This window comes from Plectropomus leopardus, chromosome 17, assembly GCF_008729295.1.
Source record: "Plectropomus leopardus isolate mb chromosome 17, YSFRI_Pleo_2.0, whole genome shotgun sequence".
Taxonomy (NCBI): Eukaryota; Metazoa; Chordata; class Actinopteri; order Perciformes; family Serranidae; genus Plectropomus; species Plectropomus leopardus.
The window spans coordinates 3,866,210-3,930,154 of record NC_056479.1 but is presented as its reverse complement, the minus strand read 5'-3'; the positions used below and the strand labels follow the sequence as shown (position 1 = coordinate 3,930,154).

General features: G+C 38.5%; 2 protein-coding genes and 1 non-coding gene across 5 annotated transcripts; 2 read left to right on the top strand and 1 right to left on the bottom strand.

The window, feature by feature from the left end:
* Positions 1-3,697: 3,697 nt before the first annotated feature.
* On the bottom strand, positions 3,698-5,707 carry praf2 (PRA1 domain family, member 2). Its single transcript, XM_042504606.1, has 3 exons — positions 5,526-5,707; positions 4,192-4,409; positions 3,698-4,015 (listed from the first exon to the last, which is right to left on the bottom strand). Exons 1-3 carry the CDS (start codon positions 5,702-5,704, stop codon positions 3,876-3,878), a joined length of 537 nt encoding a protein of 178 aa, XP_042360540.1. The 5' UTR covers positions 5,705-5,707; the 3' UTR covers positions 3,698-3,875.
* Positions 5,708-7,871: 2,164 nt separating this feature from the next.
* copz2 (COPI coat complex subunit zeta 2) lies at positions 7,872-31,503 on the top strand. Of its 3 annotated transcripts, none has more exons than XM_042504589.1 (10): positions 7,872-7,948; positions 13,348-13,416; positions 15,222-15,306; positions 17,004-17,095; positions 17,659-17,714; positions 19,724-19,801; positions 20,035-20,086; positions 23,072-23,110; positions 25,429-25,461; positions 29,840-31,503. In XM_042504589.1, exons 1-10 carry the CDS (start codon positions 7,931-7,933, stop codon positions 29,885-29,887), a joined length of 570 nt encoding a protein of 189 aa, XP_042360523.1. In that variant the 5' UTR covers positions 7,872-7,930; the 3' UTR covers positions 29,888-31,503. The 3 variants fall into 3 exon arrangements, with proteins under 3 accessions (XP_042360523.1, XP_042360524.1, XP_042360526.1); XM_042504590.1 differs by lacking the exon at positions 25,429-25,461 and adding an exon at positions 20,295-20,391 and having other exon boundaries at positions 29,840-29,888; XM_042504592.1 differs by lacking the exon at positions 25,429-25,461.
* A 1,462-nt stretch (positions 31,504-32,965) lies between these two features.
* trnak-cuu lies at positions 32,966-33,038 on the top strand. Its single transcript has one exon. It is a non-coding gene; the product is annotated as a tRNA-Lys (tRNA).
* The last annotated feature ends 30,907 nt before the right edge of the window (positions 33,039-63,945 follow it).

Here is a 63,945-nt window from a genome sequence, read left to right as displayed (position 1 = left end):
ACTGGCCTCAAAGCCTCCCACACTTCCTAGCTAACTAGCGCAGTGCATTCTGGTAGTTGTAGGTTTTGAGCAAAAGCAGATGCCACAGCCCTTACCCTCAGGTTTTCCTGGTCACGTAGCAGCAATTTTAAAAGTATTTACTATTTTTTCTGTTATAGACAGCCAAGATTTCTAAAGATAGATTGATTGATTGATTGATTGATTGATGTCCACAAACACTGCAGTATAACATTCTTGTTTTATTTAGAAAAATGTTTTAAATAAATGAAATATCCAGCTTTTGGCAAAAAAAAAAAAAAAGAGAGAAGATGTTGGTGAGTCAAATTTCAAACATTAAGCTGAACAGAAGGCAACACTAAACATTCAGAATCCTCAAAATGAGATAAATGAACATTTAAGTTTCATTCTAGTAATTCAGGGAATCCTTTAGTTTCAAAGTTACAAAAGCATTTCTTCCTGCTCAGATTAATTGTTTTCCCTGACTTGTGTTTCGTGATGCGGGGCCAAGGCAAACCACTAATGCTGCAGTGCAGAGGGGTCAAATGTTGATGTTACCTTAATGTCTCAAACATAAAAGTACAAGGCATATATGAAAAGTACAATGGCACATATAGAATAAGAAAATCCAACCACTTAACAGGGTTATTTGTTTCTGTAGGGCACTGATGCTAACAAAGTTTCCAATTGTCAACAATATAATGAATAATAATAAGAAAAAAATTTTAAAAATCACACAGAAAAACGAAAGGTGGGACCCTCTGCATCTTGAAGTTAAAGTTGAAGAAACCCTCTTGCAGTCAGCAGTCAAGGAGAATCTGTGAGTAAAACCTTCCAAGGAATAAAATAATACAGGAGGAACACATGATGCAGAGGTAGGTTACCACATACAGATGTTAAAGAACACTGTCCCATCTTTAATATTAATTAATACGAGGCAAAGTCCCCACAACAGGCAGCTAGCATATAATTTAAAAGTCAAATACCTTCACTCAGCTTCTCGTGTACAAAATCATTTGCTATAAAACTGCTGAAAAACCACTTTCTACTTCATGTTTTCCAAATGTTACTTAGCTCATAAGAACAACACAAATACATACTTCTTCCTTCTTCAAAGAACAGCCGTCCCACATCGTATCTACAAAACAGGGAATCAACCAAGGACTGTAAATTACAATGATGGACAAGCTTTTGAATATAAACACTGGTGTCTACAATGGTCCAATGTGTCAAGGGTTATGGAAAGAGTACTCCAGGAAAGAGTCCTAAAACCCAGAAATGAGTTAGCATTTTAGCACGCCTGGTTCCCTCCTCTCAAAATCAATGGGCTTTTTGAAAGGATTTTTGGTTAGATGCCTGAAGTAAGGTCTGTGGTCTAGCTTAAGAGAGTGTCACATTTTGGTCCACATCATAAAATATGTCAGTTAATACCTCACTTTTGAATTTCAAAGCTTTCGTGTGCCTTGAAAATGTTGGCTTACAAGTGGCTCAATGAGCCTTTATCGCCTAGCCCTAGCTTTTCACTTTTGGTCTCAAAAATCCTAAAGTGGTGTTCATTTCAAACATTTGTTTGCCAGAGTTTACTTTCAGCAATAATTCAAAATCCGGCATAAAATTCCCATAGGCTTGATGATGGAACCAGGGTGACTTCAGTGCTCAGCAACAGAAAAACATCATCCCTTGAGCAATCTATGGAGGTGAAAGTTCGACTACCATTTTGGTTTAGTTGTTGGTGATTGTGTTCCTTTGAGTCACTCTTAATCTCAGAAAAAGAAGAATTAATAAATAACAACACTAAGAGCCCTCAGCCATGCTAGCACTGCTGTATTTAAGCACCAAATGCTAATATCGGAATGCTAACATGCTCACAATGACAATGACAACATGTTGATCATGAGGAGCTTTTGTTCAGCAAGTGCTTAGGTTGGCATATTAACATAGCATAACCTGATGTTTGCGCTGGAAATGTTTTGCCAATGCATCAAGTGAATGTTGAAGTTTTTATTAACTTGGATAGTTGAAAGAGGATCACTAATGTGAGTGGGCTTCTTCCTCTGGGCCCTGTGTGGGTAATAAATGGCCAGAAAAATGGGCTCGATATGGGATTGCCCATGTGTTCCATAATGGCCCCATGCCAATTACCCACATAGGTGGGTTTACCCAAGTGGGCCCTAAATGGGTTATGCTTAGACTACCTGGGTACCAAATGAGTATTGCTCTAAAATGGGCATCTTATCTGGGGCCCACTTGGGCTAACCCGCCCATGTGGGCAACTGGCATTGGGCCATTATGAAACCTGTGAACAATACCATATAGGAGCCATTTTTCAGCCCGTTTACTACATGGACTCCGCATACAATTTTTGGCTTGCAGTCCATCCAACATGGAGATATTTCAGTTTGGATCAAAGTGGTGGACTGACCAGCCAACATTGCCACAATGCTAGCATGGCTAAAAACGGAGAAAATTACAAACTTCAGCTACCACAAGTGTTGGTACTGCAACCAACAGCTTTATGGGTTACTCTTTCTTCATGGTAACAGGGATTTAAGTTGTAAAAGAATTAAGGGTAAATTCAAAGTTATTCATATGTTCCCTTAGAGCTTCTCCCAGTTGCCAGCACTGGAAGACCAGCAGTGGAGGGCTGTAACGGGCAGCTCTGTGGGTGAAGCCTTTTATTCCGGAAAACTACAGGCTTAGAAATGTGGTCATTGAAACGATTCATTTAAAGCTTTATGTATCTGTTTCTGTTGGTCCTGTCCTGTATCAACTCTCTTATTTGTGCTCGACAAAGAAGCTCGGATGGAGGGAGCTGATTCTGTTTGTTCTTCATATAAAACCTCCCATTTCCTTCTAACTTCACCTCATTTAAGCATTTAATGCAAAAATAATGTAAACACTAAATGACAAAGAAATTCATTTGAAGTCAGTTAATACATATCAAGGTTCTTCAATAGCACAGGAGTGTCAAAATTCTGGTCCTGTCTGTGCTGTACCACCCCCATCACTGCATCACAGAAGTAAACAGCTAGATCTTTCTTTAAGTTTGTGGAATTGTAGAATTAAATACCACAAATGCTGTTTTTTTGTGGCAAAATCCTGCAATGTTGGAGAAAAGTAGCTAGAATACATATAAGTGCAGCGGTTTGTAGCCATAATGGACCTGTTATGATACAGCAGTAGGTACTCTGTTGTTTTTCTTTGTATTTACAGGACATTTTACTTACATGTCACACTGTAAATGTGGCCACTTATGACTTCTTCTTGCAAAACTACAACTTTATTCTCAAAATGTTAAAATTTTCATGCAAAATTACAACTGTTTTCGAAATTCTTTGACTTTTTTCGTGCATAATCATGTTATTAATACCATAGCTCCACAGGCCTTGAAACCCAGTGCAGATTAATGTTTAGATGAGAGTGCATCGGCGTGAATCGCTGAGACACAACAAGAGCACAAGTCAATGTGTAGATGCACTTTGAATCTACCACATTAAGGCTCAGTGTGAATATGCCCACACCGACAGTGTGTAGTGAAACACAGAAATGTATTATGTCACAAAAAAACAAAAAAAACAAAACAAAAACAAAAACAAAAAACAAAACAATGCGTGCTTAAAGTGCAAAAACAGATCAGGGATACTTCCTTGATTTGTTATGATTATTTTTCATCTGTCCTGTCCCCATTGGACCAAAGACGAGATCTTTTCCTTCATTGTTAATTTCAAATTAGTGTTTTTGAACAAACTAAACCACCCCTTTTGTTCTTGACTCTCCCTCTTCCTATATCACACCCACCTTACATCCTTTTCTCTTGTCATTTCCCTCAGATGAAGCCCAAACTATCTCCCCCTAACCTGCACATCTCTGCTTTCTCTTTAGGATCCAGCTTCCTGTTCCTGTCCCAGGGCCTCTAACAGGAGTCCCATGGGGGTCCTCTTCAGACCAATGCTTTCTAGTTTGTTCTCCAGCTTGTTCTTCAGGCTCCGCAGCCTCACCGACGCGTGGACCAGAACCACTGTGAAGGGGCAAGGCACACAGAGGGATAACTTTCTGTGTTAATTCTATTAAAATTAGACAAAATAATGTTATTATTTTCCAAGTATTCCCAGTTGCAAGAGAGTAAACTTTATTTCATGCTTTAGTGTTATTTGTGTGTGCGTGTGTGTGTGTGTGTGTGTGTGTGTGTCTTACTCAGTATGGGGAAGGCTATCCCAAACAGGAACACGGCCACACCTCCCAGCACCGATATGAAGAGGTAACTGGCCAGAAGAATGGCACACACAGAGACTGATGGGTGATTTCGACGGAAGCGGCGAACAGGAGCTTGGTTCTCGGCAACCCAGACAAAGCCCATGAATAAAATGGTGACCACCGTCGCCCCGACAAACAACTGGAAGGGCTGGAAATACCTAAGGGAACAGACACCTTCATCAAACACACCGCAGGTGCTGGAAATATCTGGTGACATAATTGCAGAGAGGGAGATGGCAGAGGGGAACGGGTGCAGGTGATATTCTATGTTTTTTTTATTGTCCCTTGTGCAAACAGGCAATAAATGTATCTATAATGTATCAGTGACGTGGCAACCTCCAGGAATGATACATGAAGTCAGCACGAAATTGCCAAAACCCACAGTTCCTCTAACGGTCACTTGAGGCTGGCTCCAAATTAGAGTAAAACCCCCATGTTATAATGCCCGATATAGCAGTTTACAGCCTGGTACAAACAAACATTATGGCAGATTCTACACGCATAGTTAAGTGGAGCTATGGTTATACCTCGCTTAGGCCATTTAATTGGAGTACTGTCCTTGTCCCAGTACACCAGCACTGGGGGACAATCGACTTATTGACGAAAATATGTCCGACTCCGCCACAGTAGGTGGCGATATGCCCCCCAGGGTTCCAATGGCCATGGAAAACCTGGAAAAGTCATCAGTTTCCAGGCCTGGAAAAGTCAAAATAAACTTTTTGCAATAATTAACCACCAGCTTGCACGACCAAGAGTGAAAAACCAAGGTTGTTTTTTTTCCAGCTCCAAGATTTTGTCCTCAACTTTTAGCTTTCAAACATCAAAGGGTCAGTTATTGATCAATTAAAAAACTGTCTCACATGGACATCTCTTCGGGCATGATCCCTTACTTATTCAATACTAATAATACTAATATCAAAATTCATACTTATTCTAAGAAAAAAAGGTTTAAGGTAAATAGGGTGTGTAAAAAAACATAAAAAATAGAGTTTGTTTATTAAAAAAAATCCTAGAGGATGAACCCCACCAGACCCCCCTACAGAGGTCAGGGCAAAGCCCCCAATGTAGTCAGATCCTAGAAACGCCCCTGGCTCTATTATAGAGCACCGATTTGACATTCAGAATGTGGAGTCTGCTGTCTGATCTGTTCATCTGTGTGCACACGATTTTAGTGGAAAAAATCACACCCTCAGCTCACACTTCCAGTATGTTCGTTACAACAGAGAGCGAGAGAGAGCGAGAGAGGATGACCACGTCAGAAGAATGAAACTTACCCCACTATGAGCAGGAAGCCCAGCGCGGACAGGAAATAGTTGCTCTGGTAGTACAGCAGGTTGTTGATGATGCGGTTGTTCCAGCGGTCCAGATCGCGCACGTCGGGCACCGCGAACCGAGCCGAGCTTAGGAGAAAATCATCCAGGCTCCGGAGGGGTGGCGGCTGCACGCCTGCCATCTTTCCTAAACGACAATAAACCCAATTTCCCAGAATGCAACGCGGGGAAAGGGGGTGGGCGCAGGGTGTGTGTGTGTGTGTGTGTGTGAGTGTACGTGTACGTGTGTCACTCAGCTCAGTTTCTAGCGAGGCGCGTGCCTGAGCATCGAGAATGCGCTCTCGGTCCCGCAATGATAGAGAAATATTATTTTTTTAACATCTCTTATTAGTATTCACAATATTTTTGCAATATGTGCATTCGTTCCCCCAATTGAAACATGAAAGTAGCAGAGGAATTTCATTTGGACAACATTTAAGATATTCTAGGGGTCCACCTGTAGGCCTATTGGTTTTTCAGGGCTGGTAGGCTACTGATAGGCCTACAGATTTTTAGTATTTAGTGAAACCGATAACCGATATTTGGACCTGATAAAAAAATAACAATTAAAATTAAATCTTTCTGTCAATATTTTGCAGTATAACAAGCTCCAAAACAAAACTTTGTTTAAATGCCTCTAGCAAATTAATCAAAATTGAAACCTTCAACACCAGCAAGTACCCAGCAACTTTTTTTTAATAAAGTCAAGTGAAATATTAAATTAAAAAAAATCTACTTGCTGTTTTACAAAGTAAAACTTCCACCCATGTGCACACTTTTTTTTCACTTTTTTAATTAATTAATTTTATCAGTGATCATCAAAATAAAATGCTGATACAGATAATCGGCAAAATGCCAAATATTTGCCCCAATAATTGGCCAGGCGGATAATCTGTTGACCCCCAATTTAAAACCTTAAATTGATTTAGCAAAGGCACAATTTGGTGCGTAAAAAAAAATCACCTGAGTGCAGGAAATTAGGTGTTTGATTTTCAAAATTCTCTTGCAGAAGACCTCCTAATTCCCTGTTTCCTTTGAGTGTTCCCAGCTAGTGAGAAACATTCCCACATCATTGGCTAATGTTACTTACAAGTTGCAAAAATGTTTAAAAGAAAACATTGCAATCTAAACATTTTAAGGATGTTTATCCTTTCAAATAATGTTCCTATAAGGTTGAATGCAGACTAAGACGTTATATTTTAACTGCAATATTCTGAGGATGTTTTGGTGATGTTGAGAGGTGACACAACATAAATGTCATTTTATAAAATCTTCCCACAGTTTTATATGAGAACAAATGAAGAACACTTTCAAATCAACATGCAGAAAATGTTACTGAGGCCTGAGACTGCAGACCATTTTTGTAAGAAACGGTAATGCAATGCAATATGTTTCAAAAGGAAAAAAAAGATGTTTATAGAGAATATTACTCTAACTTCGAGAACGTTCTGGCAAGAAAACTTGCCACTGAAAACATTATTAAAACAATGCATTGGTTGCATTGTACCATTCCCAGAATGTTTTTAGAACTAAAAATTGCTAGTTGTGTTTCCCATGTGGTCAAACCTGATATAAAAAACTTTGAAAAATTAGCCTTTTAGAGAGGTGGCACCAAGTCATTGTTTTGCAAGTCACAAAAGTCTTTGCACCTGAGTCCCAAGTCAAGGCAGGCCAGCAAGGCAGCAGTGGAGAACCCCATGAATGAATCCTAAAACGCAGAAGTCAGCATTTCTGCTCCTCCGGTTCCTTATTCTTGAAGTCAGTGGGTTTTTTTAAAATAAATGTTTTATAGGTCTTTGATTAGATGGCTGAAATAAGGTCTGTAGTTAACACAAGCTTAAAGGCCGTAACACACCAAGCCACGTTTGTAAAGTTATGTCTTAGTCAGCATTTAACCTTGCACGGACATAAATGTCTTTAAACGGTCTTTAAACATTATATTAGCATGTTTTCTTTACAACATTATTGCAACTTGGAAACGTTTGTCAATGTTGTGGGAACATTCCCTGCCAGCTGGAAATGTATTGGTAATTTTTTGTCTTTATATGGAATTTGTTGAAAATATTAAAACTACTGAATGTCACAGCCTTATCCTTTACCATCATGAACAGAAGTGTAAATTGAAAATCTTAGCAGCGTCCGAAGGAGCACAGGGACATTTATTGTGAAAGGACCGCCGAGCGAGGGGAGGAGGACTGTCGGGAGCGCGCTCTGCTGTAGACTCAGTGGTTTTATCCGGTTGGCTGCTGCGGGAACGGACGCGCTCCCGCGAGGCTTCGTAAGGAAAAAAAAAAAAGCGGTGATCTCGATGTGACAGCTCAGAGCTGTCCACGTCAACACACCGAGCGAGCACGGCGGCAGCGGCAGCGATGGACTCCACGTCTCTGGTGAGCCTCTCTGCCGATTTTACGGGCTGTGAACCGACGCCTTTACTTTGGGGGTTGAGGGGTGTTATGATCTCGGCAGTTTGTGTGGTATTTTGGTACTCCTTATATTAGCGCATGGGACATTTGTTGCATTGTGGCAGTTTCGGTGGTGGGCATTACCGGAGACGGAGGGGGGAGGACGGGGGCTCGGCTGCAGATTGTTCATTAACCAGGAACAGCTTTGATTTCTTCTTTAATTCACGAATGCGTGCGTGATCCGGACTGTGGCCGTCATGTTGTGTGGTTGTGGACGCGCAGGCCTGATGTGGTCCCTGTGTTTCACACGCAGACAGCGCCAATCTAACAGTGCTTTTTCCACTTCTGCGCGTAAAAATAGTGCAGATATTGTGTGCTGGATACAGCGCGACAACTTGTTTGGGTGTTAACTTAACTCCATTACAATGGAGCGGCAGAGCCACAGCTGTTATCCACTTATCCACGCAGAGTCCGGCGCAGAGCGCAACAGGACACAACTCTAAGCCCCGGCTTCAGTTCCTGCACGAGATCACTTGACTGTCTGCAATGTGTGATCACAGCGCGAGAAGTTGGAGCGGCTCTGTGGGTTTAAATGTGTGCTTGTGTGGAGCATATGTGCACAGATCGGTTGACGTGTAGAGCAGAGTAGGTGCCACGTCCACCGTTCCGTCTCTCTCTGTCTCTCTCTCTCCCCCTCTCCCTCACTCTCTCTCTCTGCCTCACTCTCCATCTTTTCTCACATTTCCTCCAACGCTTTGTGCCAGTGTCTCATTCTTTTTGTTATACTCTTTCTCAGTGTTGGGAAACATCTATTTACTCAAGTACTTCACTTAAAATACTTGAATACTTCCATTTAATTCCATCCTGAGGGAAATACTGTACTTGTGTCTTTCCATTTAACGTTTCTGTAACCTTAAGTTCAGAACCTTACTTGAGTTGCTACATTCAGGATGCTGCTGCCAATTCATACATTTTACTTGTTACTCCACTACATTATATGCCGGTTACTTGTTGCTGTACAAATGTATATTTCACATACAAAACCTATGATCATCCTCTAAACGTGACACATGGGTATAGATTAAACTGTCCAGATCAGTGACACTCAATTTATGGCCTGTGGGCCAAATCGGTCTCATTTTGTAATTCACAACAAAAATAAAGTGATTCCCACTAGGAACTGTTTTTGTACTTTTAGTATAAAGTAGGTGTCAAAGTGCATGAAACAGCATTGAGCTTTTTAATAAAAAAAAGTGCCAGAGGAGGATCCACTGCACCCTCCAACAGGGTCCGAGAAATGTCCTAAAAGCTAAAAGCTGCGAAATGTCCAAAAATACAAGAAATGTCCTAAAAGCAGAGAAATGTCCTAAAATCCAGGAAACTCCCTAAAATCTTAGAAATTAAAGTAATAGAAATATACTAAAATGATAGAGATGTCCTATAATCCTAGAAATGTTTTAAAATCCTAAAATGTCCTAAAATCCTTGATATGTCCAAAAGTACAAGAAATGTCCTAAAATCTGAGAAGTGTCCTAAAATCTGAGTAGTGTCCTAAAACATGAGAAGTCTCCTAAACTCTGAGAAATGTCCTAAAAGCGGAGAAATGTCCTAAAAGCGGAGAAATATCCAACAATACGACAAATGTCATAAATTCCTAGAAATGTCCTAAAATCCTAGGAATATCCAAAAAAGTGGAGAAATGTCCAAAATACGAGAAATGTCCTAAAATCTGAAAAATGTTCCAAAATACTAGAAATGTCCTAAAATGCTACAAATGTCCCATAAGCCTGAAAATTTTAAAATCCTAAAATTTCCTAGAACCGTGGAAATGTCCTAAAAATTCTAGGAACATCCTAAAATCCAAGAAATGGCCAAAACTCTGAGGAATGTTCTAAAATCCATGAAATGTCCTAAAATGCTACAAATGTCCAAAAATCAGAGAAATGTCCTTAAATCCTAGAAATTTCCTGGAATGCTACAAATGTCCTTAAATCTGAGGAACGTCACCATCTTATTACATTAGTAGGTAACCAAAAGTTTAATTTGTATTTGCAATATTAATAATCTACTTAAAAAAATAAACTTGCATCTGCAGTAAACACCCCTTCTCTCTGGATTTTCGGTTGACCCACGTATCACATGATAAAATCTTTCGAGATTCCTCCTGGTGAGAGACCTTGTAGTGTGTTAACCCTGTGAAAACCACAGCGACTTTTAGACTTCCGATTCAAAACAGCAAGTTGTTTAGAGTGAATAGTACAGCAGTCTGATGACACTGGAAGTCGTGCAGTGTAAACTAAGCTTTAGCTTAGCGTAAATACTAGAAACAGATGAAACAGGTAACCTGGCTCTGTCCAAAGGTACCAGAATTCAGTTTCAAACATGCCAATAGCTCACTTATTTGTGCTATTTCTTGTTTGTTCAATCTCTTAACAAACTTAAGTGTGAAAAAGACATTTAACTATTTCACTGCTAACCGTTTTTCCAGTCTCCAGATGCTGACTCCAGCTACATAGTGACCATACAGAGTGGTAATCACATCAAACTCATGGAAAGAAAGCAAATACGCATTTTGTTTTCTCCAAAATGTCGAACTATTCTTTAAAGACATTTTTTCTGTCTCCGTTCGCTCTGGAGGAACAATGCGTCTTCCTGTTTTGTGCCGTAAATCTTTTTGAATAGAACAGCTGTTAATCATCTGGTTCTTTTTAACAAGCAGAAGGAAGCAAAAAGTGTCAGTCTGAAAGTCTTTCACTGCATAATGTAATTCGCTTTGATGGAGGCTGTTGTCAGAGAAACTGACCTGAAACAGGTCTCAGCTACTGCCACTAAATGCTTCGAATGTCCTGTTTGTGTCGTGTCCATGATGGTGTAAAAATCAAAAAGTAAATCAAAATTGCAGTTTAGACAACTGCCAAGTCCAAATTGCAAGAAGCTTTGAAGTTGTTTTTAGCGAAACGTCCTCCAGACATCTAAATTGGTCTTCTGGTTTTGTCTGAATCCATGACCTACTTAGAAACATACACCCTAGAGAAAATCATTATGTTCAAACCAAACAGCCAATTTTTACATTTTAGGCATTTTGCTGTCATGTTGATCCAGAAGGACACACCAAGAGTCAAAGAAGCTGTAGCCTTTGATTTTTACATTTGTTATTTAGACTTAAACCAAAACTGTGGCTGGTTTGTTGTCTGTCCATATTATGTTTGACTAAATAAAATCAGTCTTTCATGTTAGTTTAATTTTGCAGGGAGAACATACCTTTAGCCAATGTAGCATCTTCTCTATATTATGTCTGTCTCTATCTCTATCTATTCTCTGCATATTATTGTGATATTTTGCAAGGCAATATTGTATTGATACATAGGCGCTGCATATCAGTTTTTTAGATGATATAAAACATTAATATTGCAAATACAAATGAAACTTTTGCTAGCCAACTAGAATCAATTGCTATTTCAATACAGTGGACACACTTTACTGCAATAAAAAATGACTGAAGTGAGGTGAACAGACTGACAACTTTATCGTCTAAGATAAAACAGATGTTGACAAAGTTGTCCTTTGGGGAAACATGATGTGACATAATTTGCAGTTGAAAAAAGGTAATATATTGCAATAAGTTATCGCAATACTCAGGATATCGCAAAACATTTAAAATCGCAATAATATTGTTTCCTGACCTAAACATCATGGTAATATCGCATCATAAGGCCCTCGGTCAATTGTCACTGAATTGTAAATGTTCAGATGTCAATATTTTTCAGAGCACTTCAGCATCTTCTCTTCAGTGAACCATAACGTCAAAATGTATTCCTCAAAGCTCGCTGAACACTGGACCAAAGTCTGAAATACTGGACAAGCTTAACTGTGTGTAGCAGAGTTAAGATAGATGAGGCATACCATGTAGAAAGTGTGTTTTTCCAAATTTAAACAACTTTCAATTACACCAACCTCATCAGGCTAATGCTGTGTTCACATGGAGTCCAGCAGACAGTAGACTGTAGACAAACTGGATGTTATTTTAGTGAATGAGAGCAGGACGGTAAAATTAGTCCAGACTGGGAGAGAATACCAGCAATGGCAATGGTAGACAGCACTGCTGTCCAATTTTTTTAAAAAAACAACTTTTTGCCACCCTCCAGAATGGAATTTTCAACCGAATATTGCGTATCTCGCAAGGAGAAAACAAGGTTGATCGGGACAACGAAAAGGTAATAATTTTGGTGCAACAACACCCAGAATTGTATGATCGAAAATTCTGATCTAAGATGTTAAAAGAAAAGTAGACATGTGAGTGAACAAATATAAATTAAAGGATAAATGACTTTTGGAGGGAATTTAACAATCATTTTACGTTTGCAATAGAATATGAAGAGAAAGTTTCCTTTGTGGCTATGTAAATAACTACAATAATTAAAGAAAATAATAGACACAAAATCATTTTATATAATACGTTTATTCAACATATGGTCATGTGTATTGTATGTGGATTCCAAACTAAGAACGTATTTTCTGTCGGATATTGTCGCACATGTAGAAATAAATATGACCTTGCATTGTGTCAATCATGTTTGCACACTGCCTCCGAAATTTAAAATTTTTTGGAACACGGTCAGTTTTCTGCGTTTTTTTTTCTTTCATCCTTCAAAGCCAAGAGAGTTGTTGAGTGAAACTTTGTTTTACTTTTTTGTGATTTCTAGACATGTAGTTAAGTTTCTTATGAACAAATATGACAAAATAATTACTTCTCTATCAGAAAAAGTGATTTTATACCCACGCAAACATGTTTCAAGTTCAGCTAGCGTGAGACCAGTATATTGCTTGAGACACTACGTTTTACGAAACAAAAGTTGGTCGATCCAGATCCGTCTTTGTCCTTCTCGCCATCTTCATCCCTCTAAAAATGGGACAATGGATGTTTCTTTTAGGTCTCTGGTCTAAGTTCTGTGATACACTCTGACTGTGAATCTATGCTAGTCAGTGCATAACAGAACTTTGTCCCGGGTCGTAAAACTCTTCGTAGGGATTGATGAACGCAAGGATGGATGAAAAGGTCAAGTGGTCACCAGAATGGATAATGTCTTTGGTCATTTCCAGATCTAGAAGTGTAAAACGAAATCACAGAAGTCTGCAAAGACGATAAAACAGACGGATATAGAAACTTGTCAGACTGGGCAGCTCATGTATGTGTGAAGAGGGTGTTGCTGGAAACGCAGGCTTTATCTGGATAATAAAGGTTGATAGAACACACTGGTCAGGTGTGGGAGGAATGGCATTGACTGTAGTGTTATGAGGTAGGCCCCTCCCGGTCCTAGATGTTTCCCTGAGGTGACTCAGCACAGCTGAAATATTTAAGATGTTCTCTCTGTTTATTGTTGCAGGAACCTTCCCTCTACACAGTGAAAGCTGTTTTCATTCTTGACAATGATGGCAACAGACTTCTGTCAAAGGTAAGGTTCAAGTGTTTTAGCTCATTAACTGCACAGGACCTGATCTCACGTAACTGCTGACCGTCCAAAGCATCATTTCATTCATTGGGAAAAGGTGTTGTGACTTGTAACTTGTTTTAGTAACATAATCCTCGTGTTGGTTCTGTCAAAGTGACATTTGTTTGTGTTGCACATATGTATTCCCCAGCCACGCTTTCTCACAGGAGTATCAAATTGTAAAACTCTTATGAAAGGGGTTTTTATATATCCTCTAAAGAAATAGTTCAGCATTTTGGAAAATAGGTTTATTTGCTATGTTGCTAAGAGTTAGAGAAGAAGATTGACGCCAATCCCATGTCCATGGAATAAATCTGCATCTATAACCGGCAGCCAGGTAGCTTAGCTTTGCACAAAGGCTGGAAACAGAGAGAAACGGCAAAGGTAACAAATCCGAGTTTCCTGTGACTGCTTCGCAATAAAGCAGCCATGCTTCTCCAGTGGAATTCTATGAATGTGCATCAGCTGTAGGAAATAGTTATGCCACACTAATATTAGTATTAGCAATAAAGATTTCTCCACGGATTTAGTATTACATTTCTATAAAGCTGTCAAACTCACCTGTTAAAAATTTTAATCAGAGTCGATGCAGCAGGACCAGAGATATCATCTTTACGATTCCATGCGTTCTATTTCTTTGTCAAAACCCAGCTTAACTGGGACGGCGTTGCTGTGGAAACATGCCGGCCACCCTTCGGTCTCTCCAGGGTGATCCTGGTGAATAAGCAGCTTTATTTTGACACACAACCCCTGTAGCAACACGGTGGAACAGCTAACGGTGCTAACAGAGGTAACAGTGATGCTAAAAGGTTTGTGGCTCTAAATTTAGCAGCTTCTTCACGGGAGCAACCTGGGGAGAGCCTGGAGGCTGGGAGCCATGTTTCCACAGCAACGCTGTTCGCTTGGAAAAGCATCACTAGCGGTAATCGCTGAATGAGCAGCACGGCTAGCTAGCTAGCTCCCATGAGCCCTGTGTGATGCGTAGTGCATTACACTGAAGAGTAGCAAAATTAACCCATAGACTGACATGCGTAACTGTCAGCAGCTAACTCACAAATGTATAACTGTTGACACCCCTAATTTGCTGGGACTACTTCATAATAAAAGTCAACTTGTGTTTTGCCACTAAAATGCTTTTAATGTGAAGCTGCAGCAGTAGGAAATGTTCAGTGTGCATTAGCAGTAACTTATACAGTGCTCTAATGACCATCATTGATGAAAGTCTTTTATATCTCTGGTGGTTATTAAGTGGTGGGAAAAGTTCCTCACAGTGGCATAACTGATAATTGAAGTGTAAATTTTGTGCTTACCTTTTAAGCTGGCTCTGATTGGGTTGTAGCGCGAACAGTAAACAATGAGGCTGATATTAATATGGTTCAATTTCAAACAGTAACACTGCTGCATCACTTCCTGTCAATCCTATTTGCATTTGAAGGCAACTTGAATCTAGCATGAGAGTGGCGGACCCTGCCACTGACAAGGAAAGCTACTATATACAGAGATAACTGCAGAATGTAAATACATTTAGTAGCTCTTTCTGAAAAAAATACTGACCACAAGTATCAAAAACATGATCTGATTTTCTGAAAATGTTTCATAATAGTGGACAAAAACATCCACACACTAATATGGTCCTCTTGGACATTTAGAGGAGACGTTTCCGTACAGTACCAGTTCTTACATGTTTAGTAGAAACGGCCCTGAAATGAATAAAACTTTTAGCCCAGCAGTGTTACAGCCACAGTTCATTGATTGTTTGTGTGTTTCAGTACTATGACCCTGAGCTTTACCCCTCCATGAAGGAACAGAAGAACTTTGAGAGGAACATTTTCAACAAAACACACAAAGCAGACAGTAAGTTCCTCTCTGCCTGTATTTTTTCTTGTGGCCCTCCCTGTGTATTGTCCTGAACACTCACACACGTCTCCAATGTCACCTGTTACACATTCTACCACCTCGTAGCCCAACACTTGCATGATACTAGCCTAAAGCAGGTTTTATTGTAGCCTGTTCTCCACTTTGGAACCAGAGGGTGCTACAGTCGTACTACCGTATGTCAGTGTGAACCTAAAAAATCAAGAAAAATTTTGACTTTTGGATTTTCGTTTAATGTTTAAGCATTATTGCATTTATTTACCTGCTCAGAGAAGTGTTGCAAAATATGCTTTATTTTCAGGGGAAGCGGGATTCTAACTTTCACACAGCTGATACCTGAGTCTCTGCTCCTGGCCTCCTTATCACCCATCCAGTATTTTCATCCTTTTGTTCTAAACTCCTCCTTGATTTCCTCCTTCTCTGCTATTCTTTCTTCTCCCATGTCATGCTATATCCCCTCTCCTTCTGTCCCACCTCACCTTACCTTTGTCCAGCTCTTTCGATCCTTAAGGCATCCCTCTGTTTCTCTCACCCTTGCTTGTCTCCTTCTCTCTCTCCGTCCTCATTCTACAACTCCTACTCACTTTCTATGTCTTCTTTTTCCTCATTTTCCTTCTTCCACTCTCTTTAGTGTTTATTTATTTTTTCTTTTCTCCTATCATGTCATAGATTTCCTCCCTTCTACTCCTTGACTTTCTTCATCCCTGCCTGCCCCCTTTCTATTGCCTTTGCTGTCTCCTCATCCTCCCTCCCCATGCTCCTTCACTGTCTTTAACTTTTTCTCTCTCAGGCTAATTTGCTCCTTTATCTTTTTGTTCTTCTCTGAGTGAACGTAGCCTGCTATAAATCGTTGTAGTTTTTTATTATGACTGCACGCCAGCGATAGGGTTGTCCATCTGTCCATCTGTCTGTAAATCTGTATGTCTCTACATTTGACTGTATGTGTGTCCGTCCCTTTCTTGTGAACTACTTTCAAGCACGCCTGAGGGAATTTCTTCTATTTTTTCTCTCATTCTTGTAAACGTGATAACTCAAGAACACCTCAAGGGAGTGTTTTCAACTTTCAACAAACATCCATTTGGACTCGACAGTGAACTGATTAGATTTTGGTGGTCAAATGTCAAGGTCACAGTGACCTTGTCTGTCTCATTTTTGTAGATGCGATAACTCAAGAATACCTTGAGGGAGTGATTTTAAATTTGGCACAAACGCCAACTTGGACTCATCAGTGGAATTTGATGGTTGAATGTCAACAGTCAAGGTCAATGTGACCTCACACAAACATGTTTTTGGCCATAACTTAAGAATTCATTAGAATTAAGAATTAAAAATTAATTCTAGTTATGACAAAATTTCACACAAATGCCCGATCTCAAGTCAGCATAAAATGATGAAGTAATGACATTTAATATCCAAAAGGTCAAAGATCATCTGCACTGTGACATCATAATGTTCTGCATTAACACTTCTGGCCATAACTCAGTGTCAGATAATGGTGCGTGGAGGCATACAACCGCGAGGCACTAATTTTAGTTGGCTGATTTATTACATGTAGCCTACTTTTAAATTCTATCTTGAAAAGTGAAATATATAAAGTCATAATATGAATAAAATATAGGTATGCCTGTCCTTCCAGTTATCTTTAACCCATCTCTTTCATCTTCTTCCCTCTGTAGATGAGATAGCCTTCCTGGAGGGGATGACCATCGTCTACAAGAGCAGTATAGATCTCTTTTTCTATGTGGTGGGAAGTGCTCAGGAGAACGAGGTAGGGTGAATTCAGCCGTCTCTGCTAAAATAATATTTAGTGATGTCATTTCCTAAAACAGCTGGACACAGTTTTCAAAATAAACTTCCAAAGAAAGTGTACTTTGTTTTAGGTATACTTTCTTAAGTTTCTTAAGTAATATACGTGACATACATTAAGTGTCTCTGAGGACCTAGGAAAAGTGCTATATATTATTATTATACTTGTAATATGTCATTTGACATTCCACACCGCATTCTTAAATAACTGTGTTGACTTTTGGTTTGACATGGGACACAAACAGTGGTCTCCTGGGTGAAAGACCTGTGTTTGTTTGACCAAGCCAACGTCCCACCCTATACACACTTTTCACTCTGTTCATAATGTCAGTGCCCCATGCATCTCTGACAGACACTAAAGGGGGCCTTGATGTGTCAGTATCAGATGCTTGGGGCCACAGACCATACATTGGTATTTGACAAGTTGGTAGTAGTAAGGATTTGATGTAAACAGGTAACACGTCATACCAGCTTGTGCATGTGAAACCTACAATATCAAGTCTCTTTTTCTTTTTCTCTCTCCAGCTCATGCTGATGTCAGTACTCAACTGCCTGTTTGAGTCCCTCAATCAAATCCTCAGGTACACTATGTTCTCTCATTAGATCTTAAAAAAAATGCAGATAAATGAGAGCAACTTAACAGTAATGGTTTTCATTTAAAAAAATAGAGGACAGTCCTAACAGAGAAATTCACAATCTTGCTCTACAGGATACTTCTTAAAGAACAATCTTACTTGATTATATACTTTAGTTATGATGTTGGGGTTACAATAACATTTTTCACACACTCTTCTGAATGGATGTCATAATATTAAAATGATATTAAGGCATTATTATGTTTGTAGCCTCAGCAAAATCAGAGTTAACATTGATCCACACTAACACTGCCACCTCTTCACCATATTTCCCTGCCACTCATGAAAATAATGAGTCTCCATGTTGAATTGAAAATACAGCAGTGTGTGTGGTTTTTTTTTTGGTTTTTTTTTCCCTGAAAGGAAATTTAAGTTGAAAAATAATATTTGACCAACAAGACAGCTGACTGACAACACAATGACATGCAGTCATCATCTTTCAAAATTTATTTAACATTTAAGAAAGAACTGAGATTAGTTTGCAAAGCCATCTGTGTGTGTTTTGGTTTGTTGTGTGTGTGTGCGTGCGTGTTGCACACCAGGATTCCTCATTGTTGACTGCAACATTATCAGCCAAACAGTGGCTGATGTGGTTGCTATGGGAACCGATGCAGTAGTGATGCAGAGAGTGAGCGACATGAAGAGATTATATTATTATACAGTATGAAAGATTATAGGCTGTTCTAAGTTGCACAGTGCAATATGTAAATGTACAGATCACAGTGTTACAGTGGTATAAAATGGATGAACAGTCAATGTTCTCCATGCAGGCCTGTTCATAATTTTTGACTAATTGTTACCATGTAAAATACAGACTCATAGAAAACATGTAGTGTTGTGTCTGCTAGACTCAACATTTTAAAAAGAATTTAAGGCCACTAAGGGCATGAATGTTATATTAAAGGAACAGTTTGACATTTTGGGAAATAGTCCTGAGAGTGAGATGAAAATTTTGATATCACTCTCATTGTCTTTGATTATGCTTAAGTACGAAATTCGCCAATAATTACAGATGCTGTAACCGACTCTGAATTATGTCAGATGATAACAATTTGGCAAATCAATGCAAATGTTTGACTATTCATTCCACTTTTTTTAAAAAAAATATGGTTTGAACAGGGTTTGGTGGGAAAATCAGGGTGACAGCGAGGTTTATGTAATATAGTAAATTAGCTCATTTTGGCCTAAGGCTAATGCCTGCTAACTACACTAACAACAAATGGTAAATGTCCATTTTTTTGTTCCCACTATAATTCAAGCAAAAGCCATAGATTTTTTAGTATTAAGTTGCTGTGAGCTGTACATAGAGAACCCCAGTAATGACTCCTAAAACCTGGAAATCCATTAGCATTGCAGCACTTCCGGTTCCCTTGTCCCAAAGTCAGTGGGTTTTTTGAATGGGTTTTTGGTTAGAAGCCTGAAATAAATGCTGTGTTTAATAAAGGCTGAACAGACTTTCATGTTTATTCTACGACATAAAATACGTCAGTAAATACCCCACTCAAGAACTTTGAAGCTTTTATGTGTTTTAAAAAAAGATGGTCGCTAACAAGTGGCTAAATGAGACTACAGGTTGTTATCACGCCAAACTGCGTCAAACACGGCTTTAAAGGCCTTGTAGGGGTAGTGATCGTGGTGTAGTCTGTTGTAGCCTAGCATTAGCTTTTTACTTCTGGTGACTACATTTAGGCTTCAAAAATCCTGAAAGTGGGTTTCATTTGTGAAGATTATCTGCTGAACAAAGCATATAAGTATCATTAAAGTTTGCTACCATTTAACTTTTTTTGGAGCCCATGGAAAAATCCCATGGGCTTTTTGACAAGGGAACCAAGGTGACGTTAGCTTCCATCCAGTTTATTTAAGTCAATGCAGAGTCATGTGAAATTGTGATTTAGGGAGAATCAGAGTGTCATCGACAGAAGAGCGGTTAATTGATGTGGGGTTTTTTGCTGCAGGAAAAATGTGGAGCGGAGGTGTTTATTGGACAACATGGAAGGAGTGTTTCTGGTTGTGGATGAAATCATTGATGGAGGGTAAGACAGAAATAATGGTTACAGCTCATTAGAGATGAAGAACAACTGCAATACAGACTTTATGTCAATGTACACTACATTTAAACTAGTTTCCATATAAAGTAGTTTACAGTTATTAGTTTCAATTATTTTGTTATTTGTTTTTATGAAATGTCAGAAAAGAATTCCTATATCCTGTCCTACTCGTGCTGTAATCAACCCTGATTGGTTGTTTTTTTTAATCCTGTTGCCAGGATAATTCTGGAGAGTGACCCCCAGCAGGTCCTACAGAAGGTCAACTACAGGGTAAGACGACTGTCAATCACTCCCAACTACCAATCATAACAATGTGTTGATTGATTTTAATCATGGGGAAGTCAAATGGAAGACAAATGTTTTAGAGTAAAGCAGCTGTTTGGCCTATTCACACTGTAGCCTCCCACAGCTTCTGGCCTACTCTTACCTGCTTTACCTTTCCTTCTCTCCCTGTCTCTCTTCTTCTGATTGGTATCAGCTAATGTCAGAGCAAGCCTATGGCTTCGTCCTGTTTGATTACATCACCGGTAACGTAGAGGGACAAACAGACAGGAGCCAGCTGCTGTAGACAGAGGGTGAGAGAGAGAGATGAAGAGAAAGAAAGTGAATTCGAGAGAGAGAATGAATGAATGAGAGTGAGATAGAGACATTGAGGAGATGAAGGAGGGATGGATGAGACAGATGAGGTAAATGCATGGTGACAGAGCATAATTACTAACAGAGGCTTTAAACATAAGGCTTGCATTTCTCTTATTTTTCTCTAATTTCTTGTATTTCTCTAATTCTAAAAGTTGCTGGTGGCACTAGAGAACAGGTCAGGTGATCACCAAAGTCTTTAATACATCAGACTGGCAATAGAGTGCTCCAGGGATTATGTTTTTCTTTAGGCCGACCCTGAAGCGTCACCCTGGTTTCCTTGTCAAAAAGCCTATGGGATTTTTCTATTGGGTTTTGAAATAAACAAACACTTGTGGTACTTATGATTGCGTTATAAGTACACAGCAATCGACAAAAAGCAAATTGCAGTGGGGTTTTCCCCAGACATTCTTTTATCACATCTGATGCCACAAACTGATTTTTGGGCGCTATTTAAATGTATATACCATGCAGTTATTCATTGTACCACCCTCTTGCAGTGCTGATTGTAATGTTGTCACAGACAGAGCAGCAGAACACTAGTCACAGTGAAACTTGAGAACCATTCGTTGTGCTGGTTTTAAAGTTTGCATTCACTCTCTCTGCACTCTGCTTCTCCTCTCATCCATCAGTCTGATCAGCTCGGATCAGATCAAGTAATCAATTATCCACTCCACATCTTAAACTGGTGCTATTGGATAAAAAGACTCTTGATGAGTTGTGCCTGAGCTGTGTTCATGGACACGCAAAAACATCCAAAATTAAAGAGGACGCAAAATTACTCAAATTTAAAAAAAAAAAGGACACAGGCACAAGATACAAAAAGGCAAGTTTGCTGACAGTCTGTGTGCACTGTACTTCATTTTGGTCAACAGATTCAGCTGCAGAGTGAGCTGCAGAAGGAGAGGCTCGGTCAGATTCTGGTCAATAGAATGCCTCAGGGATGACGTTTGTCTGTAGGCCAACCTGGAAGCTAACGTCGCTCTGGTTTCCTTGTCAAAAAGCCCATGGGATTTTTCCATTGGATTTTGGATCATTGCAGGAAATAAGTTAGATGGCAACAAACTTTTATGATACATATATGCTTTGTTCAGCAAGATTATCTCCACAAATGAACACCACTTTCAGGATTTTTGAAGCCTAAATGCAGTCACCAGAAGTAAAAAGCTTATGCTTGGCTAGTTAAATGCTAGTTAATGTTGGCCAGAACAAACAGCTCATGGAGGTTGTATTGAGATGTATTATAATAATATTAATAAAAATAACAATAATAATACATTTTATTTATGAAGTGCTTTTAAAGGAACTCAAAGACACTGTACAAAGAAAAAAGCAGCAAAAGTATAATAACATCACATAAATACACAGCAAACAAATTAACGACAAACAAACAAAAAACAAAAAAAGCACATTAAAAGCCAGTTTAAAAAGGTGAATTTTTAGAAGGGATTTGAATTTGGATGTATCGGTACGATATGATACATTATAATGCGTTCTAGCTCTTTTCAGTAAAAATGAGTGGAGGTCAATTATAACGTTCTTATGAAGTGTTCAGTGTAATTTAGTAAAATGTAGTTTTTGGCAAGAAACTTGAATAGATATAGTTTTTTTAAAGGATACAGTACATTTTTTTTTATGTTTCACAGCAATCTAAAATACATAGTAGAGAGGGAATGATGTTATATTATATGTAGTAAAAAGTAGGGATATATAGATATCTGCAACAGTTATAGGCCAGATTAGTTGTTAGATATCTGCAAAAAAATGCGATTGCGAGATTGTGCGACCCTAGTAAAAAGACATTTGAAGATGTTATCATTTTAAAAATATTTTTCATGTGAAAAAGGACATAAACGGAGGTCTTGTTTTTAATAGTGTAGATTTCTTTGTTTCTCAGACACAAAAGGGGGAATAAATAAAAACAAAAACAAAATAAACAACAACAAACATAAGTATTGGCTATTGGCCAAATTGTTATTTTGAACATTGGTCGGAATTTTGGTGCATTCCTAACTACAACTGATGGATAGCAGACGTTAGCTTGAGTGGGAGGCTGTTGCAGTGACGTTACAGTCATACAGTATAACAGCAACAGAATATTGTCTTCAAATAATGCATAGAGACTTTTCAAACTTATAATCCAAAAACATGTTAAATTGCATGAACATCAACATGATTTTTGGCTTTCTGTCCTCTGAAAGAGGGCACGGCCTTGAGATTATATGAGGTACTTGTACTGTATATGCTGGTTTGATGTATTCGTCATTTGGGTACCATCATTGTCTGCAAAGGATTTCATGGCATTCCAACCAATAGTTGTCCGAGTCTTTAAATTTGGACTAAAGTGGTTGACAAATGGACAGACAAACAGACAGATCAACAAACCCTAGAGCCACTATTATGGCGTTACATGCTCATACAAGTGTTAACCAGCGAGCTTTGAGTGTCACTAAACTACAGTGTATAATGGGGTTTCTACTGATCTAATGGTGTTTGCAGTGCTCTACTTTTGTACTCTGTGTGTGTGTTCGTGTGTGTGTCTATGAGTATGTATCTGGTAGTTTGCATGACTTTTGCATTTTTAACTTGTACAGACAACAATGTCATTTTGTTTTACAGGCGGATGAAAACCCCTTATCTGAACAAAGCGTGGCCCAGGTAACACACAAACACGCAAAATACACTCATAGACACTGATAGACACATGAGTATGCGCATATATCACATACACATTACTATGTTATAACAGTATGTTACTTAACTTTATTATAACAGCACTTTATTTAACTTTATTGTAACAAAATTTTATTTGACCTATTATAAAAGTACTGAAATTAACTTTATTATAACAGTATTTTATTTGACTTATTATAGAAGTACTTAAATTAACTTTATTATAACAGTATTTTATTTGACTTTATTTTAATTGTGCTTCATTTAACTTTATTATAACAATACTTTGTTTAACTTAATTATAACAGTATTTTATTTAACTATATTTAAACTGTGCTTTATATAACTTTATTAAAACAATACTTTATTTAACTTTATATTTTATTAGTATTAGTTTTTATTTTACATTGTCTTCTTTTTAATAGTTTGACATTTTGGGAAATCAGCTCAGTTATAACCACGTTGTATTCCTTTTCTTTCAACTGTTACAAAAATCTGTGAAAGTGATATGTACAAATTGGTGAGGAAAGCTGTACAGGTGCTGGCAGGTAAGAAAGCGGGTTCCCCAAAATGTCAAACTATTCCTTTCATCCTGTATCTGTTTTGGAACTCCACCTTAGAAAAGGATCATGTGGATGAACTGAGAACTCAGATCTGAGAAATGTTCAATTTTGTTTGCTCCAAAGTTAAGCGACAAAAGCAGAACAAGTAACAAACAATAACAACTTGACATTTAACACAAACGTAAATGCACAGATACATGCAGATATAGTTACACATACAAATGAATACTCAGCTGCTCGTACAGAAACATGATCGTGGCCTCAGACACTGCATGTTCGCCTCATTTCTGCATTGTTCTTAACATGTAAATCTTTCATCTGCTTCTCTCTGATACCATTTGTATCATTGTGTCATCTGTAGAACAGAGCTGACCTCCCACGCACTCTGTTCAATCACAGAAACACTCTGACGCAATGATTGCTCGCAGTTTGACATCTGTCTTCAGATTCATCAGGCTGTATGCTAACGCTTTAGCTGACCATGCATGTTTAAGGGCTCTATGCAAAACTCAGAGCGTATGAGTTGTCTTGACACAATGCGAAGTTGACTGAGCTGGAGGCTTGCAGCTAACAGTGCTAACCCCATAAACAGTGCTAACCAATAGCAAATGCTTACCAAAACCAACCACAGAGAAGCTCAGATTATAGGACAGAGGGAATGTAGACTCGCTGTATTTGGGACACTTGATGGTTTGACTTAAAATATTTAAAGAAATACTTTTTTTCACAAATTATTGTAATTGTGCCAAATGCAAATTTGGCATAAACGTCCACTCGGACTCAAGAATGAACTGATTAGAATCTGGTGATTGACGGTCAAAGGTCACAGTAACCTTATAAAAGATGTTTTGCTACAACTCAAGAACCTTTGGTGTCCACTATGAAATCATGATTGTAGAGATCTTCTGTGCTGCCAGGGGGAAGATGTGTGTGAGGCGTCCATATTTACACAGACATGGATGTAAACTGTAAGGGGAAACTAAACTGGGGCGCATACAACTGTGTGGCAGTTTATCTAGTAGTGTCATGATTCCTCTAAAATCATTGATACAAAAGGCATCGATTGAACTTGTTTTGACTCGCAAGACTCTTCCCCAAAGACAAGGCCAGCAATCGAGCTTATGTGTGCATGTATTAAAGAAGCAAAGTCAATTTACTGCCTCAAGTGTCCGAAATTTGTTGTATTCTTGTTTTTTTAACATGTTTAAAATAAAGAGAAACACCATATGAATCAGTCAGTCAAAAAATACAGTGATTTTGCGTAAGCATGAAGTCATCCTCTGCTCAGGACGCCATTACTCCACTATATCTTTACAAAGCAATACTAGGTTGCTCCTATATCAATGCTCTCAATGTTGCATACAGAATCTTTAAGGTAGTGGCCAGCTTGGCTTCAGCTCCAAAACACAACCGTAAATGCATGGATTGATGGATAAACAAATGAATTAACAACCTCCCAAGCACTGCAGCTCTCTTATCACTGGGCAGATCATCAGAGAGCTCTTTTTTATAATTTTATGTGATTCAGTCTAACAGCATCAGCAAAACTGAAGTGTCGCTCTGATAAGCTTCCATAGTAAGCTGCCTTCTGCTTGTGTGCAGGAACGAACATGTGCATGGACATGTTTCTGTGCTCACTTGTAGAAGAGAGAGAGTGTTTGTGTGTGTGTGTGTGTGTGTGTGTGTGTGTGTATAGTCATGCTCTAAGCTTTTCTCTATCTGTTGCTTTAACCCTGACAGCACATAACAGAGAAACTGGCTCTGACCACTAACGTAAGTGCCCTCTAACATCACAACAGACCTACACTGCTCTACACAGCTTACTCGACTTTAGTACTGCATACCTCACACTGTGACAATACTCCAACATAGCAATATATGGGAAACACTAATGAACTGTGCTGCTTATCAAAGGTTTTTAAATGCCTGGGACTGATATAGAATTGGATTTCTTCCACATCCATATGTAGACATACATGCAGTAGTTGAAGAAGTATTCAGATCCTTTACTTAAGTGAAAGAACTAATGCCACCCTGTGAAAAGTCCTGCACTGGAAATGGTACTGAAGTAAAAGTGAGTAAGTATAATCAGGAAAAATCACTAAAAGTATTAAAAGTAAAATTGCCCATTGCAGAAAAATCTAAAAAAAACAAAACAAAACAAAACAAAAATACATCTGAAAAACAAATTATTAGAAAAATAAAAAAGACTCGAAAAACAACTCGAAATTATTTTAAAAAAAAAGAAAAAAATATCCAAAAAAAAAGGTCAAAATTATTAAAAAATGGGAGAAACAGCAACAACTTCAAAAAAACATACCAAAACTAAAAAATAAAGAAAAACACTTAAATGATTCTCAAAATAGTTGGCAATTAGTTTTCTCTGAATTGCCTGATTGATTAATCAACCAGTTGTAGCAGCTGTACTTATAAACTCCTTGTTCATTTAATTTATAACAAAACATATTTTGTTAATCCAAAAAATATTTCTAATTAGTTTAGTAAGTTAATTTTTAATTAGTAAAGTACCTAAAGCTGTCCGACAGATATATTGAAGTAAAAAGTACAATGTTGAAACAATACTGAAATGTATTATAGTAAAGGTATAAAGTAGTATGAAAGGAGTAGAATAAGGTATAAATACTTCAAATTCATACTTAAGTACAATACTTGAGTAAATGTATTTAGTTACATTCCACCATTGCAAACACAAAACATCAAAGGAAAGACACAAAGCTGTCATGTGTTAGTCATGTTAGTGTGGTGTTTACGGCGCACGAAAGTGTTTTTTCCCCTCTCAGGCAATATATGAGTTCTCTTGAAAAATGTCTCCAAGCCTAAAGACAAATGTCCCTCTGCTCACAGTCAACTCACAGCAGGAGGATGAAATGGATGAGAACAGTTTAAACACTGGTAGATAGCGGAGCGAACACATATAGCTAGGCACATTATTAAACCTTGTCAACCAGAAAAAAAATCTGACAATGATGACAGCAATGAGCTAGAGAGAGAATAATTATCCAGCAAATAATGAGACGGACAAAGCAATAACAGCATTACACCAGTGGCTGCAGCACTGCGGGGGTGTGCTGATCAGTGGTGGTGGAAGTATTCTCATCCTTTCCCTAAAGCTGTAGTTGGTAACTTTTTTAAAAAAAAGTTATCATATTTGCTGAAACTGTCACTTTATTCACACAGCAATATGAGACAGATTATCTGGGAAGAAAATCATAGTCATCTTGGCAACTCTGTTGCCTGTAGCACTTCTGATGGCGTAACTGAACGTACATGAACGAAAGCAACATTCAGGAGTCTCTAAAACAGCTGTCAATCATGTCAGTCACGGCTTGTGAACTGCAGTCGAACTGTCAAACTATGACTCAAGATTCTGTTACTGAATTGCCTGTTTCTCACCTCAAATGCTTTTAGTAACATATTTCAGTGTACTGTTTAGCTGTTAAAACAAAGTTACCAACATGACTGTAGGGTCACAAACTTTCTCATTTATAGCTAAACAGTACACTTAAATATGTTTTTGAAAACATTTAAACATATTTTAGTGTACTGTTAAGCTGTAAAATAAAGTTACCAACATGACTGTAGGGTCACAAATTTTTCTCATTTATAGCTAAACAGTACACTTAAATATGTTTTGAAAACAGTTAAACATATTTTAGTGTACTGTTAAGCTGTAAAATAAAGTTACCAACATGACTGTAGGGTCACAAATTTCTCATTTATAGCTAAACAGTACACTTAAATATGTTTTTGAAAACATTTAAACATATTTTAGTGTACTTTTAAGCTGTAAAATAAAGTTACCAACATGACTGTAGGGTCACAAATTTTCTCATTTATAGCTAAACAGTACACTTAAATATGTTTTTGAAAACATTTAAACATATTTTAGTGTACTGTTAAGCTGTAAAATAAAGTTACCAACATGACTGTAGGGGTCACAAATTTTCTCATTTATAGCTAAACAGTACACTTAAATATGTTTTTGAAAACAGTTAAACATATTTTAGTGTACTGTTAAGCTGTAAAATAAAGTTACCAACATGACTGTAGGGTCACAAATTTTCTCATTTATAGCTAAACAGTACACTTAAATATGTTTTTGAAAACATTTAAAACATATTTTAGTGTACTTTTAAGCTGTAAAATAAAGTTACCAACATTTCTGTAGGGTCACAAATTTTCTCATTTATAGCTAAACAGTACACTTAAATATGTTTTTGAAAACATTTTAAACATATTTTAGTGTACTGTTAAGCTGTAAAATAAAGTTACCAACATGACTGTAGGGTCACAAATTTTTTCATTTATAGCTAAACAGTACACTTAAATAGGTTTTTTAAAAACATTTGAACATATTTTAGGGTACTGCTAAGCTGTAAAATAAAACTCGAACATGGCTGCTCTCTCATTTAGAGCTAAACAGTACAATGAAATATGTTTCTCTGAAAACATGTGAAGTAAGAAATAGGCAATAGAGTAATAGAATCCTGCTTCATATTTGACCAGCACTGCCTAGTTTGTGTTGTTTTTTTATTGCGTCATTACAGCGAATACAGTTAGAGGCAGTAGGAAAAACAGAAGGGACATTTTTTTTTCACAGATTATCTGTGTTGTGTATTTCTTTCAGATTGTAGCTATAGTTTCAGTAAATATGAGAAAAGCGTTATTTTCATAATGGTTAATGACCATAGCTTTAAGGAAAAGTAGCAATTCTGTAAAAACAAAAAATTATATCAAAAATACTCCATTTTAGTTACAGTCCAACATTGGATATGCCACATTAATATATATACAGTAGTATTATCAGCAGAATGTAGTTAAAGTGTCAAAAGCAAATTTACCTATTATGCATAAAAATGATATTTATATGTACCAAACAACACTTTGTGCACCTGTTACACAGTAAGCACTAAACAGATGAACGCACCAATAAAACTCTGTAAGGGACTTATATTACTGAATTTCAGAGAACCCTGCATGCAGTAGTTTTATGAGCTCCATGTGCTCTCTGCTGTTGAAATTAGGAACTACAGCCTCAGTGCTAAAATGAAGCGACAAGCATTACACCAACAATACAAACTGATGCTGATCATTAAAAGACCCTGGACTGACACATAAAAGCATATAGTAAATTAATAGATTTAGTCTGAAATGCATAAAAACAATAAAAACAATAAATTCTACAAAAACGTCAGGCAAGTCACCACAAGAAAATGTTTGCATTGTAAATTTCTGCAAACCATAATATGGTACTATATTACTGTCACTTAAATTAATATATTTTCTAATTGCTGTTTGGGAAATCTATTAGATGAGAAATGTGGAACAGAGAAATAATAATAATAATAATAATAATAATAATAATCATCATCATCATCATCATTATATATATATATATATATATATATATATATATATATATATATATATATATATATATATATATATATATATAAGCTATGGTATTTAACAGGCCAAATGACTCAACACAGTGTTCTCTGTGTGAGAAATGATCATATTAATGATCATAAACATGCGTAAACATAAGGCTGACATTTAAAACAGTGTGTCAATATGGCCCATATATACTCAGATTTTAACAAATAGTTTCTTTCAGTAATTTCTTTCTTTTAAAGATGTGTTTTTAAGTTTTGTAAAAAGTGTGTATTTCGGTTTCCTGTCCATGTTGTGTTCCGTCAACATGGCAGCCTAGAACACGGTTGAACATGTGCTTAGTCTGACATCTAGTGGGTGAATAGTGCTACTGCAACACGATACAAGTATTTCAACAGCTACCAGAATTGGTCCTGCCAACTCCAAACGTACGTCTTTCTAATGATATGGAAAACAACCAGTAAACAAACCATGTTTAATTTTTAGATAAAGATACATAACATGTGTGTGAAATTGCTTATATTTATATTATTTTTATTTTCTGTATTTATGTGTTTTTTTTCCCATTATTTTATATATATATATATATATATATGTACACACACACACACACACACACACACACACACATATACCATACCATATATATTTAATTTTCTTAGCTTATACTTAATTACTTGATTTATTAAATAATGCTAGATTATATACCACATTTTTTTTCTTGATGTTTTTCCAGGTTCTGCAGACGGCTAAGGAGCAGATCAAATGGTCCATACTGAAATGACTCGGACCAGACACATTTTTCAAGAAAACATTTTTTAGTCCCAAAGCTATTTTTTTATAGTAACACTTTAAAGGGAAGGTCGTTACTGGCCCTGTTGGCCAATAGGCTTATAGCTTTACATAGCCATTAACCAGCCAGTAATAGGATTATGATTCTATGTGTAATGGCATTTTGTTACATTGTGTGTGACGTGATTAATTTATTTAGTTTGGGAGTGATGTTAGTTGATACTCTTGTAGATTTGTCATTTCTAATGACAACAATGGCATGAGGAGATGAAGGGAGACGTGAAGGCTGAAGGCATAGTGTCCAGCTGTGCCTCTGTAGAAGACAATTAATGAAAATACTGGAAAGCTTATTAGTGATCAATAATCTATTCTATGCTTTTATTTTGGTGGAGCAGGATTTTCCACTCTTATTTAATCAAATCAGAATATAACTGGGATTTATTTTTTGTTTGCATATCGCTTAAATACAAATTTTGAAAATTACGTAGTTTTATACATGATGTACTTTTGTTTTTGTTACACATGCAAATAATTTTGGAATGATCAGCTGAAACATTCTTATGTATTTGATGATAATCTGGAAAATAAGTAAATAATACAGACAGAAGGAAACAAAAACACGACTGCAACAAATATCCACAAATTCAAACTAAAAAGCTGAATAGCACACAAAAGACATTAATTGTATATTTTGTACCGTGTTATTTAAAACACAAACTGAGCAATTCATTGCACAAATGATGTCAGTCTAATAAAGTCCTTAAATGACGAGGGGTGGGAATCACCAGAGGCCCCACTGTATACTATTGTTTAAAATACTTAGGCCATGATACAATATCAATGCAATTTTAAATGTTTTGCAAAATGCTTAGTATATCAAAAACATATATCATGATCAGTTGTAATTTACTACTTTTTTTCAACTGCAAGAAAAAGAAAAAATTGTCAACATCTGTTTTATCTAATAATATAAAGTTTTCATCTTATGTCAGTCTTTTTAATTGCAGAAAAAATGATTCTAGTGGACTGCAAAAGTAATTAAAAAAATTCTAATAGGCTACCAAAAGTACTAATAATTAATAATAAAAAGTTACTTTGTGTGCATGTATTGATATGATATTGCCACACCAAAATATTGCGATATGCTTTACCAACCCCCACCCACCCCCCCCCACCTCTATAAAATGACGGAACCAGTACATTTTTTTAAAGCTTATTTTAATTTGTAGAGGAATGTAATAATGCCTTATGACACTAAACAAATGTTCCAGCTCCATGTGTATGAGGAAACACGTTACTGTTGCACTGAAAGCAAAATCTTTATTTCCCTTAAGGTGGAATTCCCTCATTAAGGTACATTATATAGTATAGTATAGCATTTGTACATAGAATTGATTGAAGAGTCAAAGGGACCTTGAAGAGTCTATTTTCTGAGAGAGAAAGGTGTTCATAGATATTAAATATTTTCTTAGTGGGAAAGAGGAAAAATCAACCAAAGACATTTTGTTTACATTTGGATGTTGTCGAAGCAGACTGCCATTGTGTCTGATGTATGGCGTTTTGTCTCTCCACCGTTTCTGACACTGATAATAAAATATTTGCTCTGGATTGAAAGTGTCCTGATTTTATTTTTCATTATTTATGGATTCAATAACGTTTTTTTTTGTTTTGTTTTTAAAGTTAATCAATTAATTGAATTACTTATTATTTATTTTAGTCGAAAACAGAGAAAAATATATATATATAAAAACAGAGCAATAATGTCAAAAATATAACTCATTTTCCTTCTGTGTAGCTGTTATCCAATCAGGATTCAAATCTATGACCCCTATAAATATTAATGAGCTCTGTGCATACAAATCAGGGTCGTGGGTGTGTTCTGGGATGTGAGTGGTAGAAACCCTGTGACATCAGGAGACACGTGCCTATAGGCCTACTCCCTCAGCCAATGGTTCGTTCTGGTGTTTTTCCGAGCTAATGTGATTGGTCTGTTGCTTAATCTGCTAGAACTGGTCCCTGAACAGACTGAAATACTTAAAATCAGATTTAAAATATAGATGATATATTATTTATATTTTTTTAGGAAAATAGAACTAGACAGCAGAAAAGAGAAAAAAGAATCTGTGTGTGTGTGTGTGTGTGTGTATTTGTTCTAATGGTGGAACAGTCGTACTACACAATATACAGATTCAATCAACAACATTATTATTAATAATAGTTCTAACAGTTAACAGTCAGCAGTATTTTACACAGAATATTATACAGTATGCCTATTGACAACATTTAATCTATTAAAGTTATGCAGCTTTTCTTTCTTCCTAACTCAGTTAATCTTAATTTTTTGTGTGACTTTTTCTTTTTCTTTTTTGTCTTTTTAGCCTTTATAGATGGGACAGGAAAGGAGCAGAAAAGGAGGACTTTTTTTTTTTTTTTATAATGTTGTAGTGTTTTGTCTGATGCTGCTCGCCTGTTTCCGGTAACAAATCACCTGCAGCCCAAACAGCTCTACCTAGCTAACGAGCAACTGACATGTCGGTAATTTGCGCCCTAGTACACTTGAAGAATCGTGTTAACTATTTAACTACTGCGCCTTTAACACTTTACTCCTTTGGGAGCACGTCGACCGGATGACTTCAGACAAAGCCATGCAAAAAGGGCTGGTTCCAAAGAGGAACTTGGCTAACCGCAAAAAACTGTGTTCGGCATGTCTTTTTGGGGGTTGGGGCAACTGGATTTAAAGACCATTTTTCAGAAAGAGTGGTGCAAACAGACCAGGGAAAACAGGTACGTTCTCGGCAGATTTATAACCTGTATAAAACTTTCTGTAACGCGCTACATTGCTCTTAAATAGCTGTTTGCTGTTGATGTGGTAAGATATATCGTTTCATCTTCATAGTTTGTATGGTTTTAAATGGATTAATTCAACTGGAATTGTGTCATCCATGGTGCTGTGATCTCCTCTCACAAACACGTATGTTTTGATTGCAGAATCAAATTTCCTGTTGTCTTTTTATGGATCCAGTGCTGCCCCTAGTGGTCAAAACTAGATAGCCCGCGCGTGTAGTTATCAGCCCGGCTAGCTCAGTCGGTAGAGCATGAGACTCTTAATCTCAGGGTCGTGGGTTCGAGCCCCACGTTGGGCGACTACCTTTTAGACTGCAATGTAGACTCGATAGGTTGTCGTGTCTCTCCCGCCATCGTTCCTCTAATCTTAGTGTGTCAGGTTCTAAAAGGCATTTTCAGGGGAGAGGAAGTATGAACAGGGATGCACATGTAGTCACACATATAACACTTAACCTTGTGGTTGCTTCTTTGAAATAGTTTGTGTATCTTGATGGTTAGATTTATTTATGGCCCTTGTTGCAAACACAGGCAATTACTCTCAATTGCATAACATGTAACCTATAACTCTTTGAAGATGCTTGATTTCTTGATTGATTTCTCCTCTTATTTTGCTGGTTCACCCTGTGTACTAAGTATTTTAGTGTTAGTAGAGAAGCCAGTGCAATCACAGATTCAGTTTTTCCACACCAGCCACAATGTACTGACACAGATCCAGTACAGGCAGCTTCATCAAATACTAACACAGTTAAAATTAAGGATGTACAAGATTGGATTTTTTGCCCATATCTGATATGTCTCATTTTGCCAATATAACAGGCCAATATTGATATATCAACATTTTTACTCCCCTAATTATAGTGATCAATCAGGTCTCTGTAGTGGAATTAACATATTATACTTACTTGTATTTTGATGGCACACCCCTAGATGGAGACAAAAAAACATAATGCTTTCCAGTGTCTATGATATTAATTTATAGTGCAAAATATGAAAAATATGTCAACTTAAAGTTGATGTATATGTTCACTTTGCCAAAAAAAAAATCCTGTATGATATCAGCAGATATCAGCATGTTGGCCACTTCCAGTATTTCATTTTAAAGTCAATACCAGCCAATACCGATGACATTTTCATATTATTATACATCCCTAGTTAAAATGTTTAAAATCTGTCAACACTGAGAACACCAAGGCATGATGAGTGAGCTGTCGAGCCTTTCAAACACAAAATGACAGGAGAGAAAAGAGGACAGGTGGAAAATGTTGCACAGCTGATTTGATTCTTTTGGACTTTTTTTTACAGACAGTTGCCAGCTCACGGACAAGCCCCTCGCCGCTGCCCTCAGCGTGTGTCAACAAACAAGCAGCAGGTCAGCTAACCGAAGCAGCAAGCTACATAACACTGGTCGAAAAAATAGTAACGTTTGGCTGTTGTGTTAGATGTAAATTTTAAGACAAGGCATACATGTATTATGTAGGCTGCTAGTAAATGAATGTCTGTACCAGGTGGATGGTATACTAACAGCTGAGTAGATGCTGGATATTCCTAGCATTAGATAGCCGTTATATTTACATTTTTGGTTGCAGGCTGAAGACTCCACAGCCAGAAGTCAGAAGAATCAAATAGGTTAGTACAAGTACTTTTTCAAGGGAATTTGGGGTATGTGTTGGGCCGCCGTGCCCCTGTTTAAAAGGATGTAATTATTTGGGAGTCAGGTCGCCGCCGAGCACCTGCTTCATTGTGTGTAATTTGGTGAATAAACTGTGAATTCTGCTGTAGCTGTCCAGTTTTTGGGACGTGGTGTTGTTTGTTGACAGGTATTGCAGCTCTCTTCTATCTTATTTACTACAATCTCTTGCTGTTTAGGAGGAGTACGGTTGTCGTGAGGTTATTAAAGGTTTTAAAAAAGCCAGATAAAGTCTGCGGTCATTTCAGCACGTCAGTGAAACGGACAGCTCCTCTGCTCTCAGGTGCTTGCTGAATCCTCTGATCACATTTTTTTTTTGACCTTTGAACTCTTCAAATACAATAGCCTCAGTAACACATTCCCACTGTAAAATCCAACACATGGTTGGTACTTTATAGGCCCAAGTGTGTGTGCATAATATGTTTGTGCTTTGTGAACCCATAGGCCTCCACTGGGGCCCATCAAAACAAACATACGCCACTGCGTATTGATTATTATTGTGTTCAGAGTTGTTCAGAGTCAAGTTGTTCCTATTTTAGAAGTTACCTGCGAACGGAGTAACGCTGCTTGCTGCAATCCGGCCCATGAACTCCAGTGTCTGAAGGCAGGTGTCTGACTGATGGACATTATATATAAAATCAAAGCTGACATTCCTGCACTTTGAAAATAGTGGCTTTATTTTTTTGTGGAGAGCCCTGTTTGCTGGCATGTGATAGTTTGGTATTGTATTTTGTATTTGTTTTTATGCACTTTTTTTAACAAAGCAGTTTGAGGTTCTTTTTTTATGTAACTTTCACTCAAGTAGATTTCTGCCACAGATGGGGACAGTAGCCGCTCAGTCCACAGGGACTAGGCTTGGGACCCATAGGGTTGCTGGTTCAAGTTTGGAGTATAGACTATTAGCTGGAGAGGTGCCAGTTCACCTCATGAGCACTGCCAAGGTGCCCTTGAGCAAGGCAATGGACCCCCAACTGCTTGGGGCGTCTGTCCATGGGCAGCCATCTTTCTCTGACATCTCTCCATTTAACGCACGTGTAGGTCTTGTTTGTGCACGTGTGTGCGTTTCAGGGGCCTGTGTGTAAATTACAGCAGTTTTCCCTCTGGGATTAATAAAGTATATAAAATTGAATTTAGAAAAAAAACATTCAATAGCTTTGTAATTTTGCAACATTTATTTAATTATTTATATTTGAGTGGTATTTTGACCTCCACAGTTGACTTCCTTCAATTCTAAATGAAAACACTGGCATAAAGTCTGATGTGGTTGAAGATGATTCTCTTGCAAATAGTAAACTAAGTATTAATGAGCTAACTATTAAATAAGCCTTCAAAATGAAACATGCCTCTGTGAGGGTGTGTGATCATTGTTGACAATAATTATAACTGCTTCAGACAGTATTGTAAATTTACATTTTTTTCTCTTCTAACAAGTCAGATCAGCATGCAAGTATGAAGTGATGAATGCATGTATAACCATATTGAAAACATGTGTGACAGCCAGACAGACAGATGATAGAAAAAATTCCTGCAGATTTGGGGAGGAAGTGATTTTGTCGCCCTCTGGTGGTCAACAGCTGTCATGGCAACAACTAATGAGAAATCATGAGGGTTTTTTATAATGATAGTAATAATAATAATAATAATAATAATAATAACAATAATAAAAAAATAAAACAAAAATTAACTCACTTCAACAATAAAAGACTGTTGAACAGTGTCAAAACAGCAACATAAAATCTAATTTAAATTCAGTGTTTTAAAACATGAAAACATGGAAATGTTTTGTATGTAATACAGAGCAGTCTTTATTAATTAGGAATCATGTCACTTGTACTGCCTTTCTCTACTGAGCAAAGTTTTGTAACAGCCGCAACAATGTCAAGAGACAGAGGTCAGCAGAATTACAGAAAAATTGAAAATATTTGCTGAGAAAAAAACTGGAGTTGTGGGAGGACTGTAGCAGAGTGCTTGGCTTTTGAATTGGTGCTGACTCAGCACAAAGAAATAGGTCATCATCAACATCATCATCATCATCATCTCTCAGATGGTCTGGCTTTCATCAGAGCAGGTGTATACAGAAGGGGCATTCTGCTTTTTATAGGTCAGCCATGTTTAAATTATGCACCCTGTTTGATTTGGCATTCATTACTGAGGTGTGTGTGTGTTTTAGTTGGAGGGTATTTGGTTAAGTTCTCTCTTCGTGTGCCTCCACTTCTTCCTCCCTCCCTGCCTTATAGACCAAGTAACAGTACCCAATGCACAGTGAAAAAAAAAAAATTAAAAAAAAAAATAAAATAAAAATGAATAAAATCAAATAAAAAAATCACACATCCAAAAAAACTTAAAATTATTAGAAATAAAGGAAAAAGACCCGCAAACTATTTAAAAAAAGAAGAAAAAATGTCTAAAAATCCTAAATTATAGATATAAAAAACAAATATTATAAAAATTAAATCTACAACTTCGAAAAAATAGACAAAAGAGAAAAATAAAAAGTATCCCAAACTTCAAATAAAAAACAAGTAGGATAAAACACCTCTGTGAACTGACTAATTGATTAATCTACTAACTGTTTCAGCTGTACTTTTATAAACTGTTTGGTAATTGGATTTAGAACTAAATATCAGATTTTATAAACTCATCTCATGTTTTTTATGCAAACTCATAATTTGTAGTCCCTAAAGCTGTCAGGTAAATGTTTTGAAGTAAAAAACACATTTCCCTTTGATATGTAGTGGAGTAAGAGTCTAAATGAGCATGAAAAGGAAATACTTCAGTGAAATCCAAGTACCTCAGATTCATACTAAAGCCCAGTACTTGAGTATATGTACTTAGTTACATTCCACCTCTGGTCCTGTGTGAGACATTTCCCTGCACATTCAGCCCATTAAAATCTCAGTTAGCTCTTCTCCAACATGACAGTGCCAATGCTTTCCCACAGTTCATGAGGGCACAGGTGTCAGACACCTGTCCTCTCAGTCCTCATGTGCCCTGCTCCACTGCTGGCCTGCTTTATATAGCTCCCGACAGAGCTACGCTCGCTGTCATTGGCTGAGGGGGAGTTAGCATCCAGCTGCTGATTGGCCAGGGCTTTGACAGTGACAAATTGGCCTCCTGCTGATTGGCTCTTTGTGTTGTGATGTCACTGAATGTGGGCTGGGTAAGAGGAGGAGAGAGAGAGGGCGAGAGAGGAAGAGTGAGAGAGAGAAGTGGGAGGAGTGAAAATGATAGAGAGACCCAACACTTACATGAGAGAGAGAGAGAGAGAGAGAGAGAGGAGCAGAAAGATGTGTGCAGGTCAGAACAATCTCTGTTCAGTGTGTGTGTGTGTGTGTGTGTGTGTGTGTGTGTGCGTGTGTGCGTGTGTGTGACAGAGACAGAAGCAGATAAAGAGAATGCTGGGGGGAGTTGTAGTTTTAAGCAAAGACAGTCCATATTTTTCTGGAGTGTAAATGAAGTGATTGAATGACTGTCTGGTCGCCTTTAGTTTAGTTTAATTTGGAGTGAAAATGGTGGAAAATCTACAAGAAAAACAAACAACAGTGAAAACACACATTCACGGGCTCACCTCTGAACCCACTAATCATATATTTCTTAAATGAAATGTTCATTTGTTTCCCAGAAAGACATATTGAGTTAAATCTATTGCATTTAATGTTTCATTTTTGCTAAGTGAAACATCTTCTCCTTGACCCCTGTACTCTTTAAATATCCTGAGACTATTCTATGATATTGCTATCTGTGTTTCTTGCTCTGTTACAAGGTACAAGGTAGATTTATTTTGTCTTTGATCTGAAACGTGGTTTAAGAATAAATGAATTTAGAGTTTGGTTGACCCTAAATTCACGTATCTCAGCATTTGTGATAGGGCTGTCAAAAGATGCATTTTTAAAATTGCGATTAATCACAGAATTTCAATAATAATTGCATTTTTTAATTCAGCATATGTGTTTTCAATTGCGTTATTTTGTGTTTCAAAATAGTTAAAAAATCCATAATGACAAGGTAAAGAAATTCTTACCAGAGTGTCTTTATTAGGAATCAAATAACAGCAAAAAACTGCATGGGACTAGCATAAAGCGGACATGTCTGCAAAGGGGAGACTCATGGGCACCCACAGAACCCATTTTCATTCATATATCTTAGGTCAGAGGTCAAGGGACCCCTGTGAAAAGAGCATGCTGTTTTTCCCTCGCCAAAATTTAGTGTAAATTTGTAGCGTTGTTAAGCCTCCTTCCTGAGAAGCTAGAATGACATGTTTGGTATCACAGGATTCTGCAGGTCTCGTAGTTTCATATGTTACCAGTATCATCACTGTTTGGACCTAAATCACATCGTGTTTGACACGTTAATGCTGACAGCCCCGGTGAATACGTAAGATAGGCTGTCTGGTTACTTTTAATTCCAGTGCCACGATAGTTAGATGCACTCACATGACTGTCTTTGAGTGCTTTCTCAGCCCTGAGCCCACTGGTTCCTGCTTAATAACTCAATTTTGGAATCAGTCTCTTTGCTGTTTTTCTGGGATTTTGGCAACATAGTGACCGCGGACATTGTTTTCACCTACCTGAGTTTGTGTTTTTGTCATGTGACACCCATTGTCGTGGAAACTACCACAGAAGCTGTTCATACGTCTTCCTGTCCTTCTGTGTGTCTGTAGACAGATTTCTGTCAACACTCGACATCACAACCGTGCAAGATGCAATCACAAAACTTTGTAGTTGTGTAATTGTGATCACAATAAAAGCCAGGTTCAAATACGGATGTGGTCCGTGCAAGGGGGGACGGAGGAAGGGGTGTAAGAAGGGGCCATTGCCCCACCACATCCAATTTACACCCTTGTTCCACATTCCCTTTTAAAGACATTTTGGAGATTATTAAAGACTTTTGGGGGATGTTATGTTGTGAATGCTTTATCACAGTTGGAGTGATCCCATATTTGGTCTGTAGTTGAGGGATGATATCACTTTGTTCCTCCTGCATTACGTCGACAGACAGTAATTGTTAGCTTGGCCAGGGGAGACTGATGTGGGGAGGCAAGAGAAATATGACTCATGGTACCAAAAAAAAGCAGAGGGAAAGTCATAGCAAAAATGACATATTGTGTCTGCTTCACTGGCTCACTTCCAGCCAACATTTTAATGTGGTCCCCATTTGGGTAGTAAATGGGCTGAAAAACGGGCACTATATGGGATAATCCATTGGTTTCATATGGCCCCATGCTAATTGCCCACATGGCTGCTGTATCCAAGCAGGGCCTCACATGGGTTGTGCTACCAGGGATACCTGGTACTGAGTTGGTATTGGCCCAAAATTGGCATCATATCGGGGTAAACCCTTCAATATGGGCAGTTGGCCATATGGAGCCCACACTGTAAAATCTGACACGTTGATTTTACTTTGAAAAATTTGGAAAACTTTGAAAAATATAAGTAAATATAACTATTAATCTTAATTTATGTTTACTTTATATCTAATTGTTAAGTCTATTTAAAATATAGTTATATTTACTCGATTTTATGAAGATGTTGTAACTTCGAAATAGTTAGTCAGACTTACTTTTACTGAAGTTGCTAACACTAACAAAGAACGAGGCCATTTCACATGTCATTTTTTAGTCGCAACAACTTAACAAAAGTAAATACGTACACCTGATTTCATTCAGAGTTGGTGAGCATGGGACGACTAGAGTGTGGCATGCAGTGATTTGGGCTAATGCTAAGATGTATTGACTGGCTGCTTATTAAAAACATTGCTAAATAATGAAAGTAAAATCGAGTGTAGCATATTCATGTGAGTGGGACCTGTACTGGGACCTGTACTGGATTATAGAGAAAGCAAATGTTAAGCTACAGCCGATAGTTTGTCTCCACATTGAGGTAACTTTATAAACTCTCCTTTTGGCCTCTCTTTGTATGACCAAATCTTTTGGCTAAAGGGTCTGTGAGTCAAGGTAACATTAGACAACATTATGTTACAATGCAACTGTGGTGTCAGGGCTGAGAAATGCTCGAAGAACTCTGGTGAGTGATGGCTCTGTCTCCGTTGCTGCGATATTGTAATGTCCTGTAGCATGACATAAGCTTTATTCCTCTAAGTGTTACATTACAGTGTTGTGGTGACGTTTTAGTTTTCCATTAGGCTTGTCTCTGCGTGGCCAAATGTTCTGCCTGCAAACCATCACCTTTAATGTGATGTGGAAATGTAATTATGTTATTTTTCTACAGCGGGCTCCAGCTGGAAGCCTGGCTGTAAAAATTAATTAGCACCTTCAAAACGCCAAGCCAGCGACACCAGAAGGAGTCAGGTGACAGCAGAAGAGTCACTGCCAACAACAGCCGGCAGCCACGGCCCCCACAAACCTCCAGAGATCTCCAGGAAGACTCAGACACCCCAGAAAAATATCAAAACCCCTAGAGACCCCCCAGAAATAGCCTAACCCCTTACTCTCTTCTGAAAGGGATGGTTAGACATTTTGGCAAATATGATTAATTGCTTTTTACAAAGAGTACTAAGAAAATTGATACCACTGTCGTATTTGTATGGTTAACATGTATAAAGCTTAGCACATAGACTGGAAACAAGGAGAAACAACTGCTTCTGCCCTACCAGCACCAAAGCTCAATAATTAATACGTCATAACCTTTTTTAACCACCTAAAAAAAAGTCACACTTAGTGTGTACGCTAAGTTTAAAATGTCTGAATGAATGAATAAATGAATACTTTTGATTTCGGTTTCATGCATCGTGAGAGACAAAGATTGTGTTACACAAATTTTCTGAAGCCCAAGGCTTTTTTTTCTTTATCCTATGTCAACCTAATGATTACCCAGAATAACAGCAATACCAAAGAAAGAAAATAAATGAATTAATAAAAAGTTATATACACCTAACATGTATACTTTAAACTATAATCCTCAATTATTATACACTTTTATAAATCCTGATTTTTTTTTTACACCACAAGGAGTTTAAAACTTGATCTGTCCAGGCTGCAGTGATCCAGCCCTGTCAGTATGCCCAAATGGGCCAAACTCCGAACATTCCTCATTCAGCAGTGGAAAAGAGAAACACTACACATGGCCTTTATGCTGCCTGGCTGCGCGCCTCTTTTTCAAATAAATACAAACTAAATAAATATAACCCGAGTCTGCGCTGGAGCAAACCAAGGGGCCTCTTATGCCACCATCTGGCCAAAAATCATCTGTATTCTAAAGATGAATCACTCAATATTAAAAACAACATCCCACCTTCCCATGTGCACACACACACACATCCCTCCTTGGCTTTCAAACAGCTACACACCATACTATACATAACTGCACTCTGTAAACTTGTGTGGATTTATTCCCCTGACTTTTGAGAAAGTTTAGAAAAAATCTGGGTTCAAGAGTTAAATCTTTATCCTATACTGTACCATCAACCTGTACATGTACCTTAAGTTTAAACTTTAATCAGGCTGTTCTTATGCACTGTTTTCATACAAAAAGTAATCCACCAGGTTTTGTAGCCCACACAACCCATATAATCGTGAAGTCTGCGACCACGTGACCAATGTGCTAATGGGAGCAAAGACACAAGTAGAGAGCGAAAGTCTGCATGAGGAGACAGGCTGGGCTGGTGGATGGGTCAAACAAACACAGAACTTTCCTCTAGGAGACCAGTGTTTGTGTCCTATGTGAAACCGAGTCACCTTTGAGTTATTGTAAGGTAGCGTCGTGACATTGTCACTTTACGTTAAGTATGTTACTTTACGTTATACCATGGTGTGATTCTGATTCTGATTGGCTGCATGGTGTTTGTTAAAAACTGATTATGGAGCCTAATAAGTAGATTAGGTGAAACTATCTGGTCACAGTTTTTAATTACTGCGCTGGCTACATAATGGTATCCGCCTGTATCTCATATAATAAAGGGACACAGTCAAAGACAAGACAAAACTTCTGTTTACAATTTATTTACAACACTGAGTGTATTTCTTCAGTTCCTCATCCTGTAAACACCACAGGATGGAGACTGTAACGCACGCTGCAGGTACTACACTGCCACTATGAACTTAAGCAATCATTTCACACCCCCCTCACTATTCAGCTCGCTACTTTAGCTTTCTGGCTATAGCCAAGGGGTTTTATGAACTGAGCAGACTACAAATACCTCATGTTGCTAAGTGCTATCTAAAGGCCGTGACACAGACATGTGAAAACTAGCAGCGACAAAAGACTCCCACTGCGTAGCCTCAAGTCCCGGCCAGAAAGTCATCTGCATTCATCATACAAAACAGCTGACCGTTGGCTTGGCATCACAGCCTTTGGGTTTGTCCTATTTACTGGAGCAGTAAAAAACATTTCCATTGCTTAAGAACTTCATGGGGCGGTATTGATTGTTCCAGGTGTTAGGTAAACCCTCAGCTGATTGTGAAACACTTCAGATTTTGATTGCAAAAAGTATACAAAGGAATGAATATTGTTACTTTTTTACTTTTTTGGTAAGTGACCATGGTTGAAGCGGGATAATGTTCTTCTGGGTTTCTGTTATCGGTGTTTAACAGCTGCCGTTGCACAGTGGACATTCACGCTTCCACCTCAGCCATTAAAAACTGATAATGGACACCTCGTGGGGCATTATCCCTCACTTAAGTACGTAAAGTTGCCACCCACAGCCATGAACCCAATCCTAACCCTAACCCCTGAATTTAACCAACTTTACTTTCCTAAACCTAACCTAAGCAACTTTACCTTGAGTATGAATTTGTATGTTAAGTATTATAATGCCCAACCATGTTTCTTTTCTGAAACTAATCTATGTAACTTAATATTAAGTTCTTAACTGTACATTAAGAAAAAAACATGACGATCTCCTAAACCTAACGTACAGTAAGTTATAGGTGAGCTAATACCTTAAATATCATACAAACTGCTGCACAAGAATACGCTGTTTTAAATATATGTATGACGTCTAGAAAATGGTTATAGTTGTACTTGGTGGGACATTTTAGACACATGAGACGGCAAGAACGGTTCTCTCTCTCTCTCTCACTCACACACACACAAACACACATGCAAACATGCACACACACCACACTCACACACATTATAAATGATGCCCCTGTACTTGAAAAAACAAACGGGTTCCATGCAGGATCTCAGAGCTCTGATTGGAGAAACACAAAACCAGCCAACAGAAAAACACACAGCTGCAATTAGCAACAGAAAACCATTTATCCCAGTGTGAAGGTAAACATATAGAGACAAGTGAGGGAAAGTCGAGGAGAGGGAAGCTGGGGTGGGGGCAATAAAGCCAGAAAGCAGGGGTAGTCCCAAAAAAAAGCCCATACCCCAATGGCTCCACCACATTTTTTCCTCATGCCCAGTGTTAACATCGATAGAAACAAAAAACTAAAATTTCAGATATTAAACATTTTTAGGGGTCAGGAGATGATGAGATTTCAAGTTTTCTTTGCTATAACTTCATCTTTAATGACAAAGAAACATTTAAATGTATATATTTGTTATGTTCCAAATGAAAGTCACATTTGACTATTGAGAGTAACGTTTTGCACCTCCTATAAAATAATCTGTTTACTGTATATAATTGATACACAGATTCAATGATAATACAGCTATTTTTTTTTTTCTTTTACTGCTAATTACAAATGGTGGGTCATTTTCAAAACAACTAAATTTTGCGTAACATCAAAAAAAAAAAAATTGTAAATTAGACTGCAGTTTGCTACATTTTGCTGCATCCCAACTAACATTTGCATGTAGGGCCCATATGGTAAGTAAATGGGCTTACCCAAGTGGGGCCAAGATAAGATGCCCATCTAGGGTCCATACCCGGGTAGCCTTAGCATAACCCATATGGGGTCCACTTGGGTAAACCCATGCAATTAGGCAATTGGCATGGGGACATTATGGAACCATTGGGTAATACCATATGGGGCCCATTTTTCAGCCCATTTATTGACCATATGGGTCCCAAATGTTGGCTTGGATACATTTTCAGAGAAATAAAAAGAAATAAAAATGGATGAACTCTAGCTTAGACCCACAACACTGCAGGTCTCTTTTATTTATTTGATGAACTCTATGACAGACTTAGGTGAGGAAAGGGGACATTTTGTAATTGTGTGGAATTATGTGACGTTTCACCATTTCTCCGAAATAGACTGGTTTATAGCCCATACCAGGATGGAGACACTTTTCGCTCCACTTAACTCTCCATTCCTCAGTCCCACAGATGAACTCTTTTCCTCCTGAAGGTTATTACCAGCAGCCACATGAACACACGTCCCTCATGGACTCAATGAATGTTGAATATCTGGACATATCTGCAGAGGGTTATCAGGGACAGATCAGGCATTAAATGATTCCCTGGATGAGAACTTGTTCAAATGTGGTTGACACTGTTGTATTTCCACATATGTAGCTGTCCTTTCCTGAGTTCACTTCTTCCAAACAGTTTATATCAGTTCATCTCAAATCCAAAATGCAATCAAACAACTCAGGATCACCCCTTTACCAAAACACGGACAATAATCCTTTAAGAGTGAGACTTCACATAATAGTAAAAACTGTGATAGCAACTGTTTTTTTTCATTGTACTTCCCCATATCAACCACTAGGTGGTGCAAAAAGCCAGCTAACAGACCATCAGTTGCTATTCTCTGAGTGAACGTCTCAATAACCATGTTACTAACTGGATACTACAGCCTGAGTTTTATGTCCCATATGGCAGAAAACAGGCCAACAGACACTAGGCAACTAAAAATAATGCCATAGTGATATAATGTTAGCATGAGGATTTAACACAATGTTTAGCCCTCAGTTTGGGTTGATCTGACTTAAGTGGGGTGCTCGTCTTCACAGTAAGCTTCATGTCATTGTTATATACGATATTTAATCTCAAAGGACTTCCTTATTGAATAATGATTAAAAACAAATCAAATAAACTTATAAATCAGTGAATCCCCACTGATCCAGCCACTGGGCCCAGATAATTCCTTAGCCATCAGTTTGAGGTCCACACATAAGAGAAATGACCACATATTCCATTTTATTTCACACATTATAAATACACGTGTGCCTAACCCTCCTGATGTCCTCCTGATTGCCATACACCTTTTGTCCCCTGCGTCATGCTGACCCCACCCTATTTTGACTGGTATTTAAAGCATATTGTATAAATTGTCAATCAATTCTGTGTCACACATTTAGTCTTACTTCAGTCCAACCCATTACCACACATTTTTCCCTTCCTTTTGGAATTTAGGGCCAATAGACCTCATTTACATAAGTCTAAAAAATATATTATGATATGAAAAAGATTTCATTTGGGGTAATTGACCCCAAGGAGACATGAGGGTTAAAACAGAACGAAATAAAACAGATAGCAAGCCTAAATTGCAATTGCTTAAAATCCCAGCCCGTGCTGGTTGGATTTTGACCCTTCTTTACTTGATCTGTCCACCTAAAGCAGGAGCAGGCTGAGTCTGAATCTGAATCAGTCTCAGTGAAGTGGCAGGTACCTTCTCAGAGTTGTAGTATGTCATAATCACTGTCCAACAATGTAATGGCCAGCTTGCATTAAACTCTCGGATGCAAATATAAAAAAGTAAGACCAAATGTAAAAAATGGGTATATAGTTTTTCAACTGTGTGTATGTGTGTGTGTGTGTGTGTGTGTGTGTGTGTGTGTGTGTGTGTGTTGGTGTTTGTGTTAAGGTGGGGGAGTGGTTTATGGAAAATTGGTTAAATTCGTTATTGAAACGGTGTTACCATGATGTTGCTATGTGTTGACGTGACAACGGTGGCGCCTTGGAGAGCTTTGATCAAATCTCTGTCTCTCTCACGCGCGCACACACACACACACACACACACGTCACACAGTGTCTGAATGGCTGTCAGTTCTGCTTGTCTAAAATGGCCAAAGGGTATCCAGGACAAAGGGGGAGTGACGAGCTCTCTGATTGGTCATGGCTGACTTTGATTGACATGTGATGGCAGCTGTGTGGAGTGTGTGGGAGCTGTGCCGCCTCACAGTTGAGCCTGCTATGTGCATATATGTGTGTGTGTGTGTGTGTGTTGCGTTGTTGTTACTGAGCAGCACAGAGAAGTGTTGAAGAAATTCACCATCAAATAGTTTTTGTTTTATTTGACCTTTATTTCGACACTCCACTCACAAACTCTTCAGATTGTACTGTTCTCTCAGCATCCCCTCCTCTTTTTCCATCTGTTTTAAGTGTACCCACCCATTAGAGAAAAAGTCATTGGAATGTATAAGAGAGTGTAAACACTTTCTCCTCGGCAACCTCCCGATCGTGGGGAGGCTGTGGCTCAGAGGTAGAGAGGTCTAATCGAAAGGTCAGGGGTTTCTATCTCCAGCTATTCCAGTCAACATATCTAAGTATCCTTGTGCAAGATACCCAACCCCAAAATTGCTCCCGATGCAGTGTCACCATGTATGGTAGCCTCGGCCTATAGTGTGTGAATGTGCGTGTGTGTGTGAATAGGTGACTGTGACAGTTAGTTTGAAAGCTGCACAAGTGCAGTCCATTTACTATCAAGCTGATCACCTACACCACTGCCTAATGCATGCATAGATACATAACACATTAAAACTGCATTTTTACGGAACTCAAAGACAAGACAAAACAAGGTAAGTGGCAAGTTAAAACAATTACTTTTTAGCAAGTGATTTTGAGGCCGAAACAACCATTTAGGAGCTGCAATTACTTTTTGGCAGGTTTTCATATGTTTTATTGGCTCTTCAAAGGTATTTCAACACGTACAAGGAGTTAAAAAGGACTGGAGGTTATAATCTTGGGCACAGAGCCGGTAATATAATAGCAGATAATACCTTTATTTTTACATTACCCATCCAAAAAGTATGATAGACTACTTTCCAAATGTAAACAAGATTTTAGAAATATTTAAAACATACAAACAACGGGAACATCAATATTGTCTGTAATCTCATAAATGTCACGCCTGATCAAACTATAAATCACAAACACATGAAAATTGGGTTTCAAGAAACATCAAAGTTTCACAAAGACATACCTTACCACGGACATAAAGTTATGTGTATTTACATGCTACTACTGTTTGATCCATGTGAGAGCAGCTGAAGATGTGAATACTGGGCGATACAGCTTTACCGGCTGCACGCTCTCCCGCTGATGGCAATCAATTTCAGACATCTCTACGGTCGATCTCTCCAACAACTCACACCAAAACTATCTACACTGATAAACAGAACTGCAGGTAAGAGGAAAAACTTGTATTTTTGATTTGGGGGTGATCTGTCCCTTTAATCGTTAAGCTGATGATGATGATCACAATCGAACAGTCCAGGACTAAAGCACTGTGCAGGGCACTTGAGTGGATCTTTGACACACTTGCACCGGCCGATGTAGCTTTTCTTGCAATGACAGTGGATCAATTCTTGACACGGTTTTGATGCTTCAGGGAGAGTGATCCAAAGCTTCTGCCACCCAGTTGTTTTCTTTGGCCAGTCAGATGGCTCTGGCATCTCTGGATCCACCACCAATGCCTGGTTCAAACAACTGGCCCTGTCGTGCTTTTCTTAAAAAGCGCACAATTTTCACAATTTTGGGAGCTTATCCGCTGTACTAATATAAAGAATAAAAAAAAAGAGTTGTTATAAAAGGCCATAAATAGGCTATAGAAAACATAAATTGTACCATAAAATGTTAACTGTACCAGTATCAGTCGATGCATATCAGATCATTAGACATACAGTATTTACCGTAAAATAAGAAACCAAACTATATGATTCTGTTATATTGACAGTTTTCAAAAAGCTTACGTAGTTCATCAACATGTTAGTGAATTCCTGAAATTTAGTCATAGCCTTTGGTTTCAGCGGGCCACGCCCAAAGTTTTGGCCCCATCTGGCCACAGCTGTAAGTTTTCTGGGGGCACAACTGAAAAAAGGACAGTTCTATCACAAATTGGTGCATGAAGATTCCCTCCTTTGGCAGTAGCCCTTATGCCCTTTTGATGCACCTTTTCTTTGTACAGAACACCTCTGTTAAAGTTATGACATTTTTAAAATAACACAAAGTGACGCCACGATAACCCTCCTTTCTCAATTCAGACCTCACACACTGTAAGCTTTGCAATGCAGAGCAACACGATTCATCCATCTCAAGTAAGCATTCAACATGTAATCTTCATGAAATGATGATGATGATGATGATGTGCAATGAAGATAATAACTTTATTTACACAGGAACTTTCCTTAACAAAGTTGCAAAATACCAGTTAATAACTTCTTTCGATACATAAGAATATTATAAACTACCAGAAACACAGTAATGTGAGAAACTCCAAATGATGATGATGATGATAATTGGAGTGATGATGGTGGCTCTTTACAGTGTGATTGACAAATCTGTGCACATGTGTGTGGCACAAAGTGTTTGACTTCTACCATGTGTGCTTGTCTGCATGTGTGTGTGTGTATGTGTGTGTGTGTGTGTGTGTGTGTGTGTATGAGTTTGTAATTTATGTTCAAAATACAGCTAACTGCAACCACTTGTTACAGGAGGTCTGCATCTCTTCTTATGTCATATTACACACACATGCACACACACACACACACACACATACACGCACGCACAAACACACAGCAAGTCAAGTCATTATTCCCAGCATAAACGTAAAGCCAATCATTAACCTACAAGTCTTTGAAAAGCATATATCACACACACACACACACACACACACACACACACCACAAACCACACACACCATCATGTTCAAGCTAATCATGAGCCAGTTTTCATTTATAATCAATCTCAGATGCCTGACACTTGCTGTAAATAAACAGACCTGTGTGTGTGTGTATGTGTGTGTGCGTGTGTGTGTGTGTGTGTGTGTGCGTGTGTGATTTCCATATGCCCTGTGCGGAATGGGAAGCAGGGAAGTAGTCCCACGATCTATCCATCACTTGGACTGTGCCGCAATCCACGTGCCGTGATTTGCCTACTCAATCTGTGTGTGTGTGCATATTACCCCTGATTGGTTGTAATGTTTAACACATGGCTGTATGGTGAAGCTCACTTTCCCACCAACACACACACACACACACACACACACTTATGTGAAAGTCTTTGTTCGTTAAGCTCCATGCAGCTTCATATTCAAAACCACCTTAGTATAACCAGGCACCAGCTAGTCACTAATGAGCAGTGCGGAGTGGAAGTGCCTTGGCTCAGGGGCATCAGATGCTGACAGTTATCCTATCACAAGCAGTCCTAAGATTGGAAGTGGAGAACTTCCAGTACTGTAACACCAATGCAATGTTCCACTAGAAATTCCACTAGAAATTGTCTAAAATTGCTGCCATTTAAATCACAGGCATATTCTCAGCAAGTTTTTGCGGCACTTTGAGCACAGAAAATCTCATTTTATTTGCAACACCCCCCTCCCCAGTGTTGGTGAAGATTCTCAGTCATTATTGGCACCTGGACTTGCTTGAGTTTATTGAAGACCCCTCCTATACACCTCTAATCTAAGAGGTTTCTTCAATTCAGTCTCTTGGGTGAGAGGTGAAACATCTCCAAGAAACTCAAGCAAGTCCAGTTGCCTATAATATAGCACTTAAAACATGCTCCAAAGGTTAAGACTTTCTGATGGCATTTCCAGGCGGGAATACTAACACTCTGAGACGCCAAGTATTGTTCTGGATGCTATGTTCCAGATAACTCGGAAGTCAAGATATTCTGACCTCCTACTAGAAAAAGTACAGTGGAGTGCCACTCAAAGGTTGGAGTTCCTTGAGGCAAATCCATGTACCCTGACTTCAGCAGTCTGACGTCACACAACAATGGCAGCATCTATGAAAGCCACAAGATATACAGAATCTCACAGTACCACTAAAATACATTAGACTTGTGAATAGCATGTTTAATACATTTTCAAGTATAAAAATGCTGTAAAATAAAATGTAAATAAAACAGCGTCTGTTACCTTATGTGTAGTTGTTCCTCTGTTTTGCTCACGCGTGCAAGGAGGCGGCCCCACTGAAGGTGCAGTAGTCCATGGACTAGCCACAGAAACACCAGTTCATCTCTATCTGTCATGTTTTTTCTTTACGTTTGGTGTTGTGCACGTGGAATGCTTGGAAGTTGGAAATATCAACTGGGAAATTCAGACCTCCAACTTTGAAAGTATCGCAGCATTTGTTGAAAGTCCAGTGAATCTCATTAAGATGACAAAGGCTACTTTTGGCCTCAAAAGCTTACGCCAAAAGCATTGTCAAAGCGGCACTATTTTACGAGATGATATGAGAACGGGCTGGCTCAACACACCTGTCTGTGTTTCCAGATTGTTCTGGTAATCCATGGTTTCTGGTTACGAATCACTTATTGGCATGTAGATGACACATCCTGGATGAAAGTCTTGTCATGTATGACCCATCCACTTCCCCCTCCCTTCAGCCTGACTTTCTTGCTCTTTATACTCCATCAATTGCACTCAATGTCAAGCATTGCGGATAGGTTTACTTTGGAATTAGTTGAAAGCCAAGTGTGACAAAGGGAATGCCTTTGCTGTTGATATCATACGCCGGGGGTTGTCACACGTCATGCCATGGAGGTGCCGTCAGAACGTCCTAGACCTTGGACATTTCAGGGGACTTAAACTGTTCCTGCTCTCAAAGCTTGCGAAAAAAAAACCAATTACAAATTAAATTCTGTACATGAGAGGGGCTTTGCATTTGGTGCTGTTAGACTGAAAGTACACCACAATCCTCAGACTGCTAGTTAAAAATGTTAAAGCTTAAGTATTTTTTATATTTTGCTTGGTCCTTCAGGCCTCAGTAAAGGAACTGCTGGTGTGATGGATAGTTCATCTAAATTCATTTAATGCAAGGTAAATATTTGTGAGTAAATGATACGGATGAAAACACATTACAGTTTTTTAAATTTACTACTAATGTGAAAGAGGAGCTCTCTCTGTCTCTCTCTAACTCTCTCCATTTTCTCGTCTATCCATTCATTCCCAGATGGACAGATTGTCTTCGCGCTTGCCCTCCGGTCACATTTGACCTGGAAGTGCTGTGATTGGTCCAAAGGTCACACAGACAGCTTCTCATTGGTGGAGAGGTCATTCTGTTGGCCTCTGTAGCTCCCACCCCAATCCATCAATGTCACCATGGCTTCTGTTAACACTATTATGAAAAAAGTGTGTGTGTGTGTGTGTGTGTGTGTGTGCTTGTGTGCGATCGTGTCTGAATTCCTGCATAAATGTGCATGTAACTACATGTATCTTTTATATATATATATATATATATATATATATATATATATATATATATATATATATATATATATATATATATATTTATATGAGCACTGTTGGGGGAGTTAAAGATGTAAGATTTTTGCAGCCAATAACTGCTTCTTTCTAATAAACTAGCTAAGAAATAAATGTCTTTATGTTGCCGTATGGGGCTTATTTAAAGCGTGGTAAACTAGTTACTGGCTCTCTAATAGCACTAGCTCAACTCTATTCTACTCTACACGCCTTTGGTACTTTTCTGGGGGTTATTTTGCCTTAGAAGATAGTACCCCCTCAGTGTAGCTGGTTGTCATAGCGACACTGTGGGACACTGCCGTGATATCAGATTCATCGCGACACACATATGCACAGGGTTGGAATTACACAGTGGCTTTTGGGGTTGCCCCATTTTCCGGTGTGCACCACGACTACAACATGTCACATTCATCAATTGTGCGGCAGCACATGGTCAATAACAAGGTTACTGCAACAAACATTCTACCACTGTAAGCAGTTAACAACGGCAGTAACATTTCCTCTCTCTCTGTCCCTTCTGTTGGATGACGAGGAGTTCAGGTGACTACGTAAATGTAGAAATTTGACTGCAGCACCGCTCCATGCACAGATGGCTGCAGCAGGGATACACACAGACGTTAAATAGTGCAGACAGATGTTCGGAAATGAAATGTAATGAGCAAATAAACACACAACATTGACACATTACTTCTATTTTCTTTTCATTATTTCAGGAACCTCTGAATTTCAAGGGAGGCTTTCACGAGAGCCGAGCTCCTCTTCGCTCCCCTGTAATTCGAACTATGCATACACACAGACTCGCACTCGCTGGATACACTCGGCGGCCAGCAAGTGAGGAACGTTTGCACCTCCTTAAGCGACCACGACATGATCTTTCTGGTTGCCGTTTTGGGAAAGAAAAGAAAACCAAAACTGTGGTTGCTACAATAGCATAGCTGTTTGCGTGGTTCAAGGTATGTGTGTGCCGCGCATTGATGACGCAGTGACGTTTCTTTCTGACCAATCAGTGGTCTGCCGTGTGTCCACATCACCTTTTAGTACCTCTTAATACCTAGTTGGCTGTTTTTGGAACCCCAGGAGAGCAGGTACAAAAAAGGTGGTCCCAGGCACCTGTACCAGGTACTTTTTCCTGATGGAAAACCAAAAGAGTAGAGCCAGTACCCTCTAGTGGAAAAGAACCATGAGTTATCTTCACTGGTATTTCAGATAGCAACACTCTGCCTGAGTCTGAGGGCCTTCCCCAAACCGGACCCTCCCCACTCCCACTCACTCCTGTAATTCTGTTTGTAGTCACCTTCACAGCTGAATGAAGTACCGTTCATTTTCGTATAGCGTATAAGCCACTGATAAATGACATTTGTGCGTTTCAGACATAGCAAATAAACCTTTCTAAAGCATATAGTATATGAGCTGTGGTTGTCCTAGGTTGATGGAGGGAAGGTGGATGGGGTGAAACCCAGGCAGATGCCCACCAAGCTGCAACCTGGTAGGCTAAGGAAATGAGGAAAGGAAGGAAGGAGGCACATTGTAAGATGCAGAACAAAAAGCTGTTTTTGTCTTTTCTTCTTTTCTGTTGTCTTCTCACCTTTATTACTTTCAGACTTAAGGAAGCTCAAATGCTGCCACACTTCAATTTGAAACTGGAGGGTGCATCTTCTGTTTCAATATCGCCTGTCGCGGAGCAATTGCTTTCTCTTAAATATGTTGGCAAGCTGTCTGTAGTCTCGGACATGACGTAGGACATTGAACATGTGGTGATTTGACACATAGAGCTAGGGAAGTCAAAAGTAGGTAATGCCCTCTGCTGTTCAAAAAGAGTATGGCGGTTAATTTTTCATCTCACTGATTTGAATCTCACAAATTTTTTTAGCGATTTTTAACTGCCTCACAATGCAATGCATCGCTACAACGCATCCATGACAATGCACAGAGCTGACTGTAAACAGACAAGAGGCCGTGTCTCAAACTGCAGTTAAACAACGGCTGAGACGCATATTCTGACTTAGCTGTATACACGTCCAAATTATGCTATCAAAACCTGAACAATTTAAAATATTGGTCCAGTTCCCTAAAACTGTCCCCCTGACGAATTTGATAGTAATTGCACGTGTTTAGATCAAATAGGCTTTATTTTCAATTGGATCAACAAAGGGTTAACTCCCTCCCTCCTCCACTGAATGAGTAATAGTTTCTACTGATGTTGATTTGCTTTGTTTTGGATGAATCACAAACAGCGCTTTGATAGAGGAGAGAGCTCATGGCCAGACCACAGGACAGTCCAGGCTGTTGTTTTTGCTGATGCGTTGCCCTCTGTCATCACAGTGTTAATGCTCATGCTGTCACAATCGCGTTTACCAATCACAAGAGGAGGTTATGTTATGTTCCCCAGTACTTTGTTAGCGTCAACATACTTTTGGCCGTGTTGATATTTTATGATATAGTATAGATAAGTCTTTAGATGTGTGCTCAATTCTGCGGGATGATGATATCATCAGTCTCATTATTCAGACAGAGGCAAACACACTGCTGAGCGAGCACAGACTGGTTTTCTGGGAGGATGCTTCCAAACCGGGCTGCATCCAGGGAATTAACGGCTAATTAAACTGGCGGCCTTCTGTCTGTGTGTGTGCTGTATGTGTGTATACAGTCATGTTGTATATGGGTGTGTCATGCAGAAATAACTGTACTTTTCCACTTTGTCTATGTGTGTTTAAGGCCTTATCCTGTCAGTTTGTGTCTATGCTAAACATCCGTTTATTTTGAAGTTGGGATGGAAAATGCTCAGCCACACAAACAGAGGCTCTAGACCCTGAAGAGGGGACCCATGGGCCAAAAGATAAATCTACAAGACAATTAACATGATGAATGCACACAAATACACACATTTTTGCTTGAAAATCTTAAAACGTGAAACTGGCAATTGACCAGTTTTTTGTTCTAAAGAATCATTTTAAGTGAATGTGATTACACAGTGTAATGGCTTTAGAATAATGACAACATCAGCATTTGGGTTGGTTCTCCAGAAATCTCACTTTCATCATGAAATTGAGCCAGGCTGGCCACCAGGCACTATTTTCAGCAGCTTTTTCCATTGTAGACTAATGAAAGAATAAAGTCACGCTTTTATTCTGTGTTATAGGTAGCTGCTAATTTGAGGAAAATGTAAAGACATGTTGTCTTTGTGACAGCCACGTCAACAATAGCACCACTAAGAAATGCTGCCTCCTAATGCAGCTCAATGGCCTAAGAAGAAGCTTGCGTTCCATGTTTCTCCAAATTACAGATATATTACATTAGCATGGATTAGACCTTTCAGTTAACCCGAGCCCAACAGGCAACGGATCCCAAAAAGCTCGACAGGTTGGGCCGCATCCGGGCCCAAAAAATATACGCTAATTGTCCACGTCGGGTAGGGCTCGGGGGATGGAAAAAAAGAAGAAAAACTCTTTCCTCCATTTTTATAGAATTTTAGGATCCTTGTAGGTTGTGTGGGCTCTCTGTCCTTCCTCTGAGGCAGAGAGCTTCTCTGGTGGGACAGCACAATGTAGAAAGTCACTGATCCATCGATCTGGTCCATTTTCGCCGGAGATGCATGGGGCTCGCACCACCGCACAGCCGGTGTGTCTCGGGAGTTATAAACCAACAGGTGCTTTTTGGGGGTGTTGGGCTAGGTCGGGATAGGGCTCAGTATTTTTTGTGATAATATCTGATGGGTCGGGCTTAAACTTGTGTGTGTCGGTTCAGTTTGGGATGTAAATTTTCTGTCCCTTGAGAACTTCGCACGGATATGTTGAAACTTTACATTTCAACAGCGCTGTGGTTAATGTGTGCTCACTTTAGTGCACAAAAGCCTCTTGGTTATGGTTATGAACGATCATGATTTGACTTAAAATGCCCGGTTTGAAAGGAAAAGCAGGGATATCTTTGTAAAAAACTATTACTGTGACTAAACAGCAGCTAGAAACACAGCAATGACTCGCTAAATCACATTTTGTTTTTTTGTTTGTTTGGTAGTCTCAATGGCACATTTGTTTCACCATTTCTGTCCAAGCACACCTCACTCCCAGTCTACAATGTTCAGAAACAGCTGATTGCTGGCAGTCGACCATTGATGATGATGATGATGATGATGATTATGATTATTATTATTATTATAACAATGTCTGTGGGGTTAAAGTCCCATCAGGTTAGGTGCAGGATTAGGGTCTTTATTTAGGAGCCTTGTAGCCTGAGGGTGGAAGCTCTCCCTGACCCTGCTCAGTGCTGTCCTGATGTGACCGCTGCATTCTTCCTGGTCTCAACAGAGTGAAGAGGCAGTTATCCACGTGGCTGGGATCTTTAATGATTCTCCTGGCCTTATTTTGTAGCGTTTGGTATAAACATCCTTTATGCAGACTTAGAGCATTACCAAATCCTGTGGGAAACACTGAATGCTCCTATTTTGTTGAGTTTTGTTGCAAAAAAAAAAAAAGGAAGAAAACACGTAAAAACATGAATAGGGCATTGCAGTTTTTTTAAGGAAAGCAACAGTATTGCAACAATCGCAAAATAAAAACTTGCAAAATCCTGGACAAACTGAATTATAACCTATATACCAATGTATTTGTTGTAAAGTAGGCTTTTTTATGGGCTACAACTAGAGCTACACACCTTGTGTCACTGTTCTTTCTATCGTAGCAAGATGTGTCTTTGTGCTGACTAGGCAACATTAGAGAAAGTCACACATTCTTGTTTGAATGAGGCCAAACCAGCAGCAGTTCTTTGCCTCTTTTTTCTCAACAGTTCTGCAACAGCTTATATCTCCCAAGCTACTACAGTAAGTGAAACACAAATGTTTCTTCAAAGGTTTGAAAAAAAGTTGTTTAATTAAAAAGATGAACATGCTCCTTTAGATCCATTTATCCAGCTGAAGAACACAGACATACAAACACAAGGCTCAAATGGATGCTGGGGCAAATAGTGGTACAGAATCAATATGTCCTTTGAATCTGCTTATCACACACACACACACACACACACACACACACACACACACACAGAAACACACGCACACACACAAAGTCGGTATGTCAAATACACACCCACGCCACCCAATCATTGTCAGCGTTACATGAAGCTAATCCATTAACATGTCACTATCCAGGCTGATAAATGTGTGTGTGTGAGTGTGTGTGTGTGTGTGTGTGTGTGAGTGTGTGAGTGTGTGACCTGCAGATTAGCAATAATGATTTCCTCACAACCTGCGATACACAGAAGGAGCTTCATGGTGCTTTGTATATATGTTCCTTGGAGATATTTAGGATTGTACCAGCCACCATCTCTAACACTCCCAGCCTGTTCTCGTCCCCAGGTTGTCATATACGGACGCTCTATCACGCCCCTCTGCATGTGATATTAGTGTCTTTATGAGATGCACTGGACTGTTAACTAACTCCAATTTAAACCCATCCACGGTAGTACTTTAAGAGCAGGAAGGGTCGAACAAAGCAAGACCTTCACCCAGCAGACAGCAGTCCGTGCCCAGTGCAAACAAAAATCACGTCCCAGTCCCGGTAGAATTGCTCCTGTCCTATCCTGATCCTGTGTTTTATTTTTAAATAATAAAGAAAATAGCATTATGCTGAAACAGCTGAAACTTTTATGTTGTATGCTATCATTATGAATTATTTTATTAGTGTCTTTCTAATGCTGTTATTGTAGGAAACAAATGTCTAGAAAAATATATTTTTAATCAGCACAACTGTATATATTTAAATTCATTATTAGTAGTGTTAATAGTAAGCACTTTTTTCTAAATTATTTCCTTCTTTTACTTTCCTTTTATTTATTTATTTATTTCGGGGGTGTATGCTAATTTTCAGTTAATTTTCTTGCACTATTAACTAATTTTTTGCTAAATTTGGGCTAATTTGGAAGAACTCTAGCAAATTTGCTCAGGTTTTAAAGGGTTAATTGCCAGCAAAGCAGTGTCTTAAATTCCTGTTTGTAGTTTAGTTCAAAAAATAAATAGACCTACCAATCACAACACAACAGAGTGACACCACACACGTTTGAAATAAAGCGTCCATACTTTGTTAAAGAAATTGTTACTCCAAAAATAAAAAGTGCAATAGCCAGTTCAAAGTGTCAACAACATTGAAGTGCCAAAAAATGTAGAATAAGCCAGTGTGAATAAACATTACAACAGTTGTGTGCATTTATTTGTATGTAAAATTAGTCAGGTTAGACAGGACACATTACCGCCTCTCGGGTTTAACGCTGACATGCGCCTTTAAAGAGTATTCAGTTTACTGGTCAAACAGTTCAAACTGACTGGGCAGATCTGGGGTGGCCAATTAGATTTCAGGGGTGGCCTGTGCCACCCAGGCCTCTCCCTAGACACACCCCTGCCCACAGGAATCCTGTGACCCACAGAATTCAGAAAACAACGTCAGCCTCTAAATAAGGCAGTCATGCACTAGCGTCACTCACGTTCGGTTATTGTCATGCATCAAATGTAAATATTGTACCCATAACCGGATCTCTTTTCTAAACCAATTAGTTTTGTTGCCCAAAATTTATGGCAACTGTTTCACAACATGAATAACGTCTTAAACGGTTTTCAGCTGTGCATCACGTGGAGACGCTAAAGGGTGCCGCGTGCATCGCTCTGATACTTGGGGGCGTAACAAAGTATTTGACATCTTGGGAGTGACAACATGATGACACTCCTTTTTCATATTTAATTTCTAATTAAGACTTATGAATACTGTTATTTATTTTAGTTTAAAAATGTTTTTCTGTCCATATTACCGTAAAACTTAAAAGTCCATAGGATGTCTAAAACCAGGGTGTTGTGCACACATTGGAGACAAAAGAAATTATTAGATGTGAATTTTTAAAATGTGATGGAAAAATGTCCAGTGAACTAAATTTCTGATTATATATTTGAAATGATTTTACAGAATTATTATCATTTCTAAGATTTTCTTTTTTCAGGTCATTTTTCGCTCTGTGTTTTTTTTTTGTTTTACCTTCTCATTTTTTTTCAAGTAATTTTTTGTACTTTTCACAGATTTCTTGCTACCTCTTGAGTCATTTCTTCTTTTGTTGCTCATTACCTTCTCCTCATGTTTTTGAATAACATAAAGCCAATTTGCCTAGGTCTTATAAAATAATTTGATTGTATTTCCATCTTTGCTGAGCAACAGTTTTATGTAAAAGGAATGAAAAGCCCGTCCCATATATACGCCTGTCCCTCTTCAGTCCGACAGTTGAAGTAAATAATAGGCAGTTAATTGAAGTTTCACCGTACTTTGATAAATATACACTATCTTTTATGGCGTGACTGCATACTCATTCAAACTAAAGATGTGAGTTCCCAGCACATATCGAGGCTGCCTCCTGAGCTGAAAGAGTTTCACATTAAAATATGAAAACTGAAATAGCTGAGATTTAGAGATTTTGGTGAGTTAGTGCTGTCTGCACACATGCGCAGCAGCTCTATGGCTGAAAAAGCCACTCAGAAAGAACCCTTCAGTGGTCAGTCGTGTGAATAAAGCAAGGTGAACAAGTGCCTGATATTCAGTCTGAACACGTCTTTGCAGCAGCAGTGTCCTCGTCAGTTTAAACACTACCAAACATATTGCACACTTGAATTTGCATATAAAAAAACACACACTAATGAGTTTCATTTGAAGCCAACAATCAGCTGTCGGCAGCCAATGTTTCTCAAAGGCAGAAGATCTCCAAAATGGCTGCCAGATGGCGTGATGTCACTTGAAAGACATTTTTGTAAAATCTTTGACTGTGTCCACTCAGTAAACTTGTTTTATTTCACTTTTTTCTCTCTCCTTTTTTCCTTTTTCTCTGCCTCCTTTTCTTCACTCTTTTTCTCTCTCAAACACCTTCCCCCCGCTCGTGAAGCAAACTTCCCACAATGCCGAGCATAGCAGGGAAGCGCGACGCCCGTGGTGCATCACTTTCATGGCTCCACGCGTTATTTTAGTGTCACATTTATCTATCTGGCTAGGCACCACCTGACACATACACACACACTCACACACACTCACACACACACACACACACACACACACACTTAAATGTTGTAAAATGCTAACTATGACTTATTTTGACATTTGGAACGATTAATTTTTCGACCATTTTTCCACGTACTACAGTACGGTGTTTTGCAGCATCCTATATTATGACTTTTTGGACATTTTAACAAAGCTTTGCCAGCTGCCATCCTCTTCTACAGGGAAATGAACACACTTCTACCACCAGCTGAGCTCAGAGAGAGAGACAGAGAGACAGAGAGAGAGAATTTGTCCATGAAGAGGCAAACTTGTGTGTGTGTGTGTGTGTGTGTGTGTGTGTGTGTGTCTGTGTACATGTGTGCATGGTCACCTTAATGTGTAAGAGTGTATTTGTGCATGCTATGTGTGTTTGTGTGGGGAGGTGGGGGGCGTTCCAGGGGGTTAGTTTGATTAATGCCCACCTCGCCATCACTCCACCTTCTCTCTGAACAAAAACACAAAGAGAGAGAGAGGTGAACAGCTGCTGATGCTCTCTCTCTCTCTCTCTCTCTCTCTCTCCTCTTTTTATGTGGGCCCCACATTCTGTCAGAGCTGATTGATAGCCAAGACAATGATTGGACGGAAATATATATATATTTAGAGAGAGAGAGAGAAAGGGAAAGGGGCGGACAGAGCAAGAGAAGGGTGGAGAGAAAGAGGGAGAGAGAGAGAGAGAGAAGATAGAGTTCTAGCTAACCAACCAGGTTGCTGGAAAGGGGTCGATGAACCAATGGCAGGGTGGAGAGAATGGTCGAGCAAGAGGGTGGGTGGAGTTTGATTTCCCCTGAAGCACAATGAGAGAGAGAGAGAGAGAGAGAGAGAGAGAGTGAGTCCTTTGTTTTTTCAGTCACATATGTCAGTAAATCTCTCGCTCTTTGATTGTGTGTTTGTGTGTTCATGTGTGTGTGTGCGTGCATGACAGTGTAAGAGACAGACTTAGTGAGTAGTGAGTGTGTCACTTTTGTAACGCTCGCAAAGGTTTGATTCCCAACCCGCTCAAATGCAAAATAATTACCTAAAAAATGTTTAAAAATTTCAATAATAATAAGAATTTCATGACACTCACGAATTACGTGAGAAGTTGTAATAATTTCCTAAGAAATAAATAAGAAAACCCAATATTAATTGACATCACTTACTACTAATATATATATATATATATATATATGTACAGAAAATGTGAATTAATTTCAAATATATCTAAAATGAAAGTGTAACATACCTGATAGGTAATTTATGAGTTGGAGATAAATGAATAATGATTTTATAAATGTTGGTTTAAAAAAAACCAAGAGCAATTTAACAGAATACAAACAGTGAAGAGTTCATTAACTATAGCTAACAGAGTGAATTACAATCTGAGCCTGAAGTTTATTCTAGTTTTTTAGAAATGTAGTTTAAATTATGGCATCTTTTGGAGAATAAACACACACCTCAAAGTTTTGTTCAAAAAGCCAATAATTGGAACATGAGTGAAGTTTTTTTTAAACACGAATACTACTACTACTACTACTACTACTAATAATAATAATAATAACAATAATAATACAAAAAATAATAATAATATTATAGTAAGTAAACACAGCAGCAAAAAGTCCATCCAGAGTATAATTTCAATTTGACTGACATGTGATTTGTTATGCTGAGAGTGACTTTAGATGAATAAAGCAGTGACTTTATATATATAGAAGTAGTATCCCAGCTGGCACAGGTTGATTTAAAACCGTCACTGTCATATGAACTGAGGGTAGATAATGATGGGCTAGAGGGCAATACATAAAAATATCTCTCAGAACCAATCAGATGTAGCTTAAAATTTAGGATTACATGGTAAAATAGTCATCTGTAAAGTAGTAGTCATTTTAAAAAATTCTGTTTATAAATGAATGTCATTTAGAGTTTTAAAAGTAACCTGTGTCTGTCTGTATGGACATGTGGTGATATATGGATGACCCTATTTAGAGATTTACAAAAGAAATTTAGGCTTTTTGAATAACTTTTACACTGAAACAATTCCATATCCTGGTTACGTGTCAGGTTGATGTGAACAGAGTTGGATACTGACTGATTACACGATAAGCTTTTTATGTGAAAGATGAATTAATCTCACAACAGTTTTGGATAGAGGTCATGTTTGACATATTGTAATGGTTCTTAGAATTTGTCCTTGTGTGTCATGACTAAGCAGCCACACACACACACTCCCCACTGTGCTGTCCTTATTGAGTTAGGGAGCAGGGGAACACATGCAGAGGGGCCTCGTTGATGGGGGGGATTTTGTAGTGGTGGCGCCGTGCTGCTGCTCGCCTCCATAACCCCTCCCCTTCTCTCTCTGTGACTCTCTCAATCTCTCTCTCTTCTCTCTGTCTCTCTCTCATCCCCTCTCTCTCTCTCTCTCTCTCTCTCTCTCTCTCTCTCTCTCTCTCTCAAATGCATGAAGATGTTCAAGCACACACACAAACACAGAACAGACATGGATACAGGAGGACACACACACACACACTCACAGAACCTGACACACTGGCAAATTGAGTTGGTGCTGTTTAGAAAATGTGATTTGGTGTACCAGGTCTGTGTGGAGAGCAGGGGTTAAGCAGGCCGGGGGCGATGGGGGGGTTTGGGTGTCCTGATCCAGCAAACAAATTAACATCAGCAGCTGTTTCCACCCTTTCATCATCGAACTGTACGCTAACTTTTCTAGTTTTCCAAGAGCTAAAATTCTGTACATCCAGAATCAGAAAACATGCATAACATTAACATAGTAAGAGAAAATTAAATTATAAATAAAAGCACATATTGAAAAAAAAAAACAAAAACAGAAAATGCTAAAAAATATGTCTAGTCTAGTTGAATTTAAAATGAAAGAGCTGTGCAGTGGTAGCTGGTGCAGAGATGTGCAAAATGATCTAAGGAATTACCACAGTTTCACAGTGCAAAAAACAAAAACACACTAACACATCGAGGCTGCCATTGAAGAAGCCTCCGTTATTCATCATTCTGTTAACAAAACGTTGACAAAGACATAGAAAGTGCCTCAGAAACATACTGTTTGCACAAGCACCCCTTTTTCCACACTGTTGTTGGCTTGGCTCGGTTCGACTCGGGGCCCGTCAGCCCAGCACGGCAGGGATTTGCATCTCCTTTACAACAAAATGCACTCTTTAAGACCAAGCTTAAAAAAATATTATACATTAATATTATTTTCTACTTTCATTGATTTTTTTTTTTTTTCAACCAACATCTGTATCATAAATATCAAATATTCATTAATTTTCAGAATTTTAAAGCATTGGTGTCGGCTGTCGGCCAAATGACTTGTTACATATCAGCATATCGGATATCGGCACGTCATTTGTAACAACAATTGTGTACTACACCGTACTAATCGGTGAAGTTGTAGAAGAAAAAACCCAATATTCTTTGGTTTGTATGGATAACAACATAAGTTATCCATACATAAGTTTTCTGATGATACCTGCTGCCTAAGGGTTCATGCAACTTTTTTATGCAGTCACGTCACTTATGTTCAGTTCACACAGTATATGAATTTATCCATCTAAATGTAGAGCATCATGATAGCCACTTGAGCGCAAACAAGCTATTGCACAGATTGGAGATAGAAATATGAGGCATCAGAACACATTACCTAAGTATTTCGTTCTGAGGAACTCTCCAGGGTGCTGAAATTGGGCAGCGACACGAGATAGTAGATAGTGATAGGTTTCGACATCTGTCACTGAAGTAAACAAAGTCCCAAAACAAGACCTTTGTCATGAGACACTCATTAGAACAGAGGTGTAAACTCAAGTCACTTGACTGGAGTCATGGTCCTGTGCTTGACTCAAAAAGGTCAAAAAAGATTTCAGCGACAGCGACCCATGACTTCAGTTGGACCTGCTGACTTAGAATAACTCAATGTCCTCTCCAAGCCCAACGATTAAGAGCTATTTTATATACATATATATATATATTATATATATATATATATATATATATATATATATATGTATATTACAAGTAGGAGGACATGTATTTGTTAGAGTGCAGACAGTGCACAGTGCAAATGATTGTAGTGCGGTTCTTCATGTGGTCAAGCACATCTGGCCAGTTTACTTCTA

Coding starts and splice junctions, on each gene's coding strand:
- praf2 (XM_042504606.1), bottom strand. CDS start 5,704: ATGGCAGGCGTGCAGCCGCCACCCCTCCGGAGCCTGGATGATTTTCTC. Junction 4,410..5,525: donor GGCTTCCTGCTCATAGTGGG/GTAAGTTTCATT, acceptor CTGTTCCCTTAG/GTATTTCCAGCCCTTCCAGT. Junction 4,016..4,191: donor GATAGCCTTCCCCATACTGA/GTAAGACACACA, acceptor GCCCCTTCACAG/TGGTTCTGGTCCACGCGTCG.
- copz2 (XM_042504589.1), top strand. Junction 15,307..17,003: donor CAAAACACACAAAGCAGACA/GTAAGTTCCTCT, acceptor TTCCCTCTGTAG/ATGAGATAGCCTTCCTGGAG. Junction 17,096..17,658: donor GAAGTGCTCAGGAGAACGAG/GTAGGGTGAATT, acceptor TTCTCTCTCCAG/CTCATGCTGATGTCAGTACT.